Consider the following 72,089-nt stretch of genomic DNA (forward strand, 5'->3'; position numbering starts at 1 on the left):
AATGGTTCGAAAATGATCTTATAGCTCAGTGTTTTCCCAATTTTATTCCTAGATTTTTTTGTTTGTTTTTTAACCGGCTCTTTTACTGTAGATTGAATCTTTTGTCACAAATAATAATATGCTAAAAAAAGTACAGATTGCACACAACTCTCGAGCAACATTTGTCGTTACTTTTTTTGGTAAAAATGAGTCTCTCACACATGTATTAATTGAATAAACACATTGTATTGTTTTAGACAAACCCTAACGCTCACTTAATGATTGAGCATGCATCATGGCCCAGTCTTTGTTTTCGCGATTTGGAAGGAATTGTAGAACATGTAAAATACTAAAAACTTGTTGATTACGAGATGAATTGCAATTAACCTTTGGTTGTTACACCAATTGGTTTTTTTTCTCGTTAGTCAATCGCTCTGAATCAAACCTGAATTTGATCAGTGGATCTCCCTTAATTTTAAAACGCCCTTTTAGTAACGGTTACTAAATCTTTAGAAAAACAAATACTATGACTTCAAGTTTTAGTTCAGTGTTCGCGTTTACAGACACAAACCAGCAAAATTATTCTGCACACCCATTTATTAGAACAGGAGACTTCACCACTGAATTGAAGCCCATCTTTTAAGATAACTACGAAAATTAACTTCACAATTTGCACTAAAATTTGGTAATCTATTCTGTGAGTTTCTCTTTTTATGAATTAATATTTTCAAGATCTATATCGTTCAGAACAAAAACTATGGAACACGCGAGTGTAATTGATGGTAAACAGTGCATCTGAAAATCTATAATACCCCTTGGACCGTTGATTAAACTTCAGACGTACGTCATCAGAGTAATGGCGAGAGGGGGATGGTCACTCGACTCGCCATCACCAATTGACTCGCCCCCGTTCATTGGTCGCCGGGCGCGTTAATTATGCGAATAACAAACGAAGGGGCGTGTCCGTCCGGCGACTCGTCCAAATGTGTACGGCACGAACGTTGGTCCAATCGATGCGAGTATATGCACTTTGTGTATAACTTTCCGCGCGTGTCCAACACAAGTCCACTAATCACTCCAAACTCTTTGGAGAAAGGAAGCGACGGTCCGCTGCAACACTCAACTTCTCCCCCTTTTTTTCAATACATCTCTCCAAAACTACCACCACTCATGTTTCTGAGAAAACTGAAGTAGTCCGACTATCGAATACTGAGCTAATTGGAGTTGGAACAATCGGGAAAACGCAGGCCTAATTTTGAAAGGGAAGTGACAGAATTGTAAGAAAACAATGTTTTGGGACACAAATATGGAGCATATTCCGCTTGAGAACCGGCCGCCTTCGTCGTTGTTCGGCGGCTACGAGCGAGCGCCGTTCGGTGATGTCATACCGGTGCATCAGCAGTACGGTCGTGGGAGAGCAACCCACGAACACCACCATCACCACGAGGGGGTGAAGAGGCGGCGGAGGAAGGCCAAGTGTCCCGTCCAACAGGTGCACCAGAGACAGGCGGCTAACCTCCGCGAGAGGAAGCGGATGCAGTCCATCAATGATGCCTTTGAGGGGTTGCGGGAGCACATCCCGACCCTGCCCTACGAGAAGAGACTGTCTAAGGTGGATACTCTCAAGCTGGCCATCGGATACATCAACTTCCTTGCCGAGATGGTTACGTCGGATGTCAACAGTCCGGATGGGTCGCAGAACGGTGGGCAGGAACATCAGAAGAAAGTCATCATTTGTCACAGAGGTGAGTTTCAATTTGATCTTTGCCTCTTGGGACACAGTATAATCAAAGGCCTACTGAACAGATTCAACCGAGTATCTAATATGATGACACTGAAGTCACTGTACTGACGAGATAGTTTGGCAGACCGACAGCAGAACATTTTCCATCTTATCCGGAATACGAACAATCTTGTCGAAGTGAGAAGTTCAGTTGTGACATTTTCGAGAGTCTGTTGATCTCGTCAGCGGCAATCGAGAGTAAAGTTGTCAGCTTGTTAAAACATGTGGCAACTACAAGATTGCATTACCTACCGGATGATGGACAGGTATCGAAAATCATGAGCAGAACTAGTTCAAGAAATTAACAATAAGAAAAAAAAACAAATGCCCATGACTGCTCTCTGTTGGTACGTGTACATATACCAAAATACAAATTTGAACGAGTTGGCTCTTACAAATTGGTTGCAGTAATCTTGGTGATATAATTTTGCGTCCAAATCTTGAAATGGCAACCAAGATTGCCCCGGAAGGTCAAAGTGAGACTTTAAAAGACCCCTGATAGGGTTTGTTTAAAATTACTTGTTCACCATAACATCCTGCGCAACTTCTTCAACATTAAATCGAAGAGTGTTCCCTTCTCAAAATCTTCAATTTTTTGTAGCACCCTTCTTCCAAAGTGCATTTCAAGCGTTGTACACTGCTCTTCATTCAACAACCGACCGAGCATGTCCCCCTGAACACCAGAAAAAAGGCAATTACAAATAGTTACTTTCCGATTACAAAAGTCAAAAGGCTTCTAATACCATAACGAGTAAGCTATCATTACTTTAAATTATAAGGCCCTAATCTACCATCATGAATACAACAACAAGACGAACAACCATCTCAAGAAGATGTTCCTTAATCATGACTTATTTAATAAGAGTAACAACTTCTTTGGCTTGAACAGAACCCAAAGCCTACCTGTCGAACCCCATTATGTTCTCGTAAAGCGGACTAGTAAAGTCCCTAATACCTAAACACGGGCCAAACATCAAACAACAACGGCTACCCTTCCCTGACAGCACCGTACCCTTCTCCCGTTTTGTCCAACCCCCTTTTGATGCCAGCATTCGGCTTACTAATCCCCTACTCACTGTTCACGAGGTGCTTCATGTTTTGGCAATAGTCGGTGTTAAGTAGGAGCCTATCGGGGCCTGGTGCTCTTATGACGTTCAGCGGGCAAAGAGGCTTAATATTCCCCCTTCTTTCCTTGACTCGTGTAACGTGGTGTTTAGAACAGGTTGTAGGATTTGGGCCTATACATCAGGATTAGTGGCGGGGGGGGGGGGGGGGGTACTATAGGTTCTCTCTTAAGCAGTCTGACGCACATTTAAGAAATGTTGTAATTCGTTAAGTCGCATGTATACTCGTAGTTCAGTCATTGTGGTGAATGGGTTTCTCGCGGTCGCGATGGATTTAACTCGAATTGTGTAACAAGTTGAAAATGAAGTCTTGGTTACGGGGTTTAAAAGAAGAGAGTTGTTGCTCTCTTTATCCCAAGAACATCGGCGGGACCAGATGTGCGGAGGTCGTTGCTCTTACGGTCCGTAATTTTTTTTTTCGGCACAATCAGACAAGTAGACAAACAAACAACCAACTAAAAGGTCGAAAGTCTGAGGGGAAACTGATTCTGAAATAAACACTGTAAAATAAAATAAAATAAAATCGAGAATCTCTCTCTAATCACTCCAAAACGCCTGCTTTAGTTTCGTTAACAAACTAAATTACAGCCGTGCAACGAATTATTATTTACAGGATGAGAATTTTTCATAAGTTTCAATTTGAAATGCTTTTCCCCTTTTTTGCGTAACTGAGTTCTTACTTAAATCCAAATTGTAAAAGTAAACAGAAGTTTACAAATCTTTCGCTTAATGAGTAAATCCACAGATGTGATATTTTGAGATTTTTGTCAGTATGGCTGCACTGTGTTATCATCCATCCCTGGTACAATGTAGGCTATTAAAGCGTGCGGGCTGTCCAAGAGTTTCTCAAGTGCTCTGCCAAATTGACCTCTCTATTTATTCAAGTCCTTAAGAGTTTAACTTAAGCAAAGCCCGGCCCTCCCGCGTACACGTGGCCCCACAGTGGTGTGTGTAACACACCTCGTCAACTATACAGAGGTATTGCCGCGGGAGTCAAGAGCCAATCGTCCCGCGTGGTCAGCGGGCCGCGCACGGCCAGCGTGGTGGGTACTCGTGGTTCAAGAGCCCCCGGCCAGCCGACCGGAGCCCGCCCGCTCCAGCCGGGCCCGGGCTGATGGGACCCCCACCACGCCCCGGCAATATAAACTCCTTGGGCTATTTTTCCACTGGTCGTCGGAGTCATTTCTGATTAGCCATAACTATTAGATTGCAGCTGGACATTCGGGTATTAGTGTCCCAACTCCTTTCAGCGTGTACACGGCAATAATACTCATATACCCGTAACAAAACATCATCAAGTTTATACAACACACCCAAGGCATGTAATTCTCTTTGGATTAAATTCACACCTCCCCCTACCACCCAAGACAGTCGCTTCGTATTCTAATACCTCAAAGTAAAAAAAAATAGAATATATCCACTTCGGCATATACAAACAAAGCCTTGGTATAACTCAAGGGGTTTCTGGTGGTGAGAACACGTATTGTTGTCAACAAAATTCTTAAAATAATATTGAATTTAATGGAGCCAACTGGTTAGGTCATATCTTTGTGAGCAGAACTCGTAATGCCGAACGCCCATGCCTTTGGGCAATCATTATTACCCATTTACCCCGGTGTATGCAACACACGCATGTAATTACTCTGAAATTTTGCGCTAGGGAAAACAATATTTCATGGTTGATGGCGCTTTAATTAATCAACTAATAATTATGACTGCCATTGTGCATAATTATACGATCCTATTATAACGGCTTATTTTGCCTTGGAGACGTCAATTTTAAAAATCCACATAGGCCTACCCTTCAACTCCACAGCATAAAGTTCATTTCATCCCAGTCCACTCGTCAATCGTTGAGGGCGGTCTTCGTACGCGCAGACTCAGTGCACACATGCGCGTAAATGGTGCTTGTGACGGGCAAGTTACATTTATGACAAAATTTCAAAAAAATTCTATAGAAACCCTCCAAACCAATATCATTCCCATCTGAAGGTTGTGTCAAAAGCCTAAAAAAAAAAAAAATAATTCCGCTTGTAAAATAATCGTAAGCACTTTCCAGTGAACTTGCTTTTTCATTTTTTAAAACGAGAGTTGGAAATAAATTAAACAATTTTCTACAAAATTGTATCACAGACACCAATAAATAAAGGGAAGAATATTGAATTCAGACCTACTTTGGTGCATGGTTGTGTACAAAGCAGATGGTTAACAAGAAAAATTAGTTCATTTTTACCAAAATAGAAATGTCTCTCATTTTTTTTCAAAAAGGGGCCTACATTATCTTAATCATGGAGGAAGGAATATCCATGATTTAACAAAACTGACCATCAATAATGCATTGTGGTAAAGTTGTCATGATGTTGCATTATACCCTCGATTTTTGATAGTTTAACATTATAATCTACAAAAATATTAGTTTAAACAAATATTTCTACCTTGTATCTCCGTGCATCAGGTTCTCCATCACCGTCCGAGATGGGTCTCCAACCCTTGGCCGGACACTCCCTCTCGTGGTGCAGCGAGAAGAAAACCTCCCCGGGGCCCAACCACACCATGACCGCCAAAGTCTGGACGCCCGAAGACCCCCGACAACTCAAGTTTACTTCCATGGACATGGACGGTTCGCTGGACAGTCACCTAGGTTCACCGCCTCTCGTGCTATAGCAGATGGTTAACTTCCTCCCGAACAGGGAAAATGTCTTTTGCCGGTTGTGGGAACTCTTGCAATAACGGGGCAGTGGTGTACGCATCTGTAGAACTCGCGAGGAGTTACGTCTGCTTACTGTGCGTCCAACGCGGCCGCCATTTTGAATGAACTTTCCGAGAACTGCAACATTTAGTCTTTTTAATCCCTTAAGAACTCACCGGTTATTCTTCACAAGGAGGTAAAGTGAGTAGTCCTGAAGCGCATGTGAAAGCTCCAAAACACCCAGGTGGTAAATTCCAGGCACTGAAAAGGCTAAAAAGTTGACTTCTGTCTCCAATGTTGATGCCGTTCCGTCGAAGTTGGGATTCACGTTGTCTTTGAACTTAACTACCGGTGCGAGTCACCGCGCATGCTCAGAGTACTGCCAGCGATTGGTTCGTCCTAGTTTGCACCTGTTTGACAATGAACACGAATGTCAAAAATGTTCGCCATTGTTCCCCAAACTGCCAATTTCGTCTGCTTGGAAATGGCATTTACCTGAAATGAAAAGAGATACATGAAACCTTTTAAAAGCCCTTTTTCAGTTAGGTAACAAAAAATAAAGAGGTACGCGCGAACAGCTTTTATTGGAGCCCAACACAGTATTCCACAGTATTACTTTCGATAACCGAATCAAAAGCTTCCAAATGTTCAGAACTTTAAGTAGTGCAGAGCCAACGTTCCATAGAATAGCAACTTTGAGTTCAATGATAATGTCACAGATGTAGAGTCATCCTCGGAAAGAATTATTATAGACAAACTGCTTTGTTTTTTAACTTTAAAAAAGGTATTCACCGACGTGCCATAAATTGTTTTTAGAAGTGACACTGCCAAACCATAGTGCTAAACGTTTAAATTACACCTTGGCATTCAATCTGAGAATCTAACAGAATGCACAAGTGCTAATGTTAAACACAAAAGGTTTTGCAGTGTGTCATTAGAATTTCGTTGCTTGCTTTTAATTTTTTTTTTTTTAAGGTTTTAAATGGCACAACATGTGCAATAGCCCTCTGCATGTTTTTCAATTCATAAAGCTGTGATCAGCGATTATGATTGTCGCATGCGGTGGATAATTTAGTGCTTATCTTTCCTGTAGTTTGCAGCTCGGTATAAGGGGCCTAATATTATGTACTTATACGTCACGCAAATTTACATATTTCACAGACCTTTCTGGTAACAACTTTTGCTAAACCAAATTTTCTCTCTTAATCGCATTACGTGATATGGTTCTATTTTTTTGTGTGAGGTAACACCATTCTGTAAGTTCCGTTTCTGCAATTTTTTGTCTCGATAATTTTATATGAGAAGTAATAGTGCTTCAAACTACGCCTTTTTTGTATTATTACTGTGGTAATTGTTTTTGGAATAATATTTTGAAATTTCCATTGTGTACTTTGAACGGGCATATCAATATAAAACCTTATCTTACTGCTTTGTAATTCGATAAGAAAGAAGATAATCACTGAACGCAAAATTTAGCAAGGACATTTTTCAACGCCAGCGACAAAAAAAATCTCATGTGGAGAATAAGTAGTGCACAACATATTTCCAACAAAAAGCAAAACTACGGTACCACTTAGAACCAAATTTATTTCTTTGATATATGACTATATATATTGCTTCCACTTATGCATTTCTTTACTTTTAGACACGGCGGACTTGCTGCCTCGTACTAGACTTTTTCAATTTCAGACATTCATTTTTTTTTTGTAAATACAATGTAAAATAATGATACAAAAATATAATGTAATATATTGGATAAGTTACCAGACAGATTATTTTATTTCTTGTACAAAAATTATTTATTTGGTTAATATGGAATCTATTTCACAATTATGTTTTTATGAAGTAATTGAAATAATTATTGGTTGGGGCTCGATCTCAATTTTGCTTTTGTACCTTGAGGGGAAAATGGTGACAAGGGAGTTGATTTTAATAATGAAAAGCTTGTGGATTAAATTTTTTATTGAATCGTTAAAATATTGATTCTGGTCAGTTATTTGAGGTTCGCCATCCATGGAAAAGTTTGAATATTGCAATAAAAAAATTTCTTACCAAAAATAGCAGGCTTGTATTTCATGTCGTTATTGATTCTGTGACGACTGTACGTATGTATTGTTTGGTCTAAGCGGGTAGGAGGAGAAGAAAGGGGTGGAGCCTTCCATTGGTGGCAGAAGGGGGGGAAATGATACCATACCACTGATTCACTCTTTGAAAAAAATCTTCGATTTTCTGTCCTCAAGACTCTTCCACTTTGGGTAAAGATGGTCTAGAACGTGGGTCTGAGGTGAGAAAGGAAAAGGGAAAGGGGCCAAAGTAAAGGACCAATGTTTGACAAATTCTTCTGTAAGCTTTTGTAAATACCTCCTTCCCACACACACACACACACAATGAAAACTTTCCCCCAAAAAAATTAAAAGGGGAGTTTCGGAATCTTTTGACGACCACCAAGATCTTTATGTTTTTCATTCCCTAACCATCAGTTCAGCCCATTCCCTATTTGAAACTATAGACCTCCGCATTGTATCCCAATATTTTACACTTTGTGCAGTCTGCTTCAAAAAGAACATTGATACGAATTTTTTTGTTCAAAGGAAAATAAAACTCAGGTCTGTTAATTTATGATTGCAGGGCTCGTATACTTTCACCAGAATTTTTTCGGCGTTGAAGCACTGAGGTCTATGAAGTGCTAATGGGCTTGGTCTAGAAACAATAACCTCGTGAAATGTGGGGTCCATGTAAAACATGGCAGCACTTTCATCCCACTTCCCTCGACATGATAGGTAATTAAAAGGCCTAGGTGCCTATAAACACTGCCTAGCAATCGCCATTTCTCCCTAGCAACGTGGCCCTGCTCCTGCTTGATAATTTTTTTCCCCGCCAACAGGTGTACCGGCCAGAGAAAATTCCCGCGGTTGGCACAATACAGCGAGGGCCCTTCAGCCACGCGAGCTGTTTGTTTTTAGCGATCGAAATATGCATAAACTCGTGGGCTAACTGGGGAGTTTAGATAGCTCCAGTAAGGTCCTAAAAAAAGAGATATAGAAGAAAAGAAGATAAAAATGGCTAATCATTTGTAGAAATCGAGCGGAGATTATGGGAGTTTGCATCATTGCATGCGTTTGGCCGTCAAACATCAAACAAAACGCGCGTGTTTATGTTCGAAATTCAATGGGCAGACCGCCATTTTTCAAAGTCGCATACCAATGCAAAAGCGATTAGGAGCTGTGTGCCAAGGGTCTCGTTTTGTTTTACTCTCCATATTTTGCTGCCATTTTTTTCTTCTGCTCCTGCATGGATCGATCTATGCCAGACATGGGGATAGACGTCGCTCCTAAGGTTCTGTTTTTTTTTTTTGGCCCCTTAAAAAACCGAGAGCCATTTGAAATGCAGAGTTCTTTAATTGGGCTTATCAGTATGCAAATAACAAACAGAAAGTATTGCCAATTTATCATTCTGTTTCTTTCAAATTTACTTCGGTTTTGGCTGTCATTATTTTTTTTTCATCGGTTTTTTTTGGGGGGAGGGGGTGCTTTATCCTAATAATGCAACATTGTGATGTAGTATTATGTATAACTATGGCATTAAATAACAAAATATGGCAGGACTTGTCTCAGGACTTGTCTTGACGAAGATTGACATTTCGTTTCGGTTTGAGGCAAAACGAGGCAAGAAAACGAAAATACCCCGGCCAAAACCTCCGACTTATGTTTGCTTTTACTTTACATTAGTTTCGTTTTATTCAGCCAAGTTTATAGGGGCCAAATTTAGTGAGATGCTAAGTTGGTAAGCGCATAATTAACTTAAAAAATAAAGGGTTAAGCACAAAACACTTGGTGTACCACTTAGGTGATAAGTACAAATAATGTTTTGAGTGGTATCAAGTATTTGGCTAGACAGTATGGCGTGCTGTGCTGTACTGAAATTCGTCGTTCGAATGTACCTTGCTGTGTTGTGTTGTGTTGTGTTGTGTTGTGTTGTGTTGTGTTGTGCTGTGCTGTGCTGAAATTCGTCGTTCTGCTGTGCCTTGCTGTTCTGCGCTGTGATGTGGTGCATTTTGCTGTTGTACTTCATGTGTCGTGCTGTGCTGTGCTGTACTTTTCTTTACTGTGTTGTGTTGTGTTGTGTTGTGCAGTGCTGTGCCTTTGTTGTGTCTTTGCTGTGCTTTTGCTGTGCTGTAAGTTGTGCTGTGTTGTGCTGTGCTGTATTGTGCTGTGTTGTGCTGTGCTGTGTTGTGCTGTGCTGAATTTCGTCGTTCTGCTGTGCAGTGTTGTGTTGTGTTGTGTTGTGTTGTGTTGTGTTGTGTTGGGTTGTGTGGGTTGGGTTGGGTTGGGTTGGGTTGGGTTGGGTTGGGTTGGGTTGTGTTGGGTTGTGTTGGGTTGTGTTGGGTTGTGTTGGGTTGTGTTGGGTTGTGTTGTGTTGGGTTGTGTTGGGTTGTGTTGTGTTGTGTTGTGTTGGGCCGTGCCGTGCCTTTGTTGTGTCTTTGTTGTGCTTTTGCTGTGCTGTGCTGTGCTGTGCTGTATATGTGTTGTGCTGCGTTGTGCTGTGCTGTGCTGTGCTGTGCTGTGCTGTGCTGTGCTTTGTAGTGTTGTGACTTTGCTTTGCTGAGCTGTGCGGTGCTGTGCCTTTGCTTTGCTGAGCTGTGCGGTGCTATGCTGTGCTGTGCCTTTGCTGTGTTGTGTTAGGCTTCGCTGTCATTGCTTAGTTGGTTTGTGCTGTGCAGTGTTTGACTGTGCTGTTGCAAAATATTTAAAGAAAGTGTCTTGTAATTCTATGGGCTTAACCACTTAATACTTAAGCCCGGTTCATACTCCATGCGAAAGCGAATGCGAATTTGACGTCATGAAACATTCGCTGCGAAATTCGCCGAGTTGAAATATGTTCAACTTTTACGAATTCGCAGCGTGAATTTTTGCCATGACGTTACAAATTCGCGTTCGCTTTCGCTTTCGCGCCGAGAATGAACCGGGCTTCAGAGTAGTAAATGCCAGTCGGAGGATCATTTCACTGCCTGCTTTGATTGGAGTCGAACCCTGAACCACCAAACCGCATCATAGTCATCTGGCTTCGTTGAGATGAAGGTTTTAAATTTACGAAGGTCAGTGGTTATTACAATGTTGATTTTTTTTTTCGAAATTAAATTTATCGTCACTCAAAAGACGGAATTGACGAACTTCCGATGGGGTGTCCAGTGTAGGACACAATGGTGATAAATCTGACAACTTGGCGTTGCACCACTTGATTTGAATGCATAAACGATAGATTACAATCGTGCACATTCGGTGATATGAGACCCATTCTTCTTATCTTTAGTCCAGTGTGTTGGAAGTTCAGTTCTCGAATGAAGAACCCTTGAAATTTCCAAAGAACATCGTGTCTTGAACTTCAACAATGACCACTAAAAACCTGTGAATTATTAGCATGAGTTTCAGTAAGATCTGGGAGAGGCAGGCGTGGTTCTTGGGGCGGGGCTAAAGGGGGAGGGCAAAAATTCACAAATTTACAAATTCTATGCGATGGACTTTTTCCAGATGTGTCAAGAGTTCGACCAGTTTTCCTCGAATCATCCGAAATTTTGGATAATACCGAATGATAATCTAGGTCTTTAAAACCTTTATACTTTCTCCAAATCTATTTATAATCACACCATTAGTCCAACACCCCCTCCCCCCCCCCCCAAAAAAAAAAAAAAATAGGTCTAGACGTGCACGTCTGCAAAATATTAAAGGTACTCAATCCTATCAGTGGAAAATATGCCTAAAGCTCAAAATTGCAGTAATCCATCATTAATGTTTCCACGTTCCCCTATAAAATGATGAGGCTGTGCGTGCGCCACATGCTGCCAGAAATGGGTTTTGAATGTGCCCCGAAATGACAGAAGAGTAGCCGAGAACCAATCTTGAAATACAAAAGTGACAAAAAATTGAGCGTTCTCGCAAAACCTTAAAAGGCTCCTGTTTTTCTTCACAAAAACAAACCGGGAAACTGGATTTTGCCGCGTCTCTGGGCTAACAGATTGCACTGAAGGTCCGTATGGTGGCGGGCATGCAGCAGGCAATTGAGTCGCACGTGATCCGAATGGCTCCAAACGAAAGTCCGGCAGTTTCTTCATCTGTCATTTACGAAACGAGCGAAATCAAGACTTGAAAACTGTGAAGATACTTACTCAACAAAAAAGAATGGGGTGAATTGGGAAAAGTGGCGGCACAAAAGGGCACCGGTAAATTTGCGAGAGTGTTGGCCGCAGTTTACAACCCCAATGTGCAGTGTTCAAGTTGTTAGCTTTTTTTGAATTGGGAATCCCCTGAAGTGGAACATTTTGAGGAACAGAAGTTGCCCGTGTCATTTTTTTTTCAGAAGGGGGGGGGGGGGTTGTCTTGACTGCTTAAGCGTGGCAGACTGTGGACGGTTGGTTCATTTCCATCACAATCACTACACGCGTTGCAGTCGAAACATGCTGTTGCATCGACCCAAACTTTTCCCTCTTTTTTTTATGTTGCCATCGTCTGGCGCATTTTTTTTTCTTCAGCTCAAACATGGCGGCTGTTTCGTCTGCGCGATGTGTTCAGCGTCTCGTCTGGGGGAAAAACACAAACACAGTCTCTCCGGCTGCAATATGGTGAGGAAGAAAAAGTCGGGACTGGCAAAACAAGGATTGAAGTTCAAGAATTGAAAAGCCAGAATAAGACAATCGAACACTGAAATGACTTTTGGTCTTGCAACTCCCGAACAACAGGTGTCTACGTTGTAAGACCAAGCGTTAACGCCCCCCGTTTTTAATTTTTCAAACAAGAAAAACTTGATATTGAGTGAGACTATTTTATGCCTCAGTAGGGGCGGGCTTAGAACCAAAGGGGCAAGTGCCCCCCCCCCCCCCCCCCCCCCCCGTTGGGATGGTGAAAGATGAATATTACAAGACTTGACTGCAGCTGGAGATAGGAGGCCAAGTTTTTCTAGGGTGCAGGCCCTACCCCCACAAATCGGCAGCTGGGGTGAGTCAAGAAGGAGGCAAAGCCTAGGCCAGAGAAAGACGGTACTGTGACTGCTCATACAATATCGGGGAATCGTGTCTCGTTCAGAGCTTGTCTTTAATGTCCCATTTGTCATTGTTCCTGCACAATGTATGCACAGTTAGAAATGACGTGTCGGATAAAAACACACTTTTCAATTATCTTGCCATAATGTAAAGCTGTGCGGCAAACAAACGAGCACTCGGCTGGTATTGTTGGCGGGAGGAGGTTGGGGAACTCGGAGCGATCCTGGCCGGGCGAGGGCTGCCGGCACCGCCACCCGTTCGACGCCTTGGCTCGGGCTTTGTTAGGCGCGCTTGACACACTCAGATTCAAAGAAACCACCGCAGAATATTCCCCTATCACCTGCCACCATGAACACCATTATTATTACCATCGTCAGACCGCTCGCTTGCCCAGCTAATTGCACCGCTTCATTTGTAGACCAACTCCGCCAGGCGAGTTGAGGGGACAGCCGTCGTCCCGCGCGGCGCAGCCGAGCCATGCAGCCACAATACACCCACAAACAAAGACCAAACCATCGCAGTTTTGTGTACTAATCTCGGAGCTTCGCTTAAGCAGATGTTTCGAATTGAAGTGCAAATACACACGGAGAAAATCTTGCCAGCTCATGAGAAAAAATAACCGGGGAAAATTTAGCTGGAAAGTTTTTTGGGGAGACGAGAAAAGGAAAAGAGCGAGACGGCACGAGCAGCGACCGGACGATATGCCGAGGGTTACCCGGACTGAACTGAGCCTTCCCCGGTGGGCTCACAGCGAGTTGTGCTGCTTCACGGCCAGATTAGATAATTGAGAGAATGCGAGCACGTTGAGCATCATTAATCAATGGCTAACAATGCCACACAGACAGGCCCGGCACGCCCAAATATCAGCCGACGGCTCTCGCCAAACTTGGAGGTGGACGCGTCTGGGAACCCATGTCGGTCCAGCAGGTCCTTATTGTCAGTGACCCGGGGACACCGAGATGGCCCTGGCACTGGCCGAGGACCCAGGAATAGCGGGCTTTAATGGAAACAACTTGCGGTGTTTTTTACACAGTATTTGTTTGTCACAAAACGGCGAAACGGCGAGTGCCGAAAACTGGCAGCAAACTTCAGATTTTTCCTCGCCGTTTTCCAGTGCATAGTTTGTGTCAAATATGCACTTAAATACACTTATTGTGTAGTATATAAGTCACTAGATACATCCCCACCCTTGCCAGGAATCCCCACCCCCTTGCGACGCCGCGAGAAACGCTTAAACAGCGCCGCTGCCGACGCGCGCAAAACTTTTCCCAACTTTGCCAAACTTTCAGCAAATTGAAAAGAAGTTTGGGAAAGTGACTGCGCATGCGTCATTGTGTGGACGTGTACAGGCCCATTGAAGCAGAACAAAAGTGCTGCACAGCACAATATAATGCGGTCATATGGACGTCGGGTGTGTGTACGGGGGGAAATAGCCGGTGTTTTGACGCGGTTTTCGTGCAGTCCTCTCTCGCTAAATCTCGCCTCGCGTTCGGGGCGAAAATAATTCCCGAAAAGTGAAATTTTCGGCCAGTTTTCCGTGGAAAATTGTCAGGAATTGGAGGATTAGGGTTTTTCCCTTCAACGGGTGGTCTGACTGGGTTGCTTTCGCGCGGGAAAGCGTAGCATCTACCCCCGCGCATGCGGGGTAGGGTTGAAAATCGGCTGCTCCTGAGTCACACATTATCTCTAAATTGCTCTGACGAAATATCTACTCTTTATCATCCTTTGTTTTATCACAGTTTTGAACATTAAAAATGTATTTTGTTCAGTATCTCTTAATCCCAATTTTGACACCAAAAATGGACTATTTTTGGACAATGACCCGCACTGGGTAACGAAAGTGACCTTTTATTTGACCCCAGCTGCGAGTGCCGAGTGTGTCGTGCAGTGACAACCAAACATTCTTATCTTCGTGAGAAAATGTTCACATGAAACAATGCACGAATGTAACTTTTCCCGGAGAACATTGTTCTAGGATTTTCTCCGTTTCATCCCGAAGATCAAATTGACAACTCCCGCACCGTTTTTCAGGGTATACCTCTCAGATGTTTCGAGACAATTTGACACATAACCTAGAAAGTGTTGCATGCTGCACATGAATTAATTTCCCGGATATTCAAATTCAAATTCTTAACCGAAAATCACTATGTCGGTTATTTGAATTTTTTAAGCCGGATTTTAACGGTAACATGTATAATCTTTCACATTGTATTTCACGAGAGAAAATCTTTTTCTTAAAGTAATCTCTCCTCAATTTACATAACTGAGACTGCTCCTAAAATTCCAACTAGGAGTTAGGATGGTGAAATCCAGACGACAAAAACGTGTAAATGGTGGAGATGTTTTATAAGGCTGTTACATTTTAAAGCATATTTTAATTAAGTTGCATTTAACCTTTTTTAGTTCATACTGACAAATGTTCATGAGAGAGTTGGTAAATTTTGATTGGATTTCATTTTTACAAAATGTATATCAATTTCTAAAACAAACAAATTTCATTTAATTCAGTTGAATAATCTAATAAGTTTCTTGCTCGAGATGGGTGGAGCAGGTTTCTCTTGCAGAAACCAGGTCTGACGATTTATTTTATAAGAAACTTGTTCAATGTTTCAGATAAATTTTTTGCTTAAATCGAACCAGGGATTTTCACCGAGAATGATCTCTTTCTTAGACGGGGGTTTAGGCCTGCCCAGCCCGGCGCGTTTTCTGTGCCCGTGCAGTGCCTTCGCGTTCAGCCTCCCCAATTGTATAACAAACGCAGTGCTTCACCCTCGCGTTACACGAGAAAATGTGTTTTAAAATTATGATTAGGCTTTTTTTTCTTTTCCAGCCTATACTCAGAGGTCCAAAGGCCGATATAGAGTGAGAGGGGCTCAAGGAACGGGGACATGTGACGTCTGGGAGAAAATATAATTAATGACATCTGATTGTCCTATTTAGGGGAGCACTTATTGTTTCGTGGGGGCCACAGAGAAAGAAAATCGGGAACGTTTTGCTTCGCCGTACATTGTGGAATGAGTAAGCGTATACAAAGGCGATATGTGACGGGGAAATGTGCTTCGATTCACGGCCAACATGAACGGGTGCATAAGGACCCAACGCCCGTATACATACAGCCGTCGGCGCACTAAACATAACAATTAACACATCCAGGAAACGTAATGGGTCCTTTTTTTTTCTCGGGGTGATTTCTTAACAAAAGGAAACCTATTTTTACACCGACGCGAGGAAAATCCGTGTTCCAATATTTTTTTATCAATTTATATCTCAGTGATCTTTGGTAATTTGTTTGATATTTTCTCGCTAATTTGAAGTTCAAAACCAGCTAATTAACTCGCCTGGTAGTGGATAAGTGATAATAATGACTGTGCTTGGTTAAAATTGTTTCAGCTTAATAATTTAATGATTGATAATTTAATGAAAAATCCGGCAACATTGAGCTAGTAACCTATTTAAGAAAATAAAATTTGAACTCGGTGAGAATTGTATTTTTCAATATAATTTTTGTTATCGACAAAAATATTAAATTTACACCAAAATGTAATGATTCAGAATATTTTTTTTTCAAATGTATCACGTAAAATAGTATAGTGCTATAAAATTTTGGTTTTATCATTTTTAGCCATGATGTTTTTGAGATAACATGATCAATGTGTTCAGAGTGAAATGAATGTTTAAATGAAAAACAAAATCGTTTGCGATTGGATTAAATCCTGATTAATATTTGTTTGCTCTTCCCTCCACAAAAAAAGAACAAAGAACCAACAACCCAAAAGAAATAAACAAATAATAAAACACAACATGAATCCGACACAAACACCCAAACAAAAACCTGAACTCGTTTTTCTTTAATACGATCAATATAGTCTTAAATGCAACATGTTCAATTATCGCGTAATATTATTCGTTTGTCCTTTCTTGTTTTCATTCTGTAGAACGCATAGAGTACAAGTCGATCAGAAGTACCTCCAAAACAATATACTTATTTCTAAAGTGACAAATTCGTTGAAAGAGCAGTCATCACAAGAAGATGATTATCAAATGCCCATCAAATTCTACGGAAGCCTCTAACCATAGATAGAGATTCCATCTTTTTAATTTCCTCTTTTGACTCAAAGTTGTATAACAATGTCAAGCATGCATGCATGCATTTTTAATTTTTATAATTTCCGAGCACCACAATATTTATAGGCATGTGTTGAGATCAGGCACTCGGCCGCCCCACCTCTGAATTACAGAACAATGACGCAGTTTGCTGTTATTTTTTAATATTATTTATAGGTTAGTGTTGCATGAAATTGCCAGTGACCAATAAAGTCATGTATACATTTCCTGGACGTTTGAGGACACTGAGGGCGTTGCGCGCAGGCTAGGCGCTCACGCGTGTGACGATGATATCGGTCGTCTGTAGCGTCAATTTGAAACGATCGTTGTTGCTTTAATGACTGTCACTGTCTTTAATACTTATATTTGCTGCTGTTATTTTGATATAACCGTAAAAAATTTGAACTATCCGTTCTCACTTGTGTTAAGTCGATCGTTTTCGTCAGATTAATCAATTAAATTTAACACGAAGAAATGTTTTATCGAGGACAGCTACGTGATCAATGTGTGTGCCAATATGCAGTGAATGCATGTGATCAATGACTTATTCTTGTGTCCGACCAATTTTTTTTTAAAAGGCGAGCAAACGTGTGTAAAATATCCATTTATCCTTCATGATTTTTTGACTGAAGGTCCAATAGCCCAATTTAAGGCATACAAGTAGTAATTTCCCTGTGCCTACGTTTGTGATGTCGGAAGTGCAACGTGACCGTTCGTAACATTCGTGAGACCTAAACCACATGTTTACCACATTATCCAATTTAAAAATTAAAAAATATCGCACGTGCAAACAAGGGGCGTATTGGCAACATGTTTTGCTTGTGATCAATGATGTGTGACTGCTTTTTCACTAACCCTCATTTTATCTTTTCAATTAGAAATTAAAAAAAAATACGAAAAATAAAATGCATCTGGAACGGTAACAATGATGCAAGACGAATGTATCACGTATCGCAGTGTGATTGTTGAAAAGTTCATTTACCGGTCATTCTCTATACATCAATTCAATTTGCGGGGGGGGGGGGGTGACCAATGAACCCCCCTCATATCTGCAAAACAATAAGCGTAATAAAGTTTTTTTTTTCTTGTGGCGTGCCCCCCCCCCCCATCTGGTACTGTGCCCCCCCCCCCCCCCCCATGCCCCCGAAGCTGGCGACGGTGCTGGGGGGGGGGGGGGGGGCTACAAGTATGTCGTCATTTACATTTAAAAAGAGACGGAGGTTAGACAGAAATGAACGATTGATGCTGTGTTTTTGTCCGCCACTTTGCACCGAGGGGTTGACACAAAAAGAGGAAAATTAGTGGCGCCTATTTCTGGGGTCATGATTCGACCAACTTTTGATGTTGCATTTGCGCCCGAAGGCTCACCCGGAGGAAATCAATCATATTCTGCTTAGTCTCAACATAATAAAACATGAATTCTTTCTTCCCAACCCATCAATCGAGCCCGCTGGCAATCGAATAGCGCAGGGATGATAAAAAGGCAATAATTTAAACGTCCTTATTTTAGGACTTTTCAAACATTTGGTTGGCAATTTTGTAACTTTTTTTAGTACAACCAAAATGTCAATTTTTATAACGGAAATGTATATTGTTGATTTTTGAGTTTATTGTAAATATTAATTATTTCATTTTATATTAATTTTTGATGACCTTATATGGTACCTATCCCGACCCACTATCCAACAACCCGGTATGGTAGTCATTGCTTATGGAGGTCCTGCACAGGCGTAGATACTTCAAACTATTAATAGAAAATGAATTGAACATAAAAATGAATGAAACTGAACCCCCTCCCCCTCCCCAAGCGCAAGAAATCCGAAATCCCAAATACCAGAATATTAAAAGTCTGTCTCCACTATCGTTCATGAAAATTTCTTTCGGCAGTTGAGGAAAATAATTATAGGTGACATTTCTGACATTGTATCGTATTTTATAACAAACTACTTTAAACCACCTAGAAAAAGGTATCTCACACAAAAAACAGAGAATTTTCCAGAAGAAGGTTGTTTCGAAAGTAGGCCTCGGCTGCCCTGCACGTTGACCTCTTTTCTGTGATGTATGTTTTGATTGTATAGCGCCCCCCTTTTAGACACTGAAAAAAAAACCCAACCAATCGCCAGTTCCAAGATGGCGGCGCCCATGAGCGCTTGTATTTTCGGTCGTCTGCGTTGTGGAAACTGACTCGGATAATAAACGTTGAATTGGATTCTACTAAGTACTAAACGATGAGCAAACGGAAACGCGAGGAGGGAGAGATGGAGCCTAGAGAATTTACAAATAATTTCGATGCTTTCAGCGAAGAAATATCGAAGAGTTGGCAACAGGTTAGCTGGAGTTACCCAGCCCTGAGTTTTTTCATTGCGTTGTCTATTAGGGCTGGAGCGCATTTTTCTCAAAACTTGTAGTATTTGCAAAAAAAATTTGGAAAAAGTTCAATTTTGTCCCCGTTACACACTATTTGCAACTGCAACTCACCCCAAACTTGCCTGGAATAACCATTACACAGGTCCTTGAAGTAAAAAACGATCCACGATGAAGATTCAGCCTACAATTGCAGTGAAAACTAGCTGGAGTTACCCAGCCCTGAGTTTTATCATTGGGTTGTCTATAGTATTAGGGCTGGAGCGAATTTTTCTCGTAACTTGTAGTATAGGCAAAACATTTTGGAAAATGTTCAATTTTGTCCCCGTTACACACTAATTGCAACTGCAACTCACCCCAAACTTGCCTGGAATAACCATTACACAGGTCCTTGAACTTGAAGTAAAAAACGATCCACGATGAAGATTCATCCTACAATTGCAGTGAAAACAGGAGGAATAACCGCTAACTTGACAACCTTGCTGGATTGGCCAGGACCGCAATTGGTTTGTGCACAAAAAAAAATTGTGTACAATGAATGGCGGTCGATTAACAGGCACAGAGAGCGATCGCTGTCAACTACTCGGTTTCGCCGGCTGCGCTGGCTGTTGGCGCATGACGTCACGCAGAAGCGTAACACCCGATGACTGTTTCATGCACTATTGGTTGCGGTTCCAGTACCAAAGCTGTGATGCGAGTGGTAAACCTTATATTAGTGCATGAAACAGTCATCGGGTGTTACGCTTCCGCGTGACGTCATGCGCCAACAGCCAGCGCAGCCGGCAAAAACGAGTAGTTGACAGCGATCGCTCTCTGTGCCTGACCAATTGCGGTCCTGGCCAATCCAGCAAGGTTGTCAAGTTAGCGGTTATTCCTCCTGTTTTCACTGCAATTGTAGGCTGAATCTTCATCGTGGATCGTTTTTTACTTCAAGGACCTGTGTAATGGTTATTCCAGGCAAGTTTGGGGTGAGTTGCAGTTGCAATTAGTGTGTAACGGGGACAAAATTGAACATTTTCCAAATTTTTTTGCCTATACTACAAGTTACGAGAAAAATTCGCTCCAGCCCTAATAGACAACCCAATGAAAAAACTCAGGGCTGGGTAACTCCAGCTAAGTGAAAACAGGAGGAATAACCGCTAACTTGACAACCTTGCTGGATTGGCCAGGACCGCTATTGGTTTGTGCACAAAAAAAATTGTGTACAATGAATGGCGGTCGATTAACAGGCACAGAGAGCGATCGCTGTCAACTACTCGTTTTGCCGGCTGCGCTGGCTGTTGGCGCGTGACGTCACGCGGAAGCGTAACACCCGACGACTGTTTCATGCACTAGTATAAGGTTTACCACTCGCATCACAGCTTTGGTACCGGAACCGCAACCAATAGTGCATGAAACAGTTATCGGGTGTTACGCTTCCGCGTGACGTCACGCGCCAACAGCCAGCGCAGCCGGCAAAACGAGTAGTTGACAGCGATCGCTCTCTGTGCCTGTTAATTGACCGCCATTCATTGTACACAATTTTTTTTGTGCACAAACCAATTGCGGTCCTGGCCAATCCAGCAAGGTTGTCAAGTTAGCGGTTATTCCTCCTGTTTTCACTGCAATTGTAGGCTGAATCTTCATCGTGGATCGTTTTTTACTTCAAGGACCTGTGTAATGGTTATTCCAGGCAAGTTTGGGGTGAGTTGCAGTTGCAATTAGTGTGTAACGGGGACAAAATTGAACATTTTCCAAAAATTTTTGCAAATACTACAAGTTACGAGAAAAATTCGCTCCAGCCCTTATAGACAACCCAATGATAAAACTCAGGGCTGGGTAACTCCAGCTAGCAACAGGTTAAGTATTCGCCATTTCGGGGCGGGCCGGGGGTCAGGAACTAGTCCGAAAATTTGGGACTCTCAATACAGTCACGACAGTGTGGGGGTCAGGAACATGAAGACTTCGATTTTGAGAGGGCGCTCATTCCACTGAAATCACTTTTAAATTTTTTAAAATCCAAATTTACTTTGACGCCATCGCTGAAATTTAGACAGTGTGGCGTGGGTAGCGAAATTTATAGAAAAGTAGGGAAATTACAATATAAATTATAATGAAGATTGGTAATCGTGTAGTTTTAGGACACTTCTATTTTTTACAACCTAGCCCCATAAATGTGGCCTATTTACTGGACTGCCTCCGTAAACATAGGCCACACGTCCACATGTACAAAAAACGTGTCGACTTTGCCAAATTTTGATTTTCACATTTAGGCTTAGTTTGTAGGATTTTTTTGCTTTAGAAGCATACTCGCCCACTTTATAGGCTAGTCAGAAAGTGCTGCCTTTTTCAGATGTCTAATTTTTGTGAAATTTCATGTTGAAATTTTGATACGCAAACGTGTAAAAATGAATCTGGAAATTTCACGAAAAATATACATCTGAAAAAGGCAGCACTTTCTGATTAGCCTATAAAGAGGGTGAGTATGCTTCTAAAGCAAAAAAAACCCTACAAACTAAGCCTAAATGTGAAAATCAAAATTTGGCTCCGTCGACACGATTTTTGTACATGTGGATGTGTGGCCTATGTTTACGGAGGCAGTCCAGTAAATAGGCCACATTTATGGGGCTAGTCAGGACCATGAAGACATCGATTTTGAGAGGGCGCTCATTCCACCGAAATCACTTTTCAATTTTTTTAAATCCAAATTTACTTTGACACCATCACTGAAATTTAGACAGTGTGGGTAGCGACATTTATAGAAAAGTAGGGAAATTACAATATAAATTATAATGAAGATTGGTAATCGTGTAGTTTAGGACACTTCTATTGTTTACAACTTCAGTTCATAAATCAAAACCCTGTCCTCTTTCCACATAATTAAGCAGCTGAGCTAATACCAGCGATACTATTTACATGTAGATGATTCTAAACACATGATAAAGTGACTTTTCCTGCTTGTATCATATCATCGCCAAATGTTTAGGTTTTAAGTCCCAGAACATAAAGTGTCTTTTCATCCCCTTATAAGTTATATGGAACGGGGTCCTAAACGTGCACCATTTCCACAAGTTGTTTACATTAACCGGGAAAATGATATTCTGTATCTTTTCCTAACTAGATAAGTGAGGGTTTTGCAGGTAAACTAAAAGCGGGCATATCCAGTCTCCTGCCTCGTATGGTGGAAGGGCTGAGGCAAGCGGATGACCATGACGACTCGGTGTATACTGGGAAAACTGGTGAGCCATTTCAACTCCGTGAACCGCGCGTCACTAAATATGAAGTTGGTGTGATGTTTTGATGTTTTTGCCAGCTTTATACATTTATATAGACCATATATGCCTTCTGTAGCACCATAAATATGGCTCCACATACTGGACTTCCTATGTATAATGAGCCACACGATAGGGATACGTGAAGCTTCGTGTGTGGAAAAGTTGTGTTGAAGGAAATCAAAATCAGGACTGTTTTTTTTTCACTTGATATTCACTATGGTAGAAACTTAACCAGTTAATAACCAGGAAAATTGAATTCTGTATCTCTAGATGCCTAGTTATCCTGTAATTTTCAGGGAAAATTTGCAGAGAGTTTGTCCACAAATGACTGATGTTTTTCCTCAGGGGTCTTGCTTCAACCTATTAATTTTCCTGGACATTAGGCCCCCCCAAAAAAGTCTCCGGTTTCTGGTATGGAGCTTGCCCCAAAAGTGGTGCGGCGACGCGGCTTTTTTTTTTTTTTTACCTGATTTTTTTGCTTCAAATGTCGGCTGATGACTGCAAATGGTGCCCAACTAAACTTAGTGCAAATATATGGGAGTCCAGAGAGGCCACATAAAGCTTATTCTCGACCATAACCCAATCTAAAAACACGTTAAAATTGTGCAGCAGCAGGATTCCAGTCAAACCAGTGAGTTTGGCGGTTTTGAGACATCATCTTTCATTGAAAAAAAACTTTTTTTTGGGCCTTAGTTGAAGTATCTCCCGATTTCGATGTCCTCAAAATCAACTTTTCCCCACATGCAGCTATCCCTACCGTGTGGCTCACAATACGGAGAAGTTCAGAGTCCAGTATTTGAACCACATTTATTGGGCTAGCATTGCTGATATCTTCAGGTATAGCTCTCCTGTACCTCCAGCTCCACACCGCCTTCCAGCAAGGCGACGACTTGGCCACGTCTTACCAGCATCTCAAGGCCCCACTACAGAGGCTCCGAGGCCGACGCCATACCTTCCTCTGCGGGGATGCGGGACCTTTAGCCGTGGGTGCCGTGGTGCTGAGCAAGCTGGGCCGAGCGTCCGAGAGCCAAGCCTGCGTTGACAAGTACGAAACTCTGAACTAGTCGTGGGTTGTGGGATAAGAAATTGTCAAAATCAGACTTGTGACGTGCAGTGCTTTGGAAATTTAGGGGTGTCAACCAAATTATTAGCCCTAACTCCCTAGGCCTTTTTGCTAAGATGTAGCCTCAATCCTGCAAAATCCTCAAATTGGCCTCATGGAAATACAGCATAGCCTCAATCCTGCAATTTCTTCCATTATTTCTTGAATATGGTCCGTGGCGGGGTCACCACTGCCTCAATCCTGCAAAATCTGCGGCAGTGACTGTCAATATGTTGAGGCTTGGCCAGTGACATCCTGGAGCAGTACGGAGGATTTCAAGCATAATCCAGGCCTATATTTATGCATGGCTGAGCAAAAACAACACAAGGTCTGGCCCAAGACCTTGACAAAGTGCATCCTACGAAATCAGTTATGCACTTTTGCCATGTAACCTCAATCCTCCTAATTCCTCCACTTTGGCAAAGAGGATTTTGAAGGATTCAGGGCGGTTAGGGTTAAAGAGGGGACTGAAAATGTTACAGGAAAATTCATAAAAGTTGCTGGAATTTCAGTTGGTTTGGAAAAGCTCCAGAAATGTATGTTTAGTTAAGGAAAAATCTTTACAAATCTAAAGACTCCTGGAAAAGTTCTGGATAAATGTCTAAAAGCCAGGAAGTTTGCAGGAAAATATGATGGAAAAGATCTGAAAGGTTTCCAAGACGATTGAAAAGATCTGAGTGGACTTATTGTAATATTCCTCAGAGGCCCTTTAAAGTGCCCTGGGAAACCCTGTTAAAGTCGTGGTAAATTTTTTAACATTCTTGAAAAGTATGGAACATTACTCAAAGCACAAAGGGTCCATCAAAATGCATATGCTTTACAAATTGCTAGAAAAAAAAAATCTTGTGTGTTGCACAGCTCTGAACAATATTATTGGTTTATAGCAGGGAAAGTTTTGTTCAGCTAGGTTACCAGCCAAAAGGTTGTGCAATGTTTCATTACTTGTGACTGGTACTTGGCAACTTGTCACTTAGCTTTTAAAATATACTAAGCAATATTATCTGTCTAGCATCTTCAAGAAATTGGGGCCCGTGTTATACATGTATATCGTCACCGTTTTGACGAAGTGACACATCCGTCCAAAACTGAGATTTTCTGAAATCTGAGATTTTTGAATATTCTAACATTTTATGATATCCTCTACATGATTACCAAATTTCGAGACACAACATTCCATCGTTCGTTAATTACGCTAATTGCACAAAGTGTTGAAAGTGTTACACACTAAGTTTTTCGTTTTGACGAAGTGACGGATCTCTATGTGTCACTTAGTCTCATTGATTTTACACGTGTGCTGTATTTAGAAATATGAAGCCTCCACGATTTGCGTTTTGACGAAGTGACGCATCTGCGTTCTAAAATGTATCAATTTCATATACGCGCACGCGCTGTGTACAAACACATGCCTCATTTTTGTGAAGAAGTAGATTTTCCGTTTTGCCGTAGTGACGGATATCTTTAGTAATTAATATCTTCTAATTAAACACAATTTTATGAACAGAGAGAATTGTTTTTGGCCATTTAACTCCTGTGCTATTGCTATTGTCTCAGTTATATATTTTTTCAATTCTGGGGGAGAAATGTACACAAAAATGCAGATTGAAAAATCCACCAACTTCAAACGCAATTTTCTCAAAACTCGGTTTTGCATCTGTGTGCACAGATGTGTCACTTCCTCAAAACGGTGACGATATGAGAGACACTGCTTTTTAAGCATCCACCATATTTCTGTAAATTATATCAAATTTTTAAATATTTTTTTTCAATTTTCAATTTTTCTTTCCAGGTTACACGACCTCCACAGAGCAGCCCTGGACCCCGGCCTCCCAGATGAACTCCTCTACGGCCGCGCCGGGTACCTCTACGCCCTCCTGTACCTCAAGTCCCGCCTACCGGGGGTAACCATCGACGATGCCGTGGTGGAGAGGGTGTACCGATGCATGATTGAGTCCGGAGGGACACTGTCTAAGAGAGAGAAGTCTAAATCGCCGCTCATGTATGCCTGGCATGAGAAGAATTACGTCGGGGCTGCGCATGGGATGTGCGGGATTCTGTGCTTGCTAATGCAGGTAAGCATTCCAATGTCGCCCATTTCTAGGGCCCAATTTTGCGATTCCTACAGAGCCGCTTTACATTTCGTGTAAGCACTAAGAACCGCAAAGAGTATGCTATACACTTCAGGAGAAGAATCAGCTTTTGTGATGCAGCATTTAAATTGTCCATGCATAATGAGCAGTAGCACATCTTTGACTGTGAAATATGCTTAATCCTAACTCCCTAGGCCTTTTTTTGCTAGGATGTAGCCTCAGTCCTGCAAAATCCTCCAATTGGCCTCACGGAAAAATAGCATATAGCCTCAATCCTGCAAATTCCTCCATTATTTCTTGAATATGGTCCGTGGAGGGGTGACCACTGCCTGAAACCTGCAAAATCCTGCGGCAGTGACTGTCAATATGTTGAGGCTTGGCCAGTGACATCCTGGAGCAGTACGGAGGATTTCAAGCATAATCCAGGCCTATATTTATGCAAGACCTTGACAAAGTGCATCCTCCGATATCAGTAACGCACTTTTGCCATGTAACCTCAATCCTCCGAATTCCTCCACTTTGGCAAAGAGGACTTTGAAGGATTCAGAGCTAGGGTTAAAGGTTTGCATAATTTTCTGCAAATAGCATTTATTTATTATCCACATCCAACAGCAGAACAAACCGCCAATTACAGGACTGGCATAGCAATGCCACTACCATACAACCCTGACATTGTGTCAAAAGTTAAATCTCACGCAAGACTAATTTCCTGTGAAGTTTTCTGAAAACTGTAGCATGCAACATGTGCCTTTTGACAAAATGCAGCTGAGAATAAGTAGACAATGTAAAAAATGGTTCCCTAACTTTTGAGAATTTTGTATATTTACCTTGAGTGGGAATTACGATATCCGGTTATGACATATATTGACATGCATGTTAGTTTATTTGTTTATTGGTTTATTTCATAAAATTCATATTGCAGCAAAATGCTGAATTACATGAAATTAAGTGTTGAAAAACAGACAACTAAAAAAAGAAATTAATTACAGTTTCATGGCAAAGAGAATTATTACAACTATTATTATTCATTATTTCTGGTAATGAAACCAACGAGTCCTCAAAAGCGTTCCAGGCACTGTAGCTCGGAAGCCTGAAGAAACCTGTAGAGTGGAGACAATGAGAAGAAATTATAGTTTTAGAGGTGGGAGAAAAACCCCAGAATGATATTCTAAGGAAAACCCACGGAATCAGGCAGGGACTGAAAACCAGGCCCAGGCAGGAATCGAACCCGGGTCACATCGGTGGAAGGCAAGGAAAGTACCGCTACGCCAACCTGACTCCCCATGCCATCATTTAGAGGTGGGAGGAAAACCCCAGAATGATATTCTAGGGAAAAAACCATATAATCTGGCAGGGACTAAAAACCGGGCCCAGGCGGGAATCGAACCCGGGTCACAGCGGTGGAAGGCGAGGAAAGTACCGCTACGCCAACCTGACCCCCCATGCCATCATTTCACCTTCTTTTTAAGGTCACTGCTCCCTGGGCCCAGCAGTTCCTCCATTCACACATCAAACCCAGCGTGGACTACGTCACGCAGCTGGCCTTCCCATCAGGCAATTTCCCCTCGTCGCTAGGCAACAGCTCGGACCGGCTGGTTCACTGGTGCCACGGTGCGCCGGGCGCCATCCATATGCTGCTACAGGCACACAAGGTACCCAGTTACAGTGAAATCTCGATAAGTCAAACTCTGATAACTCAAAACAACTGTTAAGTCAAACAAAGAATCCATTGGCTTCAGTAGTATAACAATGATATACAACCCTGCTTAACTCATAACTCTGCTTAAGTCAAATTTTGAACCTGTTCCCTTGAGGTTTGAGTTATCAAGATTTCACTGCACATGTAATCTGAATCTTGACCCAGTTTCGTGGTTCTGCTAATCACAGAATTCCACACTTATGATCACAATGCTGTGCTTACAGTACTGGTAAAGAAATTATGTGCTAATCCTGTAGGCACAGAATGCTTAGCTACCGGATGTACTCATAAGCATCAGCCAAAAATGTCTTGACTATGCTGTGAAACATGATGAAGCTAGAAGAGACGTTTCTGCCGTAGGTTGGGGAATTTCTTCACACCTCTAGGTGGAGAGAAGCAATGCATGACAAAGTGACTTGCCCAAGGGCACACGCACCATAACCCCAGGCTGGACTTGAACCCACAACATGCAGCTTTACCTGCAGACCACGAATCCATTACCCTTAACCACAAGGCCACAGCACTCCACACCGCCCTCTGGGGTTCATGCACAGACCCATTGAGTAAATTCCTGTTTTTTATGTTAATCAGCAGGTATTTGGGGAGAGTACGTGCTTGGGCTGCATCAGAATAACTTGCTGGAAATGACACACGTATCTATGGGAAGTGGCTACATAGGCGCATGTGTGATTTCCAACCATAGCCAAATAATGCGGATACGGCCTTACTCTCGTCGTTACATAGCGCCCTCTCATGTTACATAGCGCCCTCTCGAGTTCATGAACAAACTCAATGAGCTATGCAAATACAATGTATGTTAACATTGCCTTATGACAGGTATTTGGTGACAGCAAGTACTTGGAGGCGGCGCGGAGATGCGGCGTCGTAATCTGGGAGAGGGGTCTGCTTAGGAAGGGTTACGGGCTGTGCCACGGCACAGCCGGCAATGCCTACGCCTTGCTCACACTGTATCAGAGTACAAAGGACAGCAAATATTTGTATCAAGCTTGTAAGGTGAGGCTCAAAAGACGGTTACAGTTTTAGATGTTTGAGAGGATCAAAAGGATTTAGGATCATTTGCATTTATCCCAAATGTAACCTAATGAATGAAGAACAGCTTACTTGGATTTAAGATTGTACTGGTACTAAACACCCCGTGAAATTGTTCCGTCTGGCTTGCTGTCATTTAGAAGAAATCAACAAATGTAGGTGATTTCCAACGATCAGTCCATTGAGTGATTTTTGGAAATGCAGAGTGCTACTGACGAAATTGTGTTTTGTGATCAAAAGGTTGTGCATGGTTTTTCTTCTTCTTTATTTTCTTGAAAAGTGTAATATCTTCTGAGCTGCCTCTTCAACAGGTTAGGTTTTGAACAATCTTCTTTGGATTTTTGAGTGGTGGTGTTATTTGAAACAGACACGGGAAAAAATGTTGCAACCTGACGCCACTTCCGCGATTGTGTACAAAGTCTATGGAGAGTCAGGAGTATTTTCTAACAAAATTGGAAATGTTTCTCAGTCCCAGATTCATGTTATCATCATGTTTTGCAATGAAAGACCTTCATTGAGATGATATATGAAAAAAAAGTGGTGCTAGGTTGCCACATTTTTTCCAAAGACACACATGCACGAAAAGCAAATGGTTCTATATGCCTTAAGTGTTTTGATTCATGAAGTTTGTCTAATTTGTTTATTTGGTACTTACAAAAAAAATCATTAATGAGGAAACAAGACCGTTTTTAACTGTTGGTTTTCTTTATTGACAGTTTGCTGAATGGTGTCTGGACTATGGAAAGCACGGTTGCCGTACTCCCGACCGACCCTTTTCTCTGTTTGAAGGTGAGTTGAGAAAAAAAATAATAAGATTACAGTGAGAAAGTAAGTTCCATGGATAATTCAATGGGTGTGCATCAAGTTGAGAGTGATATTTTGTATTTTTTTTTTTAAATCAAACATTGAGTGTGAAAAGAATTTCTGAAGAGTACACTGTACCTTGTGAGACCTTAAAGGGGCCATGAAGTGAATTTTTCTTAGGAACATAATAATTTTGTGCAACTTTCTACTCCTCTTAAATGTATGAAAAACCTTTGACATCCCTTTTTGGTGATATATATTAAAAAGTGCACTTCTTTAAAGGGAAAATACAACATTTGCAAACATCAAAAAATAAAACTACCAAATCATTTTGAAATACGTTGCTGGACTGTTAGTGAATGACAGTGTAAAGCATCCTGTAAAATCATGGCACCTGGTATACTGTCATTTTCAAGAAAAGTGGTATTTTTGTATCAATTTCCAACGCTGGTCGACCGACCAGCGTTGGAAAAAAACTGGCTTTTTTTTCAAATACTGGCCCCAATTGTCCATCGCACTTGTTCGCAATCGATTACACACCTATGAACGGGTACAAGCCAGCTAGACTGGTTCCCTGACCTTACAATTCCCCAATGTATGTAAACTGCTCTGTTTCTTCTTATATGGAGTCAGGGAACCAGACTACAGGAAAACAATTGTTTTTGTTGGTTTTTATAGCATTTTCGAACCCAAAACCTCAAAAAAGTCAGTGTAACTATATTTGCTATATATTTCCAACCCCCCAATTCCATCCATTTCTGAAAATTACAGCAAAAGCAAATGATGTATATTCCCTTTAAGCATTAAAAATTTTCCATGCTTTTCTGGACAACTGAGGGCGCTGTTGCTGTGATGTCAGTTCAGGACGACACTGTTAATTTTACGGGTTTTCTGTGCAAATTGTGAACCCAACAATTTACTCATTGAAAACATTTGTGAGAAAAGTTTGCTCGTTGCCTTACTGCCATGTACTGCTGGCACAATGTATCGCCAAAGAAAAGAAAATTTACGACAGCGAAATATCCCAAGTTCTGGCAACTTTTGGTGCTGAAATGGCTGAAGCATTGAGGTTTTTGCCTGAAATGACATCATACTTTTGCTCATGAATATGGGAATTCGCTTTAGCAAAAAAAACAAAAAGCACCAAAATACCCTTGAAAATAGCAAAACGAATCTTGAAATAAGGTTGAATTGGACACAAAGATGCATTGCCAAGGACTCCGCTAAAAAAAAATACATTGCATGGGGCCTTCAAACTTTGCCCAAAAAAATGATGAAAACCTTTTCATGTTTTGAGGTAGAAAAAGAAATGCCCCCAAAAAAAGCCACAAATCAGTCGGATTGAGAATCAAACTAGACTCATATAAAGAGTAAAATATCAGGGAAAGGCCATCACACGAGCACAACTGGTCTCCTGTAATGGCATTTTCCTGCCACAAGAGGGCGGTATTGTACACAAACTCAACCCATCTCCTATGATAGCATTTTCATACCACAAAAGGGCGGTCTTCTCCATTAAGGAAACTTCAAACGAAAGAAACATGAATTCTGTGATACATACCTACAGGTGGGTGCGGACATCCAGGATTATTTTCCATTGGCTTGTCTAGCTCCCAGACCTATGTTCTTGAAACTCAATGGCTCTTGAGTCTGGAGTGCTGAATGGTAACACATAGCAATCGATGAAAACGTGTGCAAATGAATAGATGTTTTCATCAGACAACGTCAGCCTGCCCTGACCCATCAGCCAATTCATCCCATCAGCGTTGCAAGAAAAGTATTTCAACATGCCCTTATTGCAATTTTTTTCGCATTCGTTACAGGAATGGCTGGCACCATCTATTTCTTGGCCGACCTTCTCAATCCCGAAACTGCCCAATTTCCTGCTTTGTACATTTAGCTGGTTACTAGATATCTAACGGTCAAAGAGTTACAGACGAGAAAGGGAATTCTGCTGAGCAAGGACATTTGGTGAGCAGGACGTTGCAGACAACCAGTGAGATGCAGGTGATATTGTGTTATGCTTTGGTCCGCTCGTTCCCCCTGCCTGGCGCTGGGATGGGCTGATGAGCTTTACAAAATCTTGTGAAGGAAGTGGGGATGGCATTCTGGGTGATATCATGACCTATATAAAGACATCAAGCTGCAGCTTTTTAAGACCGCAGTTAGCCAATGTGCGCAAATCCTATCCAAAAATGTCTCATAGAAATACACACATTCCATACCGGATGTGATTTCTCTTTCATTGCGGACCATGTGGACATATTTTGAGCGTCGCGTAATATGCAATTTTACCCACGTGAATTCGAAGCGGAGCCTGAGCAAGTGGCGGGAATTGAAAATTTACAAAACAGATAAGTTTTACAGATGTTCCTATGTTATTACGCTTTTTAACGAAATTTTTTTTTTATGAATTGGAATAAAAGAGTGATGACTCAGTCTTAACGGCCGTTTAAAACCTTGCAGGGTCGTGGCCGTGATGACTTGCAGGTCACGCAAAATCTATCCAATCAGAGCGTAAATTCATCAGCCTATCCCAGCGTCCTGTTTGCTGGGCGGGGGTAGGAGTGAAATGCTTTGACTGTGAATCAGTTAGTAGACAATATGTTTGTTAATATTTTCACTTGAGCTATGTTACTTCTACTTTGGCTTAGCAAAAATAATAAAGTAAGCAAAGTAATACTAACATCTTCCAGATACTCAATACATTGTGATACATATGAAAAGCTCTGCTGTAGCAGGAACAGTCAGAAACAACTTGTTCCTTATCATTTCGGTTAGTGGTAACACCATGTGGTAATAACTACTGCTTAGGAGATATTTAGTTCTGAAAAGAACTTGTCCTGCTTATTATCAACTTTCGCTAAGTAGTTTTAGTTCCGATAAGAACAGTGTCGTAAAGACAAGTTATTTTAGAACTTAAAGGGAATGTACAACATTTGCTTTTGCTTCAATTTTCAGAAATAAATGGATTGGGAGGATTAGTATGTTATAGCAAATATTGTTAAACTGACTTGTTTCACGTTTTGGGCTTGTAGATGCTGGAAAAACCAAGAAAATCATACATTTTCTTGTAGTCTGGCTCCCTGACCCCACTTAAGATGAAACAGAGAATTTATAGACTTTGGGGGAATTGTAAGTTCAGAGAATCAGTCTAGCAGGCTTGTTTCCCTTCACAGGTGTGTAATCAATTGCAAATAGTTTTTGCAGTTTTTGCAGCAAAGAGTTTGCAAGCAGTTTTTGAAAAAAGCCAGTTTTCTCCGACCAGCGTTGGAAAAATACAATTTTTCTTGGAAATATTAGCACACCAGGAGCCACGATTTTACAGGATGCTTTAGACTGTCATTCCCTAACAATCCAGTAAGGTATTTTGTGATAATTTGATCATTTCGTTTTGAGATGTTTGCAAACGTTGTATCTTCCCTTTAAAGCAGTACTGTTCTTATCAGAACTAAAACTACTGAGCGAAAGTTGATAATAAGCAGGACAAGTATTTTTCAGAACTAAATATCTTCTAAGCAGTTATTACCACATGGTGTTACCGCAAACAGAAACGATATCGATACTCCACCATGCAAAGCCTAAAATCTTATAAATTGTTTATTAAAATTAAAGGGCCCATGACGTGAATCTTACTTGGGAACATATTTTGTGCAACTTTCTACTCCTCGTAAATGTATGAAAACTATTTGACATCCCTTTTTGGTTAATTTTATTGAAAAGTGCATTTTTTTAGAACATTTATAGTTTTCCATGCTTTTCCTGACCTATGAGGGCGCTGTTGCTGTGATGTCATTTCAGGAAGAGACTGTTCAGTTTAGAGGTTTTCTGTTCAAATTGTCAACCCAAAATCTGTTCATTGAAAACATTTGTGAGAAAAGTTTGCTTATTGGCCTACTGTCATGTACTGAAACAATGAATCACCAAAGAGAAGAAAATTTACGAAACCAAATCTCCAAAATTCTGGCAAATGTTGGTGCTGAAAAAGCAGTAACATTGAGATTTCGGCCTGAAGTGACATCACACTTTTGCTCATGAATATTGAAATTGGCATTAACATAAAAACCAAAAAAGGCACCAAAACGCCCTTAAAAAAAATTGGCAAAATGAAAATTGGAAATAATGTTATTGGGACACAAGAAATTACATTACATGGGCCCTTAAACATGTTGTTTCTGGTTCAGAGAAATGCTGTTAAAACTACTGTTCAAACTGAACTATTGATAGCTTCAATCCATAAATGGTCTTATGCGTGTCGACACTGGACAAAGAGTAAGTTTAAGGCCTACTTGAGCATGAACTGTACTTTGAAGTTACTGCAGCAGATTTATTTTCCAATGGCAACAAAAGATCATGTTTTGCAGAGTCGCTTGTAGGACTAATGTAAGAATATTTTATTTCACTTCATTTCATATGCCCCTCGTTACAGAAAAAAAAAGTCTTTATCTAATGTTCTCTTGCCAAGTTTTGTTACATTGTTTTCCTGAGAAGTTTTGCTTTATTTTTTACGAAGATTTCAGGATTTTTTATGTCCTGAAGGAAATCGTTATGAATTTCCCACTTTACCTACTCAATCATTTTTCTGAAGGGAAAAAGCTGGAATAATGAGCATTAACCAATGTTACTTGTTAAATTGAGATTTAAAAAAAAACTGATTCATTCAAAGCCTGAAGATGTTTCTTTTCTTCCTTGCCAAGAAGTAAAATCAGATGCTGCTTGAACTTATTAACAAAATCGCTTTTGACTCGAGATGTTTATCAAAATTCAGAGTCTTGTAATTTTGCAGCTTACCAATAGACATATAGTGTTCCCAATGTTCATTTAATTGTTGAATTAATAATAAAAGGTCTTATGATCGAAAGAGGAACTGTGGCAACACAAACACCCATTTCTATTAGCCCCCCCCCCCTCCTCCTTCCCAAAAATCAAGTTGAGTTTTCCCACTCACCGACCATCTTAAACTCTTTTTATTGAAAGCAAATTTACAATAGGTACAGGGTGTTTAAAAAAAAGAACGAACGCTCAAAGCGTCCTCTTTTTCACAGCTTAAAAAAAAATACATCGCAAATATCGATACATATTTTGAGAGTATAGTCCATCAGCTTTTCAACAACGAAAAAATCTTTCCAATCGGGTAAATATTGATTGAGTTATGGCCAGTTGAAAACAAGTACATGTATTGCTTTTTCCGGGTTTTTTTCCACGGCGACTGAGATTTTGACTGCCGCAATATTAAGAACACGGACCGAAACTTGCATTTGAGATAAAGGCTACCAGGTAGAGGACAGAGCAGCGAAGTAAACATCTAAGAAGTTAACCAAACAGTTCTCTTCAGGACTACCATTACTTCCAAAAGGAGAAATGACCATTGTTGCAAAAAAATAAGTAATCAACAAAACAAATAAAGAAAGATGAAAACATAAAAGAAAGCAAAATTACCCTCACCCAAAATCCATTACATTTCTAACAATTGACAATTGAGACCGTGGACAGATTGAAAAATCGGCACTTATTTTGAATTGGCCATAACTCAATAAATATTAACCCGATTGGAAATATTTTTTTCGTTGAAAAGCTATACTCTCTAAATATGTATATCTATTTGCGATGTATTTTTTTAAGCCATAAAAAGGGAACGCTTTGAGGCTTGGGTGTTTTTTTTAGACGCCCTGTATAATACAACAACTAGAATGTGTGCACAAAATAATAGTATATTGTTATTGATACCTAGTGTTTTTTTCAAACATTAGCAGAAACTGCGAAAAGGAGTCTGTAAAATTGCAACTGAAAGAAAACGTTGAATATTTTTGTATTCTGTCGTGTTGGGTTTTGGGATGAGTGTGAATATTTATGTGAATCGTCCAGGAACCAACTGTGAGATCCTCTCGTCATTTTACTTCTCCCAGCATTCTTTACAACCTGCGAAAAAAAGAAAAATTCTGTCACTTTTCTGAATGTTAACATTATGTGGACTTGAACCGGACACCAAACAATTAGAATTTCGTGAGAACTAATTTGAATGTCATTTATGTGACGAAATGGAAGTCAAGATGTTAGGAAATATGTGCATTATAAATCACAACTCAATTTCAATCCAATTGAAGTCTGTAATGATTTGCACAAAATAGATGAGAATTTTTGATTTGGCGTGGAATCGAACCCAAGACAAACTGATCTGATGCTCACCGCCTCCGAATATCTCCAGCCTGATAGCGATAGCATTTTCCCATTTGAGGGGCAGGATGCGAAGGTAGTTTGTAGAAACCGCCGGGCGAAAGTCGTTAATCTTCGGGTAGAATTGTCCACGTTGCCTTCATAAATCTTTGGGGGAAAAAGTGAAATTTGTCCAAGAATCGCCATAATAAAGTTGCATTTATAAAAGTTGAGTTTGTGCTCTTGCCCACGTTTACATGACCTGAATAGATCTAAATAATTTTTAAAAAGCACTCATATGAAATTATTTAAATTTTGTGAAGACCTCCATTATTCCATCTTCCAGAACCCCAACAAGGCACATTTTGATTGGTTAAAAATTTTGACCAATGAGCAGCCAAGATGGAGTACAACTTTTGAGCCTGCTGATTGGTCGAATAGCTTTGTCTAATTAGTAAAGCTGGTCAATCAGAAACTTTTGGCTAGCATAAATTAACCAATCAGCAACGATCTTTGCTACATCAAATACCGACCTTTGGTTGACTGTGCATGTCCAGTACGCACGACATGTGCTCGGTGTCCGCACCGTACTCAACCTTGAACTCAGTCACGTAGAATGTGTGGATGGGACTGCCCTGCGTGAGTATCGCAGTCACGTAGATTGTCGATGGTAGACGAACCTTGAGAACGAGGACAAAAATAGTTTGGGAGAAAAAAAACGAGTAAACATTTAAACTGCATCGTGGTGAAACTGAAACTACATATTTTCTTTGTATTTTACATAAACTGGATCAAATAAATCGGTTGTAGCTTGTCAACTAGTTTGATTTGCCAGATCTTGGTTTGGTAAACCGGCTTGATTTGGTTTGTACCGAGATGTAACTTGGATTAACTGGTTGGACGTTGTTGTATTGGTATTGATATCGATCTGGTAAGCAATCTGGTTTGTACAGAAGCTAGGTTAGGTAAACCGGTTAGACTTGGTTTCAATCTGAATCGGGTAAGCTGGTTTGATCTGGTTTATGCAAGATCTGGCTTGGGTGAACTTTGTAAAGCCGCACGTTTAGGCCTATAACCGCTTTATTGATATCGATCAGGTATTAATAACCGGTGTGATCAGTTCTTGGTAAAATGGTTTATAACTCGTACAAAATTGTGGTCAGGTAAACTGGTCATACCTGATCTCTAACAGGTTTGAATGAACTAGTCTTATCTGATTTGAACATGGTTGAGGTTGGGTAAACTGGTTTGATCAGGTTTGTACCAGATCCAGGTAAGGTAAACCGGTTAGGCCTGGTTTGTACCTGTATCCACTGGCCTACGTCGTTCTCCCCGGGCATCCAGCCCGCCAGGCCTTGGTTAAACTTGGCCAAATGGGGCTGGTGCCCTGGTTGATAACTGGACGCGGTAAACTGGTCATCCTCTATATCGCCAAGGAGAGGATAACCGCAGACATCACCGAAGATCTTGGTCAGATCGGTAAACTCTTTGGAAAGGAATTGATAGAAGGCATTGGATGATTTTTGGTTTTAAAAGAAATGCTTGTTGGAAAAGTGGAAACTTGAGAGAAATTTTGAGTCGCTTAAACTCTTGTGGAGTATCTGAAAATTAGGAAGGATTCATTTGCAGTTGTGAAAAAAACTTTCACAACCGAAGCGCCGCTCCAAAAACTTTAATGAAGAGAAAACTCTTTTTTTTTTGAAAACCGGTGTCATATGAAAATCGGACTCGTGTGAAATTCGGACTCTTTTTCCCTTTTATTGGTTAAACCCTCTCACGTGACCGGTCCCTCTCCTAATATTATCTATGCATGAGCATGCGCAATACCACCAATGAGTCCGTATTTCATAAAACCTAAATTCATGCTACACCGGCACCAATCGTGATGGCGAAAGTGTGGTACTTTGGTATACGTTTTTCGGAAATAAGTTGGGAATGTTTTCATTGTACCAAATTAGCACGATGATTAAATGTTATAGCTTTTCAAAATTCATTATTAAAACGCATAAAGACGTGATACACACATTGACAACAACCACCACGAGTGACTAGAAAAGAAACAGATGAAGAGACACAAACGACAACACTTTTTTTTCCTTTTTACCGGGAACGGCATTGGGAGCGCCTTCCGAGAACACTACCCCTACTACCAGCAGCAGGAACGGTAGGAGCCGAGCCGCCAGCACCGCCGACATCATTGCAACTCCCCGCTCTTACGTTACCCGACAATCCTCTGGCTTTGCTGAAATTTCTCTTTCTGAAATTTGGAAAAAAGCGTTCGAAAACTTTTCACTTGGGAAAAGAGATGAAAAGAGTTCAATCTGTAAAATGTAGGATAGGTTTGGCGTCCACTCACTGTACAGAAAGTCCACAGAAATACTTTGGAATGAAATCGTTCTTGTTTTGTCTCAGAAATTTGAAATCAAGACTTTCTGTCCACATTTATGTTTAAATTTAACATGAAACAAAAAATCAATCGCAGACTCATGAGCCATATGTGATGGAATGGATGGGAAAACTACCCCCACTTTTGACCCCGACACTTTCAAACCCTCAGCTAGGGAAAAAATTGTCTAAAAATATCAGTGTATGTTTTCAGAAACGTTTCACTGCATCTGCCCATTGCCGGCCGCCGATAGCAGGTCTTTCTTCAAACCTGGACTCCATTTCGGTATTGGCTTTGGGATATTTTTTAGGACCTTGACTTCGGGGAATTCAGCTCAATGCAGCTCCATGTTCTGCTTCGGTAACATAGCGTCCTGTGATTTAAATTTACAGCGTCTTGTTTGGTCCACAAAGTCTTGCACAAGATCCTGGAGCCGGACTGGAGACGAAGCCAAGATTTGGAAAATGACGTTAAATTTCGAACATGCGCAGCGGCGCAGTCATCTTCAACTTCCCAGGAACAAGGACAGGGGTAAGAGTATCCCCTCCACCCACCCCTCCCCCCACCCCTCCCCCAGCAAGATTTTACCAATTTCTGAAGAATAACAACTCGAGGAAACGACAGCCGATTGCAACTCCCCTGTCGGTGTGTATGATGATGGACATGACTTTTTTGTACTGTCTTTGAACTTCGGGCGGTAAAATATCAGGGGTCACTTTCTTTAAACACACTCTTTCTCTAAAACCCGAACCCTAAAGTCTGAAGACGACACTGGCCACCGGAAAAAAATATAATCAAAAGGAATTTGATAAAATGTCATGTAGCCTATAAAACTTTGTGTTACAAATTGTATTGCCTCGGGCACACTATCATATCAGTTCCTGGCATTTTCTGGACGCTTCCTTCGCCCCGTATTTGTAGAACACATGTTCTTCTTTACTTTAATTTCTAATCGATCCCCCCCCCCTTTTTTCATGAACTGTATTGAAAATTCATCAACAAAATACACTAACATGATGCAGGACTATATCTCATAGTCATAGGCCACATAGAGACAATGTATCGCCCTCGACACACATTTTTACAGTGTTCATGTGTTTTAAAAGGTTCAACTTTTTTTTAAGTTCAAAAGATTGCAATATCAAAGTAAGACTCACCAGAATCGTACAACGTGTCTTCTGTCACTCCGTGATCCGTGGAATTGTCTGGGGTTTTTTTTGGTGTGTGACAGTTGTCTTAATCTGAAATCTCTGCACCTAATTTTGCTTCCCATAAAAAAAAAAACAGCAATCGATAGTTCCAATGGACAAATATGGTAACAATGACATCTGGCGTGGACAAATGATCAATAGTTTGCGTTTATAGAATCATAATATATTTTTGCTAGTGTATTGATTTTTCCAAAACGGTTATGTCTAAAAACGCGCATGTCTTTTTTTAGGGGCGGATCGCGGATGGGGGGGGGGGGTGGAATTTTGAAAGCAGAAAATGCTAAATTGAGATCAGTAAGTATTTCGTTACTGTTTTTTTAATTATATGGTATTGTAAATGTTTTTAATTAGTTATGTCACAGATGAGATGACGTCATAATAAAAAAAAGGACAACAGAAAGGTTAACTTATTTATTTCCCTTAAAGCCATTTCTCCCTGTGGAAACTTACTTAAGTAAGTAATACAACGTTATTGTGATACAACGTTTTTCGCATTAAATGGTTCTTTCAGTTGCAGATTCGTGTAAAATTTCAGAAGCAATGCGTAAAGTGGCATAAGGGTGAGGGTGTGGCCGAGAGTATTTTTTTGGGGGGGGGTGGTGTGTGGGAGGGTGGTCACGTGTGCACTGTCGCATCGTTCTTCACCCATTTTACAAACAACAGTAGACTTTCTAGTCTGTTCTGTCAATTTCTAAAAATTTTTGCAATTCCTATTAGCCCCTGTACTTCTATTTTTAGATAATCTGAAATCAGATACCGAATTAACTTTACTTGGTCTTAAAAGTTAAGGAAAAGTTTTCTTTGACTTCAAAAGTTTCCCAAAGACACCGCTTGAGGGCTCACTAACAGATGACCGCGAGCAACGATTCCACGATATCCGTACAGCACTTCCGGTGTGCACTGGCCCCTGACATGCCTGATGATGCTAGCTGTGCATTTTGTCATCTGACAACTGGACTTTGGACGATCATTCTTGGGTTCAAAATATTACAGTTAATGTTTAGACCCTTAAGTACAAGAAAAGGGTGTTTGTTTTCCCAGGGGGTGATTGACAGGGATCCTCGGTTTTAATTGAGAGAATTTATCATGGATTACTGGAGTCAAAAACGGTAAGTTTGACTTGGATAAAAACGTTGACAACTTTTGCAGAAACCAGTTTGACGTGTTGGTGTTCGTGGAAGCGGGTACCGGGCCGCGCCCGCCCGTTATGGTTGACCGGCACAGTGTGCTGTTGACTAGCCGGACTGATTAAACGGGTAATTTGATGTCTTTAACTCCTCGTTGTTGAAAGATTCCTCATGAAATATCAATTAGCTCCTTGTTGATACCAATGTGGACTTGTGGAGGAAGGAATAGACAGACTTACATTGTCGGTCATTTAAGTAGGAAGCTATTTTTGGATTGGAGTGACTTGGCTAGGAGCCTAGGAGCGTTAATGTTTATGCATAACAGGAGTGACTAGTCCTATCCATATCAATTTCAATAAACATGATAAATGTTTTAACGTGTGTACAAGCAGACTTTTACTTTCATTCTTTGTTAACTTTAGCCCCATAAATGTGGCCTATTTACTGGACTGCCTCCGTAAACATAGGCCACACATCCACATGTACAAAAATCGTGTCGACGGAGCCAAATTTTGATTTTCACATTTAGGCTTAGTTTGTAGGGTTTTTTTGCTTTAGAAGTATACTCACCCTCTTTACAGGCTAATCAGAAAGTGCCGCCTTTTTCAGATGTCTAATTTTTGTGAAATTTCATGTTGAAATTTTGATACGCAAACGTGTAAAAATGAATCTGGAAAAGGCAGCACTTTCTGATTAGCCTATAAAGAGGGAGAGTATGCTTCTAAAGCAAAAAAATCCTACAAACTAAGCCTAAATGTGAAAATCAAAATTTGGCTCCGTCGACACGATTTTTGTACATGTGGATGTGTGGCCTATGTTTACGGAGGCAGTCCAGTAAATAGGCCACATTTATGGGGCTATGTTAACTTAGAAATTGAATGCCAGTTTAAAATGTCAAGATATTATCATTGAATGTTTATTATTTTCTATTGCTAGTCATTAAGACGCTTGTTCAACTTCAAGTTGTTGTGATGTACTCGTAACCGCTAAGTAAGGCTTTGCCCCCATTTACTGTGGCAGTTGGCCTAAATGGGCATAAAATGAATTGCAAGAACTGATACATTTCTGCCAATTTCCAGGTCCACAGGAAATAGACCTGATTTTTCGATCAAAAATTCAGATTTTGAAGTTTGTCTGACTTGAGAAAATGATCAAATGTGCATCCATAGTTTATTTTCTTCTCAATCACTATTCAGTCAAACCGTGAATGCCCTTTATTAAAAAGAGACAGCGGTAATTTTAAGTCGTTTCTGACAAATATTGATCCCTAATATACACATGTGCAAAAGCCTGAGGCGCAAAATCAACACTGTATTATATCTCACAAGTGGGTCCTAGATTTTAACCCTTTAAATTGAGATTTCCCTGTTTTTTTCTCCCCCACCCCCCCCCTCCCAGGCCCCTAAGTCCAGCATATCATCACCCCAAGAAGCCTTGCACATCGGACTAGATGAGCAAAACATCTTGAGGAAGCAAACAATTTAATCTGCCGAGATTGCTGTTTCCCCATGACAGGATTAAAGGCTTATCCTGCTTAGCAGTGATATTGACATTGGCAATTAACAGTCTCGTTAACATCTGACCTTGGAGTTCAGAAGAAGAAGAAATCAGTTAAGATATTTGCCGATTCCCAGAGGAAGTCGACATTTACTTGAATACTTCAGGTTCGAAAACAGTAGAAACCTTATTATCCTGGCTTGGGGGATTAGAGGGATTATCTGGTATTGACACTTGAGGATTATTACCGTTTCCGGGAGGCACGTTCGTGGAGTAGGAATCCGAGATGGGGAACGACCAGAGCCAGTCGGGGAAGCTGCAGCGACGGCACAGCTACCCGATGGTCAATAAGATCAAGATGCCGGTACCACCCCAGCAGGAGCTGGAAGACCGATTCCAGCGAATCCTGGTAAGTCCATCACATTTGTTTTGGCCTGTTAGCCTCGTACAGGTATGCTAGGTCAATCTAGTTAGCCACTCTTTTCTTCTAAGTACAAGTATAATGTACTTTATCCTAGGCTTACATGCAAAAATTCCGTAGAGCTATCGAGACTCTTATTACTGATTATTTGAAAAATCAAACACTTTCGATCTCAGGCTGTGCTCCGTGGTCATATAGGGTGGGTCGATGTGGCCAGCAGCCATAGGCGCCTTTACGTGCCAGCGGCCCGACCACGTTGTAGCCGCGTCTTTCGCAATTCAGCATACCAGCTGCGAGTAAGGATGATTAGCCTCCCAAATTATTATTATTATTATTATTTTAATCACAATGATTTAAACAATGCAATTAAATTTGTTGTTAATATCTAGAGTAAGTCATTTTTTTGTCCCAAACCATCTGATCATCTGACCATATTGCCAAAATTGTCCCCAAAACACTTTTGTTTCAAGTTCAAAATTATTTGAGTAAAAAAAAAAAAATCAAAATTTTTGAAGATTTGGTTTAAGGGTTACTTTTTGCAAAACACATTTGGCAGTTTTTACAAGTTTTTAAAAATGATTTGAGTAAAAAAATGTATTACCTAGTACGTGTACCTACATTATTTTTTTTACGATTTGGTTTTAGGGCCCTTTTTGCAAAATATATTGGGCAGTTTTTACATGTTTCTAGAAAAAAATTTGAGTACAAAAATAAATAACGTTCAATTTTTTTTGGTAGATGTGGTTTTTAGGGTTAGTTTTACGAAATATACCCCTTGCATTACTTGTCGCATTCAGTTATTGTGAGTGACGCCTCCAGCAAAATCACCCACTTGTGTCACGTTAGGCTCACCGTCGATGACAAACATTTATTGGCTGGCTAATCGGTTGTTTAAGATCAGAATAACCTTTTTTCATCATGGATATAAGGTTATCTCTATTTTGTCAGAAACTTCTTAAGAGTGTACAATGTTAGTGTTATTCTGTAAGCTCCATAGACAGTATTTTAAAAACATTCAACATTAAAGAAGAAATAGATACTCCATGTTTTTACCTGGCGGAATTTGATAATACCAGGCAGGGCTGTAATGTAATATGGTACCTGTAATCGCAGAGAGATTTGACTTTCCCGTTGCCAAGCTGGAGGAGTCGATATTACTCCACTGGCATTTGGCAGTGCTTGCCCGTCAAACTTAAATTTGCAGATTTGTTTTTAAACCTGCAAAAGTTAAAACTAGAGCTGTTACAATAAGGCCAACAAAAAAAAGGCTCCGGTTTCTGGTATGGAGCTTGCCCCAAAAGTGGTGCGGCGACGCGGCTTTTTTTTTTTTTTTTACCTGTTTTTTTTTTTTTTTTGGGCTTCAAATGTCGGCTGATGACTGCAAATGGTGCCCGACTAAACTTAGTGCAAATATATGGGAGTCCAGAGAGGCCACATAAAGCTTATTCTCGATCATAACCCCATCTAAAAACACGTTAAAATTGTGCAGCAGCAGGATTCCAGTCAAACCAGTGAGTTTGGCGGTTTTGAGACATCATCTTGTATTGAAAAAAAAACTTTTTCATTTTGCCGACGCGCATGGCTACGGCGACGCGCGCGCATACCAGAAACCGGAGACTTTTTTTTTTGGCCTAAGATTGGGTTGTGTCTTTCCATAACACAGAGTGCTGTCTTAGAGTTTGCAACCAATTTTCACATGCTTGAGTCTTTCTACAGTTTTCTGTGCATCGATGGTACATGTATGTATGTACATGTAGTTCACAGAAGACAATTGTAAGAAGTCTTAATTGAAACATCATTTCTTAAATAAACTCATCCAAAACATCTTTTCTCGACCTCTTCCCTTTTTATTAAGAAAAAAAAAAACCACAGCGATTCTGTTATAATTAAATATGGTAATTTTTCCAGCGGTTTATGGAAATCAACTGGAGATGTGGACAGAAATTGTTTTTTTAAACACCCTTCCTGTTTAAAGAATTGACATGACATGTGTTTGCCATTTTGAAGTGGCACCAATTCAATATGACATTTTGCCTTTAAAGGGAATATACATCATTTGCTTTTGCTGTAATTTTCAGAAATGGATGGAATTGGGGGGTTGGAAATATAAAGCAAATATAGTTACACTGACTTTTTGGAGGTTTTGGGTTCGAAAATGCTATAAAAACCAAGAAAAACGATCATTTTCCTGTAGTCTGGTTCCCTGACTCCATAAAAGAAGAAACAGAGCAGTTTACATACATTAGGGAATTGTAAGGTCAGGGAACCAGTCTAGCTGGCTCGTACCCGTTCATAGGTTTGTAATCGATTGCAAACAAGTGCAATGGTCAATTGGGGCCAGTATTTGAAAAAAAGCCAGTTGTTTCCAACGCTGATCGGCCGATCAGCGTTGGAAATTGATACAAAAATACCACTTTTCTTGAAAATGACAGTATACCAGGTGCCATAATTTTACAGGATGCTTTAGACTGTCATTTACCAACATCCTATTAAGGTATTTTGCAAATACTTGGTAGTTTTATTTTTCGATGTTTGCAAATGTTGTATATTCCCTTTAAAGGGAAGATACAACATTTGCAAACATCGAAAAACGAAATGATCAAATTATCACAAAATACCCCACTGAATTGTTAGGGACTGATAGTCTAAAACATCCTTTAAAATCGTGGCTCCTGGTGTGCTGACATTTTCAAGAAAAAGCATATTTTTCCAACGCTGGTTGGCCGACCAGCGTTGGAGAAAACTGGCCTTTTTAAAAAAACTGTTCCTAATTTTTCATATTTAGTTATTCTGACTTTTCTTTGCAAATGATTACACACCTGTGAAGGGGTACAAGCCTGCTAGACTGATTCTCCAACCTTTCAATTCCCCAAAGTGTATTAATTGCTCCGTTTCATATTAAGTGGGGTCAGGGAACCAGACTACAAGAACATGGTTGGTTTTCTTGGTTTTTCCAGCATCTACAAGCCCAAAATGTGAAACATGTCAGTTTAACAATATTTTCTATAACATACATGTACTAATCCTCCAAATCCATTTATTTCTGAAAATTGCAGCAAAAGCAAATGTTGTACATTCCCTTTAATTCTACATGTATGAGTTTAAATGGACTACTGTCTATATCCTACTCCTATTGTACAAATATGTTTGGTGTTTGAGGTTTCGGAGATTCACAAACCATGTTTTGGGAAGGCCATTTTGGCAGGAAGTTTGACAGAAACCACATAATCAACCACCCTCATATGTGTCCAAGTACCGTGTTTTTCCCCAAAGCCTGTGCGTGGTGTGGGTGAAGGCCGAAGTGCGTGACGGCCACCGCATTCCTGTGGGTCATGGCTTATGGTCCTTCATATAAAGCCATGGAAATGCAACTTGTCATTGAATTTAGACTCGGTATTAACAAGCAACCAAGTAATATAACATTTACAAACGCTCACATTTGTGACTTTAAGACTGTCCGCGAAGTCCAACAAAATATTTGGATGGGACTACTTTTGCATTATGTATGAAGATTTGTATAGCCACGAATTGAAATTGAAAGCAATAAACCTGCCATGATAAATATTATTGATAATAATCTTGTATACAGGCACAGTTTTATTCAGTAAGAGGAAGTGTGAGAAAAGAAAAAATGTGTGGGAACAGATGATGTTATGACCACATTTTTTGCTCCGAGTACAATTGTGTATTATTGTGCTAGAGTTTACTTGTTCCTACTTTTTTGTATGATTTGTGACATGATTTATAGAGCAGGTAGTGACTTTAACCTTTTCTGCTATTTGCATGATCAGAGTGTGAGAACAAAAAGAAAAAGAAGAAAGTCGTGCATTGAATTCTTTATGTAACCCCAAATGTACACAGTGCCTACATGTGTACATGTATACATGTTTCTGTCTTGTATTACGCTCGAGGACAGACCCTCAAAAGGATAACAAAAGATCCTTTCAGTCCTCGAACGGCGGTGCTTTTGTTCGAAACTGTCCTCGATCGTACGTTTACGTGCTTAGTCTATGGGAAAGTGTTAAAGTACAGGGACAAAGGGAAACACAATAGGTTGTCCTCAGGCGTATAGTAAAACACGACTGTGCGTATATGTACATGTACGGTGTATGTATGGTGTCTAAGTTCGAAATATACTCAGTATAAATGTACCGTATGTACACTGTACAAACTAAAAAGCTAGACATGTTTACTTTGTAGAGATCCACAAATGTTATAGCACATGTACATGTACATGTATACACATGTGCATGTAGGCTTTTATAATGTGCAGTTCAATGTACAATATGTTCTTACATACTAAACATGCATACTACTACTAGGTACAGAATTACATGCAAATCTGTATTGCAATAATACCTAGCCTTGAACTGCCTTTGCAGTGTCAGACTCTATGTCTGGCATTCGTTGATGCAGACATTCTAGCCACCCAAACATTTATTACATTGTTCGCTCGACCATAAACTCCAACGCCAACACAACCCATTTAATAATCACACTGACACGGAAATATGTAACATTTCCAACGGAAGAATGCTTTTTTTTTTCATTCTAACTGCAAACTCTGCTGCCCGGAAAATTGCTGCAAAAAATAAACAAAAACGTAGCTGGAATGAGGAAAAACTCGAAAGCAAAAAGGTTGCCCTATTGAAAATTCACATATTGAATTGTCACTGCAATTCAGTCACCCATCGATTAATTTGGTTTTGGGAATTAAGGGGCGCGCCATTGGGCTTAAGTGGAGCGTAAGAAAAAGGGGTGTACGTTTCCTAAAGTCCAATGTAGAATGCCAGACTTATATTAATCCAGATCTCCAATATAAAATGGTGAAGGCCTTTCGGAAAGTATTGCATATTTTATGAGTGATTTGAATTAATGAATATATTGCACTTTGCCAAAACGCTGTATCCCAAATTACGCTGTGAAGGTTGCATCTTAAAATGCCTTAAAATTAAAAAAAGCTGCAACTTACCCGGTACTGGTACAAGCTAACTGAGTCAAAATTTGGCATTTAAAGGCCACTGTACTTTAGCAGCCTGTTTATCATTAACTATTTCATTTATTTTATCATTAAAGTTTATCATCACCTTATCTAAATATGTTGCTGTGAAACCATGCCAGGCAGTTTCTCTTTTGTAAACAAATAAAGTTCAGGGCAGTACTCTCCGATCCGCAGGACATCTGAAATCGCCAGCTGTCCTGGGCCCTTCGTTGGAAACAGAACTAAACTTGTTTCTGAGTTGGTTCAGCTGCGAGCTAAATGCTACAATTGCAGCCAAAATGGTTGGGATACGTCCACAAAATGAGCATACATGTACCTTCCCCGGGTCCCCCACTCCCCCGTTCAATGTTGTCATCTCGCGCTTGAGGACAGACCGCACAATGCCTAAAATTTAAAAAAGCTGCAACTTACTGGTACGAGCTAACTGAGTCAAAATTTGGCATTTAAAGGCCACTGTACTTAAGCAGCCTATTTATCATTAACTATTTCATTTATTTTATCATTAATGTTTATTATCAACTTATATAAATATGTTGCTGTGAAAGCATGCCAGGCAATTTCTCTTTTGTAAACAAATAAAGTTGAGGGCAGTACATGTACTCTCCGCAGGATATCTGAAATTGCCAACAACTGTCCGGGCCCTTCATTGGAAATGAAACCTCTCAACTTGTTTCTGAGTTGGTTCAGCTGCGAGCTAAATGCTAGCCTAGTGTCCTTCTTGTATCGATCTTATTCCCATGCTCTTACCAGACTTGACATTCAAAACTTAGAATCTAGAAGATTTGATTTGTTGCACAACTTTGGAAGCAAACTTTTGTTCTCGACCAGATTTCGACATAATGCTCCCACCAGAAAATAATAACAAGCAAGTTAGAAATCTCAGGTCCATAACCGTTTCTGGTTTTGTCATACCCAGATGTAACACTGAGCGGTACAAGAAATCTACCATCTCATCACTGGCCAGAATTTTAAAATAATAAGTGTAATATGCCTCTGTGATCTACGTCATTTTTTAATGATAATTTTAAATAACTTTTCACTCCAGTTTTAATCAGCAATTTCTTGTCTAGCTTAGCAAGTCTTTAGTAACCTGTCAATAATTAGTATAGCCTCTGTGATCCACTCTCTTTGTTTAATGATCATTTTAAATAGTTTTACACTCCAGTTATAATCAGCAATGTCTTGTCTTAGCAAGTCTTTAGAAGTCTGTTAATGATAATGAATAATGAATAATTTCTCCTGTTATGATTTGTACCTTTCAATTTACAAATTTAAAGATGTATTGATTGTATTTTAAGTAGTTTTTAACTAAAATACTCGTTGTAAATTTCAACGTTTTCAGCCTGTGGGCTGCTTTTAATTCAAATAAATAAACCATAATAATAATAATAATCTCTCTGACCGACTGACTGACTGACTCATTGATTGATTGACTGTCACTTATGACTTTGAATAGAGCCGGGCAGTGCTATCATATAGGAGTACCCCGTAACGCCAATGAATGAGCTAAATCCAGCCAATTGTGTAGACCAGCATGAAAAGACTTGAATCGCCATTCTGAATGGATGGACTAGCCGCCATCCCCACCAGACCACCTTATCTTGTTCCATCTAGTGGGTCAACCAGAGGCCACCATCTCCAGGTCATCAGCATTGCAGAATCCAGGCAGAATCAACAGAGCTTCTTAATGTTATCTGCCATGGAGCCCCCTCCCTGCCACAGTGGTATCGGCGCAATCCCTGGGAATCTTCAGGAGCCGGCTGAAGCTATTGTCTCTCCACTAAATTGTTTGCGGCCATTTTTACTCGCACGTCAACTACAGCACCACCAGTTTCAGTGCAACTTTTCGTGATTACGTGTTCCTGTTCCAGCACCCTTGCACCCACAGAACCAAAATCTTATGGAGCATTTACAAAATGTAGCTTCTAAGACTAAGAGGCCTGTACTCACTAGTAGATGATGATGATGATGAATCAATTGAATAGAATTCTGTGCACTCGGGTACCAGCTCTACATGTACCTAAATCTTAGGCCGTGTCCAAAACGGGCTTCCAGAGCTACGGCTACGTCTATTGTCAGCGCGTCCCCGCGTATATTCTATGGGCGCAGACCAAGACCTACATGCAGCTCTACACAGCTGATTCGGATGCAGCCTTATTTTAGCATCCTTGTCATTTTCCCACCATTCCATGCCCTATGGTCATGCTTCATTTGCACCCCAAGTATGTAAACAATTGACCAAACTCTTCAGGAATTCCTTCACTAAGGAGCTCGTCACCATCCCTGTAGGGCCAATCTGACAGCTCTGTATTTACTTGCTCATCTCTCTGGCTTGGGACGCCTCCCATGGACATGTCCTTTCCCCTGCAGAACAAGTACATCTATGTGTAATCCTATCGGCCTTCAAAAATTTACTGCTTGGAATTTGCTGGCCTAGAATGCGACAGCCAGGTATTTACAATTACATTGCTGGTGGTTGCAACTCCATAGTACCTTTGAAAGATTTCAGATACAAGACAATTTATATTGCCACATGTACAAATTACATGTACATGTACATGTTCTGTGTTTTGTAGGATAAAACTAAAGTCAGACATCAGACTTTTTTGAATGAATGAAACTTCAGTTAAAGGTAATAAACCGGTACAACACTTGCAAACATCTAGAAAAAAAACCCCAAAAGTACTAAATTGTTATTAATTAAATTATTATAAAATAAGTTACTTTACTTGACTTCAAGTGAATAATAGTCTCAGACTCGAGCACTGTGAAATCATGGCACCCGGGGTGCTGTAATTTAAAAAATAAAACCGTTGAATTTTTGTTTATTTCCAACGATGGTCGGCTGGCCATTATTGGAGAAAAAAACTGTATTTGTTTCAACTACTTCCCGCAGTTTACCAAATTCAGTTAGTCTGGTTCCCTGACCTGACAATTACCCGACGTCTATAAATTGCTCCGTTTTGTCTGAAGTAGGGTCAGGGAACCAGACTACAAGAGCAGCATTTTTGGTCTTTGTGTTTCCAGCATCTACATTGTATGAACACAAAAGTTTAAACAGGTCACTGTAACAATATTTGCCATGATATAAAATCCCAAATTCATCAATTTCTGAAAATTACAGCAAAAGTTATTTACATTGTACATGTGTACCTTGAAATGAAATAACTGCGGTTTAAGTTAGTGAAGGATTTTGGCTCAAAACAAACTTTTTTTGGTTGGTTCTTTCGTTCAGCTTCATGCATTTTTTTTTTAGGACAAGTTTTGCTACAAGGCTAGTGGAAGGTGCCAGCATTCAATCAGATTTCAATCCCAAACTCCATGATCCAGATTTTTGGGGAGGATTTTGCAGGAATTCAGAAAATAAATGAAGAGCTCAACCACTTCAAAATTACTCATGATAACATTAAGCTTGCACGTCCCTAACCCAACCCACACTGTGTGTACCTTCCCTTTCACATGTCTTCATATATGTAGATCTTGGATAATAAAATTAGCTTTGGAGGGCTGTTCTCTGGCTCACAGCCAGAAATATATTCATGTAGTACATAATGGTAATAATGACACTGAAAAAGAATTTAGTACAGTGACCTTATAAAGGTACACTGTACCAACTAATTTACATTTTTTATACAATTTTTACGGGATCACGTTGTAAGCTGTGTGAAGCATTTCCGGCAGCAGAGTGTCCGTCAAATGGATTTTGCCAAGTCGGCAATCCTCAGATTCTCGCTAGTTGCCAAAACAAAATTACGGTACGTCAAGGGGATTTTGTTCTACACGAGGATGACGTGAGAATGCCAGCGGAAAGGGATCTGGCAGATGAGGATGCGAGCATCTGGTCGTGGATTTGAAAAAGGGACGGTCCAACACTTCCGATTATGAATTTGGCACTTCATCTCTGATTGGTCGGAAAACAGTCTGGTTCCGATGAGCTGTGTGCTCATTTTACCTTTCACATGTAACTTTTACAAAGAATTATTCATTGGTAAGGTGTATCCGCTTTGTTCACAAGTACCCCCTCGCCGGCAAAGAAAGTACAGTTGGGGGTGACCGAACGACGCCATCTTGCCTAAACTGCAATATTGCCGCGGAAGCACGGCCACTGCGTGTACATAGTACAAATCCCCTGGTGTACAAGTTTGCGTCACATACAAGGAACGGTGTGCGTCAACCAGCGAAATGTCCCGCCCATGGGACGTCGTTGCTAGGTAAAAGGCCGCCCGCTTTTGTTGGCGCTTGGAGCCCATAACTTGTAATCTGTATTGGCCCTGATATAATTAAATTAAACAAATTTAAGGCTTCTGACTCACACGGTCACACCACAGACTTAACAGTGACATTTAAAAAAAATTATTTGAAGACCACAAACAAATTTGAGAGCTGAATAAAATTTGAGGCGTTCTGTCAAAATGGTTTTCATGTAACTGGGCATAGGCTGTAGTGGAGAAAAATGCCAAAAAAAACCCCCAAAAAATTGAATTGGGTCGATTTTTTTTCAAATGTCAGACTTATTTATAAACCTTTGATGTGTACCACACATATTGTAAAGAAATATTATTAAGATTGTGGAATAAAAGTGTTTTAGAGGAAAACCAATTGGCATTTTTCATTTGCAGGCTCCTTACAACAGAACTTGAAACTTTAAAGGCCTTTTTCTCAGTATTTTACTTTTTTAACATGTCGATAAGTGCAAACTTTTAACAGCCAAAACTTGTCAATGGAGTGTCTGATTGACGTACAAAAGTAAATTGCAAGGAGAATTTCATTCTCTTTCCTAATACCTGCAAACCCTCATTTGGACCTATGCCCAGTTATGCCTTCATTTTGCTAGAACGCCTCACAAATATCCCATTTTATGTAAGTGTCCCAATATCAAAAGCTGAAAATAAAAACGAATGCAATTTTGTTGGTAGCGGAATTTTATACTATATCAAAAACAAAATACCCTCAAAAGCACGTTGATCATTACAATTTCTCAGTGTCAAATTTCATCTCCATTAAGACCAAGGTCTACCCATAAACTATGATAATACCGATGCACTTTTCTAAATTCTCAATTTTTGTCCGTCATTTGTTGATGGTCTTTCCGTATTTTCATCAGTATCTGTGGCAGATCAAAAACATGGCTGTCCCATTTAATAGATAATCCAGCCCCTGCATGTGTTCGCAGTGACTCATCGATTGTCCGCATCTGGAAAATCACTCACTCCTCCACTTCCATGCATACTAATTCCTCTGACTTTTCATGATGGATGGTACATTTGTAGATAATCGTAATTTTTTTTTGCAGATGCCACAGGTCAGAATTTTGTTTTGTTCTGGAATTGAGGGTCGCCTTAAGATTATTTTAACTGTCAATTGACTGGAGTTTGTTTTTTAATCGAGAGGTAGAATAGACAGGTTTTAGATTCAGTCGATTTGTGAACGGCATAAATAATGAAAGGCATAAATAATGAATGGCACTAAGTAATGATTCATCCTTTTTCTCATGTGGCCGCATAAGGAACTGAACGGCTTGAAAATCGATGATGTACAAATTGTTTTGGAAATTTACTTCAATCAGTTACCAAGCTCATTGTAAACTAAAGAGTAAAAAGTTCTTTCATTTTGAAAGTAGTTTGACTTTGAGTTTATCACATTTATATCGATGTTTTCCATTTTACAAGTTGTTGTGTTTTTTTTTATAATGACGACCTTCCAACGGTAAACCCGTGATTAAAGCTCTGCTCTTTCGCAAGGTTATGAATGAATAATCTTGAATTTTTGTAATTTGGTTAAAGGGAATGTACATCATTGGCTTTTGCTGTAATTTTCAGAAATGAGCTATTTGAGGGGTTAATATAATAGATCAAATATTGTTACACTGACATGGTTGAAGTTTTGTGTTCCAAAAATGCTGGAAAAACCAAGTAAAACAAAAATGTTTAAGTAGTCTGGTTCCCTGACTTCACTAAGGATAAAATGGATCAATTTATAGATGTCGGAAAATTGTAAGGTAAGGGAACCAGTCTAGCTGGCCTGCACCCGTTCATGAACATGTTACCAATAGCAAACAAAATTTGGACTGAAAAAATGGTAATTTGAAGCAGAAGTTGAAGAATACTGTAGTTAGGTTTTTCCAACGGTGGTCGGCCGACCATCGTTAGAAATGTATACAAAAATACTATTTTCTTGAAAATGACTTGACACCAGGTGCCATAATTTTACAGAATGCTTTAAACTGTCATTTACCAACATCAAGGAAGGTATTTCGTAAAAACTTGATAGTTTTATTTTTCGATGTTTGCAAATGTTGTATATTCCCTTTAAAAAATAGATTTGACTCGATATTATGGATTTCAAGTGCTTTAAAAAAAAATCTGCCTTTCAAACTTTGACTGAATACAAAGCAAGTTACCGGTATTGTCAAATGCTGTAGCGAATTCCAAAATTCCAATGAACGTGAAAATTTGAATACAAATCCAACTATTTTCCCCTCCAATAGGCCACATGTGGATGGCATTCAATAGAGATTTTCCAAAGATTGTTCAGCTTTGTCAGTGGCTTGGCCGATACCCCGTAGCTAATCCCATTTCATATTTTGCCTCCTTGAAAGAAGTTTTCCTTTCAATATTGGTCATGTTACTTGTTGGGATGTGTTTATTTAGTTGAAGGAAATAAATACATGTGCAGTACATGGAAAGAAGTTGGGCTAGCATGTGTGTGTCCATATGTGTACATGTATGCTATGTGCATGTACATGTACATTGTTGTCTGTAGAGACATCCACACTTTTTTGTAGTACTGTGTCAAGGTCAAATAGTCTGTTTATTATTAGAAAAAAACCCAAAATACAGGTGCCTAAGCCACATGTACATAAGCCAGTGACAGATTTATGATCTTGTTGGATATGATTGACATGTAGTTGATTGGGAAAAATCAAACAAACGTGGGCAGAAGAATTGTTTTGCAGTCTGTAGTTTCAGGAAATGAGTTGCTTTTGTTGGAGAGGTTTATCATTTATGAACTGAGGATTTTCCTGCAAGAATATTTCGAATGCATTGTACAGAAATCCAGTTCGCTATTCACGACCTCCTGTGTGGATGTACATGTATGTATGTACATTTATATTCAAAATTTCAAATCAATATTTTCCCATGAATTATTTTTTTGGCATAAACAATGGAAGTACAGTGTATACATAAACGCATGCACACATTCAAAACGAATGTTTTCACACCATATGATACATGTCTTTGCAAAACAGATATAGAAACTACTCGTGACTGACACGTTTATGTACATGTAGAAATGTGACTGTTGATATTGCGAGCCATCGCAGAGCTGGCTTTGGAGGTTAGAGTATGTATTGGAAGCACTTTCAACTTTAGCATTGTTTATAATGTCTTAAAGGGAATATACAAAATTTGCAAACATCCAAAAATAGAACTACTAAGTTTTTACGAAATACCTTACTAGGATGTTGGTAAATGACAGTCTAAAGCATCCTGTAAAATTATGGCACCTGGTGTGAAGTCATTTTCAAGAAAATGGTATTTTTGTATAAATTTCCAACGGTGGTCAGCCGACCACCGTTGGAAAACTTAACTATTTTTCAACTTCTCCTCCAAATTCACCATTTTTTTTCAGTCCAAATTTTGTTTGCTATTGGTTACATGTTTATGAACGGGTGCAGGCCAGGTAGACTGGTTCCCTTACCGTACAATTTTCCGGCATCTATAAATTGATCCATTTTATCTTTAGTGGAGTCAGGGAACCAGACTACTCCACCATTTGTGTTTTTCTTGGTTTTTCCAGCATTTTCGAACACAAAACTTCAAACATGTCAGTGTAACAATATTTGATCTATTATACTAACCCCTCAAATAGTTCATTTCTGAAAAATTACAGCAAAAGCCAATGATGTACATTCCCTTTAAAGGTTACAATCTAAAACTTAATAAACAAGACACGTCTTCATTTCAGGAAAGGGTTTTAGTTTACTCTGTATTAGCTACTTTTTTGATGGTTTTGCCCCAATTCGAACAAGTGAATTCCCCAGGGAAGAGACAAGATGTAAGGCCAAGTACAAAAACAAATTTATTTTCTCTTCCACGCCTTTTCCCCCCGGCTGTCTCCTTTAAAAATTGGTGTGTTTTTTTAATCATGCATTTGCAAACATATTGTCAATATTTTGTCCTTTTTTTGTTTCTGAACAAAATTGTAGCTATGTAGAAAAAGTTATGGCTTCTTTGGACACAATTTTGAATCAGAAAAATAGTCCAGAAAATTGAAGAATCCATCTGCTATCTTGTAAGAGCCGCCATCTGGGAAAAAAAAGCTAACAGAAAAGCGCTCGCCTCCTTCATTTTTAAAATAAGACAGGACAAAAAAGTGAAGAAATTACTTCTTTTTTTTAATTTGGCCGAAAGTATAAAGTGTTGGAGCCCATAAAACGTGTATGTATTTGGTTGCTAGGCAACACAGAGCCACACCAGAGATAGGAATGCTAGCAAGAGCAAATTGGGCAACTACCTTAAAGGGAATACCGGTACCTGTATACATGATGGGTTTTTGCTGTAATTTTCAGAAATGAACTATTTGAGGGGCTAGTATAATAGATCAAATATTGTTAGACTGACATGTTTGAAGGTTTGTGTTCGAAAATGCTTGAAAAACCAAGAAAAAAACAAAAATGTTCAAGTAGTCTGGTTCCCTGACTCCACTAAATATAAAATGGATCAATTTACTGATGCCGGAAACTTGTAAGGTAATGGAATCAGTCTAGCCGGCCTGCACCTGTTCATGAACATGTAACCAATAGCAAGCAAAATTTGGACTGAAAGAAAAATGGTTAATTTGGAGCAGTAGTTGAAAAATAGTTAGGTTTAAACGGTGGTCGGCCGACCACCGTTAGAAATTTTTACAAAAATTCCATTTTCTTGAAAATGACTTCACACCAGGTGCCATAATTTTACAGGATGCTTTAGACTGTCATTTACCAACATCCTAGTAAGGTATTACGTAAAAACTAGGTAGTTTTATTTTTCGATGTTTGCAAATGTTGTAATATTCCCTTTAACAAAATCTCCCCACAGAGCAAAAGTAAAAAAAGTCAGGGATTTACCCCCTCCCCCCCCCCCCAAAAAAAATCTAAGTGAACAGTTTGCAGTGACTGTTCTGTTTATTGTAATGGAGCTGAATGTAATTACAAGAATGACTTCCTTATTGTTATACATTGTAATACACTGGAGGTTCTATATTTAGTAATGTATACAATTTATAAATGTTCTGTACATTGTATATAACTTGTATGCTTTCACATCATGGTTTATTTTTATAACTGCACATGTGCTAAATTTGTAACCCTAACTCCCTAGGCGCTTTTGCTAGGATGCAACCTCGATCCTGCAAAATCCTCCAACTGCCTCCATGTAAAAAATGCATCCAGCCTCAATCCTTCAAAATCCTCCATTATTTCTTGAATGTGGTCCTTGGAGGGGTGACCACTGCCTCAATCCTGCAAAGTCCTCCAGCAATCACTGTCGATATGTTGAGGCAGAGCCAGTGACATCCTGGAGCAGTGCGGAGGATTTCAAGTACCTAAATTTATGCACAGCTGAGCATAACCAACTCAATCCTGCAAAATCAGGGGTTTCCTAGGGAACTACTAGGGGCTTAGGATTAATTAAGTAGGCACATTTATTTTACCTGCAGTGCAGTATACCTGCTCCAAAAATGAGGATTTAAAAATATTTTGTTATCATTCTTAGAATTTCTTATATCACTGAATAGAGAAAAAAACCTTTCTAATATTTTACACTATTTAAAGGGAATATACAACATTTGCAAACATCGAAAAATAAAACTACCAAGTTTTTACGAAATACCTTACTAGGATGTTGGTAAATGACAGTCTAAAGCATCCTGTAAAATTATGGCACCTGGTGTTAAGTCATTTTCAAGAAAAAGGCATTTTTGTATCTGTTTCCAGCGGTGGTCGGCTGACCACCGTTGGAAAAACCCAACTATTGTGCAACTACTGCTCAAAATTTACCATTTTTTATTCAGTTCAAATTTTGTTTGCTATTGGTTATATATTCATGAACGGGTGCAGGCCAGCTAGACTTGTTCCCTTACCTTACAATTTTCCGGCATCTGGAAATTGATCCATTTTATCTTTAGTGGAGTCAGGGAACCAGACTACTTGAACGTTTTTTGTTTTTCTTGGTTTTTCCAGCATTTTCGAAGAAAAAACTTCAAACATGTCAGTGTAACAAAATTTGATCTATTATACTTACCCCTCAAATAGTTCATTTCTGAATATGACAGCAAAAGCCAATGATGTACATTCCCTTTAATTGTGTACATTACTTCTCTTTGAAATATTGGAAAAGTTTTCATTGTCTAAACATGTCTTTGATCAGTCGAAAAATTTGATACAGCTACAACGTCTGGACTTCGATGAGATGTCTGTTATATGAACGGTGTCGTATATCATGAGCGGTACCACCCTTATTTTGTTACATGACGTGGGTCAGTCGGTAGGCTACAGTCCATGCAATTTAAGGGACCCTGTCTTTAAGGAAAGGCGTGACCAGCGTGGTCAGGAAACTTTGCCAGACAAAGTCCGAGTCTGTTCCAGTCAAAATAAGGTGTTTTGGATTTGCCAACATGTGTATCGCATTATACGTGTAATGATGAACAGTATGGAACAATGGAGGTTATCAAATAGGATAGTTTAGCCATTTCACAAAGGTTGACGCTAAACGCTTGCCCATGATGTCTGCAGACTGGCGTGATTGACATGATATATCAACAATGATTGACATAATAAATAGCAGGCAGTCATTGACAAAGTAAAAACTTAACTGCCCCGAATATGATCAAATACTGTCCCCAGTGTTTCTACGGTTTTGTAAATTGAATAGGTTTGAAAACATCGTTAATTATTTGTGCTTTGTATGTTTAACTCAAAGGAAGATCAAGTGAGGTAGATCCCTTTTGTATAATTCGGGTTTGTTTAAACATTTTGGAAAATTTGTAAACGGATTAAATTTTCTTTTTTTTCATTTAAGCATTTAATCGTTTAAAAGTCACATCCTTAAAAGAAATTGACCGAAATTGGATCTGAAGCTGTGACCTCTAGAACACTGTTCTAGTGCTCGACCAACACACCAGAATGACGTCAGTCAAGAATTGGATGTTGAACTAATCAATTTTTTTCTACGAGCGTTCCTTGTTTTCTGGTGTATATTTTTTGTTGGTACCGGTATTTGTTTTCCCCGACCATTTCTATGGTCACGAGTTTGTGAGTCGACGGACATTCGGTCCAGTTCCTTTTTGTGTCGTGTTTCCTGCGTACCCAAGGTCCCTCTTTCCCACAAAAAAAAGCGACTTTGGCAAAATGGTACCCCGGTACGTGTACATGGACATTGTGCAAGTGTTAGTTGTAAATGCAAGCTCCGTATGTTTTCTGTAGAAGTTGTTCAATTGCAAATGTATTTGCAAAAATGGAGACAAATTGAAAAACATGTACTAAAATTGATTTCTTGTTACTTGGAATTGAATTTATTGACATATTTTGTTGGAGGAAGCCACAATGATATGAAGCCACAATTTGATGTCACAAATACTGATTGAAGAATTTGAACAATAAACTGATCGTTGATGAAGTTTGTCATATACATGTACTTGGAAAATTGTTTCAGACGTGCGGCCTCTGTTATCATATTTTCTTTCAACAATGACAACGTGAGACCATTCCTTGCTCCATGGTGAGACAAAGGTCCATGCCATTGGTTATCGGCAAAAATGACAATACCCGAAACCAGCAGAATCCATCCTGCTACAGGATGTCCGAGTAGACATCTTGATTAAATGACGGAGATAAAAGCCCTGTGACTCATCTGGTTTAAGTCAACACAGACTTTGATTGGTTTAATCATAGAGAAAGAGCAAACAGTCTGAAGTGCATGGGTTCTGAAAAGCTATTGTGGAAATGGACTGAATTTTGTGGCACATCTAGACTCCATGTGGTAGAGGTTGGGTGGGCGGAGCATGAAGGTAACATGCAAGTGGGGTCAGTCGCTGCAAAATTTAGGTCGAGAATTTAAAAACTGACTTTCCTAAACAAATCTGTTTTTGTGCACCTCATGTACAGTACATGTACACTTACAAGTACGCTTCAAAAAAGTTTTCTGAAAACAAAAAAGTCTAAAATCGCAAGGAATAGTTTGTCTCAGTTCCTCGATATAATTGCCAGGGAATAGTCAAAGAAACTTTCAATAATAATAATTTGGGAGGCTAAACATCCTTACTCGCAGCTGGTATGTTGAATTGCAAAGGACGCGCCTACAACGTGGTCCCTGTGAAACACTTTTCCTTGAAACAAAAACTATTTCCTGATATTTCCAAGAATGGACGAAAAACACTTTTGTCAGTGAAGCAGACTTTGTCCCATATCGAGTACCAATAACCTTTCACAAAGGACATTAAGCTCATAACAAATTGACATCAGACAACCAAATTTTCTCTCGAGGTATGAAAGATTATCGCAGGTCTCCTCTTAACTTTGCAAGTAACAACGACGAGATTTACTTGATCCATCATCAACTGAAGCATCCTTTTTTTCCGCGTTTTTTGGGTACATCTTCTGAGCGCAAACTTCACTCATCCTAGTGTAAAAGTCCGAATAGGGATGCTCACAGTAACTTAATAGCTCTTGAACGAAAGCAAAAGTGCTCGAGGGTAAAATTAACCACACCCTAGCTACCATTACAATCTCCATTATATCATGCTGTCAGAATTACCCAGAAACAATTCCAATGACCTTGCGTTGTTTTTTCCTCAAGTGCCACAGTTTTGCAATAGCTTTCAACAGAATTCTACACATTGCGAGAATTTTTTTTTATTTTATCGGGAAAGCCCATCTGGTTAGATCCTAAGGACCAGTCTACACACGCTATTGCATGCGCTTTTCTATTTAAGAGTCTTGGTGCCACACCTCCACCTACACATCGTGACCTTTCAGCGACCCAGCACATTCCTTACAGTGTCTCTGTATAGATTCTGATCTTGTGATCGTTTGACCCAGACAGATTATTCTCTGCAAATTAGGGACCATCTTCAGGCCACACGGGATGCCTTATGTTCCGATAAACTTAAAGACCAGTTCTTGTTGTCAGTAAATTTACTTTGTAAAATGCAAATCAATAACATTCTTGTGCAATCTACATACAGTTAACACCTTTGGAAAAGAGTTGTTCTTAAATGTTTCATTAGTTCTTACAAGTTTTCTCCAATTTCTTAGGAATTTTACCTTCTTTTACATCGCTCTAAAGATCCAAAACTTTACGCCTAACATTTTGAGAAATTGTCAAAAAATCATCCAGTTGGCAAAAAGTCTAGTTATTTTGTCAACCATTTTTCGTGGTGTCACATACAAACTGTTCTCCACAACAAAAGTGACACAAAACACACATGTGCATGTACATGCCATGTCAAGAGCATTTTGCTCCTTTACGAGGTTTCATTCTACCACGACACACCACAACCACAACCGAAGTACCAGCATCCCTGGTGCCCTTGAGACAGACTTGATCCCCTCTGTAGGGATTATTTATATCTCTCCGCTGAGCACCTGTAATGCTGCTTACAGAGGCTAAACATAGATCGGAATTTTACCTCAACTGCTCTGCACAGGCCTTGTGGTATAAGACCCGCAAATTACTAGCACAGAAATAGACCAATAAGCTTGTATCACTGAGACCCCCTCTAATGGCGAAAGTGTTGTTGCATTGTACAAAGCAACTGTCCCATGACAGCTTATCAAAAGAACGGGCTGCGTGCGCCAACGAAAGAGGGCGCCCTTTTACCTAGCAACGACATCCCATGGGCGGGACATTTAGCTGGTTGATGCGCACTGTTCCTTGTGTGTGACGCACGTACACCAGGGGATTTGTATTAAGTACACGCAGTGATACGGCCGCGCGTCGCGGCAAAATTGCAGTCAGGCAAGATGGCGTCGGTCGGTCACCCCCAACTGTACTTTCTTTGCTGGTGAGGGGGTACTTGTGAATGGAACGAATAGGGTTGCAGACCTGTAAATAAACTGCAATGGAATCCTATGATATAAAAAGACTCACACCTCTCCAACGTGTTTGAGACACACATCAAATTAAAGCTTATTTCATAATCTTTAATTTCCGTTCAATTTTTTAGGGGAAATCCAATGACTTTTGGGAGAAATATCCATCCAAAGATGATCCCCCCCCCCTAAAAATAGTTCTGAAGCCCATCGCCAAAATCTATTTTACATGCATGTACAGCTTTCATGAGCTACATGTCCCCAGATTTTGCCAGTACTTATCCCCTAAAATCCTTCTGGAAAGACCCTGGCTAAAACCGAAAACCTCCCAAGGATTATTTAATCCATCATCTGGCATCCCATGCTGGGGAACAGAAACCCTGAGTGGCCAACCACTGGGAACGACCTAGAAAGAAAAACCCCTCAATTATTTCAGCTCAGTGGTTTCGGTTTTGTGATCATGTACATGTACAGTCAGTCTGTTAGTTCTTTATACACTAGTGATTATTGGACCTCTAATGTAGTGATTTCACCCGAAACTAACGATGAGAATTTCAGTAGTACCATGCGCTGCAGTGGTTGAGGGATGTTTTGGAAGGGCTTGTGGAAACAGTGCATGTCTAAAGACCGTTTGCGATCAGCAGCAACTTTTGAGGAGTTTTCGCTATTTTAATTTGGTCACATTAAATGCATAAGTGGTCTACTGAAGCATATCCACTTGGAAATAAAAAAAAACTCAAAGATGTCTGCCATGCAACGGGTCTGTTGCAGGGGGGGGGGGAGAGAGGCCACAAAACTAAAAACGTTTGTACTTGTTTTGATGAAGTAGTGATGATTGTGAAATTAAACTGATAATGCTGATTTAATAGATTATTGATTCAGTTTTAATTAATGGAATCTGTGATAATGATGAGTAATGATGATGATGATTCGTCGTTTATGGTAACAAAGACAAAAACATCCATGACAGAGATGACGAAAAATTTCATGACGACGAAAGTGACAATTGTGAATGACTCACCCGAAAATTAATTAAGGGAATAAAACCCAACCAATCAAATGAGCAAGTCGTTTAAGTCCAACACTCGACTCTGTACCTTCTTCATTAGACCCAATCAGCCTAGTCAGCCCCTTTGCTCCCCACGGAGCGCCCAATCACGACCCAGCGGGCCCAAATCCTAACCATCCCACCCCTCCCCAACCCCCACGAGCTAATCAAGCGCGCCAGAAAATGACTAAATATCCAACAAGGCCGTCACATCTGAAATCAGTTTGCAAAGCGTGTGTCCTGCCTTTAACGAGCACTTAAATACTTTTTTTGTCTCCGTCTGTGAATAATTTCAAACACTCCTTAGTCACCAAGCATTAAGAGGAAATAGCCTCTTATAAAATTGATAAAAATGATTCTTTCGAAAATGGAATGTTTGTTTTATAGTGCACTCTTCATTCAAATAAACATTGAAGGCTATCTTAATACTACATGTACATGTATGTAAAAAAAAAAAAGGCTACAGAGTACGGAAGTGAACTTTGTCCATCCAGTGCGAATTTACAGAACTCTACATTTTCACAAATTACAATGAAATATTTTCCGTCCTTTGAAGCTTTATTTCTACTGTTTAGCAAATTGTGTTGAAATTAAACAAAGCATTATTTCCAATTTGAAAAAAATAATTTTGAATGGTTTTGTTTATTCCGATTTCATTTTTGGATTTATTTTGGGATGAAGTGAAAACAAAAGTGTATAATTTTCAGGTTTCACCGTGAGAGAGAAAGTGCTAAATTTAACAACTTGTCCCTGAAGTGTTACTGAGTGAAATTTTGGCAGACTTGAAAGGTGTTATCAATATCATCCAGAATTAGATCGGCAGCTTTTCTCAAAGGATGTGATGTCACAATTTCTGCGAAACATGCTGTATTTGTTCAGTGAATCAACATGCACGGGCCTTGAAAACCCATGCCTACACATTTTTACACATTAGTCACACCCTTGGTCAACAGAGGGCGCTATTGCAGTGAGCCACAAATAATAAATGTAGTCTGCCCTTGTATGCAACGTGAGCCGAGAAAAAGTGAAAGTGAGCCCTCTTGTGACCAGTTATAAATTAAATGGTTCCCTTTCTTGGGATGTAAAAGCAGTGTCGCAAATGAAGGATTATTTGTTTGGTTTGAAAATTTTCCTAGATTTAAAAACTGCAACCGATAAATAATCTTAATGTACAAACTTTATATAACAATTGTTCTTTATTTACTACATTTGTATTAACTGTATAACACCAAAAACCTTACAGTATAAATAAGGGGAGAATGTTTCACCAATGAAATAACTATACAGATACAGAAACTTGACATATTTCATCACAATACTACAGAGAAATTTCAAATTGGCACTGAAGCCAAGAGCGCCAGTGCTGTCTGTTGTTGAGAGGATAAAAATAGAAAAGGTCCCCAAAAGGCCTCAATTTCAGTGCTATATTGTAGTCAAGGGCGGATCGAGGGGGGGGGGGGAGGGGTCAACGGGGACCATGCCCCCCCCCTTCAAAAAAATGAACCCAATTTTTTAGTTTTTTAAGTGACGTCGCAATAAAGGCACTAACTACACCACCATCTTTTCCTCAAAAAACATTGGTTAAAGTGGTCAGAAATTGCCTCAGATCGCACCACAGAGCATCTAGAATCCCAAAAAATTTCGGGGCCCTTAAGTGGGCCCCGAACCCCACGCTGTAATTTTTTGGACCCCATTTTTGGGTGACCAAATTTGTTTTTGCCCCCCCTCCCCCCAAAAAAATTGTGTTCTGGATCCGCCCTTGATTGTAGTTTTGGATTCATCCACAGAGTATGGGTGTAGCCAATGAAAAGGGCGGGCATAAGTTACTGCCCAGAAGGAGGGTGTTACAAAAGTGGGTAGCCAGTCTTCGCAAGGGGGCATGAAAAGAAGAACTTTAACGCTCAGGTAACTTGGACAAGTCTACTAGCGGGGTTTAAGGGGAAGTCCGTGTCTAGACTGATGCTGCGGTCAGATGTGTTTGTTTCGATTACTCCACACGTGAACCTGACTGAAAAGGTCACGTCGCTGTTACCGGTTACCCCCCTCCCCCTTCCCCTCCCCTCACAGAATAGATTTCCTTAAATATCAGCATGTATGAACTTTGACCTTTCTGAGTAATACTCTAGTTATTGTAGACTGGATTTCAATAGTTAAAGAATAGATGTCAGGTTGTACTTTCTCACTTGCCTTACCATTCAATATGTTTTAGAAAATAAAATTTTGAATAATTTTTGGGCAAATAGATTGGAATAGAAGGAAAGTTTTCAGGAAAAAAAATTGGCGACCCTTTTTCACCCTCTTTACCAATTGGTGGCAATATCTTATTTTCGGCTAAAAATACTGCGAAACATCGTTCTGTATATCGAAGATTAGAATGTGAAATAGAAGCTGACACGTAATTGTCACTGTTTTTAGCTCGGAGGATTTCCTACTTGGGCCCGTCCCATCACCGCAGTGTAGCTACTTTTTATAGGGAGTACGCGGTTTTGGTTGGTACGGGTACCGAGGCCTAACCACATTGCTGTCAACACAAACAACAGGATGACATTACAGTTTTGCTCGGAAAATTGTAGTTATTCATAGAAAATCAGTCACAATTTACAAGATTGGACATTGTGACTATTGCAGACTCAAATGGGAGATCAAAAGTTGCTAAAGACATATTTTGTTTAGTTCATCAGCTCAAATGAGTGGGAAAAAGGGGCGTAGCTGTAAGTTGTTAACTTACAACTTTTTTGGGGGGGGGGAACCATTGAACTTAAATATGGAATTGGCGACTTTGCAAATGATATCAGAAACTGCCCCAATTCCGGGTCATCTGTGCTTAATCCAGCGTGACTTTATGGGTCGCTCCCTGACCAAATAGCCCAAGGAGTTGATGCCGAAAAATTCCACAAACTTTGACAGATTTATCACAGAGGTCAAGTCGAAGTGCGTTTGTTTTCACAGACTTAAAAGTCTCGCTCCTCCCAAAAATGTCTGACATACTGAAGCAACAGCTTGTTCCTTGTTCAAGGAACATGTTTTCTTCGAAGAAACGTCTTAAGGGATTACATTGGGAAGTTTGTGATTATTCTTGAAATTGGACAGAGTTTGTGGTGAGACACTGTATGTGTTCAAAGGTGTCGTACTGTCAAATTTAGCATCATTTATCAGATTGGGTGGGGAACATACACGTAGGAGCTACCTTTTTCCCTTCGACCCTTAAAGGGAATATACAACATTTGCAAACATCGGAAAACAAAACTACCACATTTTTACGAAATACCTTACTAGGATGTTGGTAAATGACAGTCTGAAGCATCCTGTAAAATTATGGCACCTGGTGTGAAGTTATTTTCAAGAAAAGTGGTATTTTTGTATAAATTTCCAACGGTGGTCGGCCGACCACCGTAGGAAAAACCCAACTATTTTTCAACTACTGCTCCAAATTTACCATTTTTTTTAGTCCAAATTTTGTTTGTTATTGGTTACATGTTCATGAACGGGTGCAGGCCAGCTAGACTGGTTCCCTTACCTTACAATTTTCCGGCATCTATAAATTGATTCATTTCATCTTTAGTGGAGTCAGGGAACCAGACTACTTGAAGATTTTTTTGTTTTCACGGTTTTTCCAGTATTTTCTAACACAAAACTTTAAATATGCCAGTGTAACAATATTTTATCTATTATACTAACCCCTCAAACAGTTCATTTCTGAAAATTATAGCAAAAGCCAATGATGTACATGTACCGTACATTCCCTTTAAAAGTAATTTTGTTGCCTAGGAAACTTTTTGCAAAATATTTTTGCACAAGATATTCTTTTAAATGAATTTGTGATTTTGGGGGTTTGAGATATTTAGAGCATAGTTGTTCTGAAATCATTTGGATGTAACTAAAAAATGTGTACAGTGGATTTATTGCGAGCAACAGAGCCTTTGAGTATGGTACCCTGTGCCTGCACTTTGCTTTAAAGCATTATTTTCCCCAAGGGAGCTGTCTATCTTGTGCGGAATTTCTCTCCCAAAAACAGGAACTGGAAAAATTTGGGAAAAGGAAAGTTTTTAATATCAACTTGAAATGGTGGATGTCAACATTTCACACATGCCACGCTTGACGTAAACTTAAAAAAGCTCCCGTAATTTGTAGTTTCCTTTGAAGTTCTTCAGGGAAATTCCTCACGAAACTTTGATGGATGTACATGTAAATCCGGCATTTGCAACCAAAAATAAATTATCCGTCGTATAATGTTTTTTCCCTTGAGTAGAGTGTTTTTTCATGTGCACATACAGATACTCTTTACTTTTTCCATTAAAAACTGAACAAACCTGAGAAGTTTGGGTCGTCAAGTTTAGGCCTGGGCGAGTAGTGGATTTTTACTTGCGAGTGGTCGAGTACTCGTGAGTAGTTTACTAAATTCCCATAAAACAAAAAAAATGGCATAAACATTACTAAAAAGCTACTACAAGTAAACAGCGTGCAAGACACGGCACCTTCTTCAGCACTGAGATTTCCTTCCTACATATGCACAATTTTGGCTCATTTTACTTGAATATTTATTCGTTGAGAGAGCTAGTGGAATCCCAAGAAAACAGATGGAGGTAGTGATTCCTGTCTTGCGGGGGACGTATTATTATTACTATTAAGACAAAAGACAAGTTTGGCACAGAAACCGCAAAGTGGTTACTTTTTTGTAAGCCAGTGCTTGTAAAAAAGTAATAATGCTAGTACCTACTTCTACTCCCACCAGGACGAGTACTTGAGCAGATGAAAAACCACGAGTAGAACAACAAGTAGCAGACACTACTCGGGAGTAGTCGAGTACTCGGGATACTCGCCCAGCACTAGTCAAGTTGTCCAATCAGTGCAGTAAAACATGAAAATTGTTTAAAAAAAACATTCTTCTTGGGGTTTAAAATTGAAATAAAATTCTCCAATACCTAAAGAACGCGAGGGTCACATTTTTGTCCTCACATAGCAGAAAAATGCTTCCAAGTGCCATTTGTTTATAGAGCAATTCCCATGATTTTTTACAAATTTAGAGTTTTGTAGGCTAAAAAAATATACCTAGGCGATACTTGTAATATTGTTAGCAAGAAATGGGTTTATGGCAGCCCAACTCATTTTCACCAAATTCTTGCGCTCGGTGTTGCTTTTCATCCACATTCCCCCTCCCACTTTCCCCCTTAGGAAGACTTCAGGAGCCTTTTCTCACCAACAATGATCACCCCAGGCCTAATCCAAATAAGAAATTCCTCCATTATGTCATTAGGCGTTTTCATGTTTTTGTTTGGAAGTTGATTCAAGAAATTCTATACCGCAATAATTATTCCAACGCGCTTTTAGTTTCGGGCGTATCATGCTAGGAGTAAATTCTCTCACAAAAACAGGCCCAAGGGTGCTGGATTAACGGAAGTTTTTTCAACAAGTTGTGCCATTGTTGGGTGCTTAGTCACAAGAGAAGATTTGAGATTGTAAAATGGGGCAGAAATTGCTATTTTTAGGGTATAGAAATAGTGGTGTAAGTTTACTGACGGTTTTATAACGGGGAAATCTGGCATTGTGAATGAATTCGGTTCTGAAAATTGCTTGAAGCAAAACAAAATATAATGCACATAGGGCCATTTGGTAATTTATAAACTCATCTATTCACTTTTCTACACTGAGAAAAATTCCTGTTTTTTTTGCTCATAACAAGAACGCTTTTAAGAAATCCTTATTCCAAAATAATCTTTACATTGTTAAAAGCATCTTGCATAGACATTTCATATAAAGGTTTTCTGGCGTGAAATTACTTATTTTTAAACTATTTTGGGGGTGGGGAGGGAGGGGGGGTTCCCAAACATTTTATTGTCATTTTTCATATTCTTGTGTCTGTTTATAAGTGCTCAATATTGTTTAGTTTTCCCTACTAACATATAATTATAATATGAACAGTACTGTACACTGTCCAAAATTGAATAAGAGAGAAAAGAGGAAACATACATTGTATTTCTCCCCTTCAGTGATCTGCGATTAATTATATTTTTCACGAATCCTTAAAAGAATAATAAGCCATGCTTGCAAGAGCTATCATTCTGAACATCTGGAAATGTAATCACTTCGGAAACAAAGGGCCCATCCATATGGGAGTAGCTGGACCCATATCCATTTACAGCCCTCCCATAATGGAAAACTTTCCCCTGGATTAGCGGGGCCAATAATATGCAGGCTCTTCAGGCTGTGTCCTTGGGGAAAAATAGGAGTTTCCACAGCCTGAGCAGACTATTCTATCTCTGGTCTTTTAATTTTGATGTCATATTGAATGCATTATGAATTGAAACCATGCAATATAGTTTGTACAAAATATTGTACATGCGCAACATTGTGTTTCCAGATCTGATGAATTGAACTGTTAAATACACATTTGTCATTTGTGCTAAATAATGATGTACAATGCTTACATTTGCCTACATAGTAATTTGGCTGTGCCATAGACTTTTTACAAGTTGGCCATATTAAAATTGAAGGCGAGGTAAAATCTTTAGTTTTGGAACTTGCGAATAGAAATAAAAGCAATGAAATTAAGTTTATTACAAATTAATAAAAGTCTGCTCTGAAGTCTGATGAATAATTTAAAATTTGTGATTAAAATGTTTTAAGCCATATTTGAAAAAATTAAATGAATGCTTGGAATGCATAAATAGTCTGGCACCATCCCATTGAACAGTTTTGAATTTATAAAATATATTCAGGGAACACGATCAAAATGGCTCCCTCATGAATAAGGCTATTTAAATTATGAAATGAGTTTTTTGTCAGCTTGTTGAACATTTTTAACATGCTTTTGTTTCAGATTTTTAACTCTGAAAATATTTGAAAAACAATTCAGAAAGTCTACACTTTAATAAACCCAACTTACAGAAACAATTTATAAAATTGATTTTGCAAAAAGACAATAACTGTAATTTTTCTGCAAGGAATTCGGGCGATTCACAATGCAGTGCGCCACCAAGAGTTTGCCATGGAGAGTCAACTTTTCAAGTTTACGGTCGACAAAATATGGCGCAATTGAATGAGTGTCAGTAGACACTTGAGCTAATTTGTTATAGATAGGGGCATAGCGTTCTGCCGCCTTACCAAAAATCAGCATATTGATACAAAGAAAAGGAAAAGGGCAATCATATACTCGAATCATACGCTTACGAAACTACTGACCGGAAAAAACGAACAATTTCAAATGTCCCACGCTGCGAATTTGTCGACCATCTCCCACAATGCACTGGGAAAAATGAACTCTCCCCGGCAAACTATTGGTGGCGCACTGCATTGTGAATCGCCCAAATTGTCAGTTGTATGTCATAAATATTCATAACTTCTTTCTCATAATTTCTTTTTTGATATGAGACGCGTAATTCTTTCCTTTATGAAACATCCAAAAATTTATATCCACAACAGAAACTTCTGGTACAGGATCGACAACATGCAGAAAAAAACATGTGAAGTTTACAAGAGTAATTGAAAGGGGAAGTGAGTTAATTTGATTCAACTTCAGGCAGGAAGGGAGTCTACTTCTTGGCCAGTAGCTTGAAAAGTTTTGTTTCTCAAAAACACTGCCGATAGTTCCTTGTTTTGAACCCTCCATTTTTAGTCAGTGAAAAAGTTCAAAGTTGGGCAAGTTTGCCACGATCCTTTTAGCTTGTATGTGGATTTCTGCCTGAAAAGATATCACACTTTTGCTAATGAATAATATGGAAATTCGCATCCTCATACAAACTGAATAGGCACCAAAAATACCTTTGAAAACGGCAAAACGAAAATTGAAAATAAGGTTAAATGGGACACAAAGGTGCTTTTTAATTACATTCAAAGATTCAAAAATTACATTGTAAGTCAGTGTAACAATATGTGCTATAAAATACTAACACCCCCAAATCCATCCATTTCTGAAAATTACAGCAAAAGCAAATGTTGCATATAAATTCCCTTTAAATTCATTCACAAGTGGATTACTGCATTAAATGTTATTTTGGAGTAAAACACAAAGAAATGACAGAAGCTAAATTTCTTGTTTTCTTGACATTTTTAATTACACTAAGTACTCCGCTTGAGATTTGTTAGTCATTCCATTGAATCATCAAAATTCAAAGGGAATCCCCGGCCAAAACAGAAAATCTTATAAACCTTTTAAACTCTTTAAAGGTGCTACATAATGGGTCTCATATTTCTCATAAACTTCATTTACCTGTCTTTAAAATGTACATACATGTAATTACCAGCGCCTTGAGTACCTAATTGTTGGTAGATACGTGTGGTACATAAGACTCCGGTATTTTTATTATTAACAGACCCCGCCCCTCCCCCCCCCCCCAAAAAAATAATTTTAAATTCAGATTAGAAATAAAAGCCCTTTTCTGTATTAAGACATTAGCAAAGTGTTTATTGCTTGTATTATTTCATTCATTGCAATATAAATTGTAAAACAATACACACATTATTCAAAACGTAGTTTTGACAATAGAGAACTAGAGTTGAAACATTTGTAACTCAGAAAAAAATGAGAATAAATTGCAGAATTTAAACAAAATCTGCCAACACAAAAGAATGCCCTTGTATTCACCAAAAAAGGTTCGCGCATTAAATACCAAAATTTATCCAATTGAAATGTCCAAATTGATTCAAAACATCTTTCAGCTTTTGAATCTGTTGTAACAGAATCCCACGAAGAACCATTTTTTTCCCTCTTCCAGCTGGCAGAATGCCCCACCATCACCTAACACTTCCCTTCCCCGTCCCAGCAACAAATTGTGACTAAACAGCCCTGCACCACCGCCCTGAGGCCGTTGAGACTATTTCCTTCAACCCCTACTCCCAAAGAAAAAATAATAATATTCCAGAAAGAAAAAAAAAACACCCCAACTACTTCTGCAATAACATGACCATGTATAGATATGCTGTGTTCTCTTTGTTCAGTGCGCGTTGACAGTTATCTGTGAATTCTGCCAGGCACATGTGTGACAACAGTGGATACATTTGTGTTCACGAATACACTTTCTTTGTTTGTTGTTGTATGTGTGAGTGCCTTGTACAAGAGTACAATGGGGCATCTTTGTTGGGTATGAGCCCATGTAGTACTGTTCTTGTGTGAATTGGATACCGTACACGTGTGTACGTTCAGGAACGCCCAGCCAATGTGCACATATGCTGGTCAGCGGTGTTGCGTTGGTACTCCGCTCAAAGCCGGTTAATCCTCTAATTGTCCGGTTTACCAGACCAAACAACAACATCATTGTGTGAAGTGACCATGACCATTAGGCGGACACACGCTGTAAAACTGACCATAAAGGATTACATTGTCCAACCTTTTTTTTTCCTAAGTGAATCGCTTTTATTTTATCTGACAGCTGATTGGCAGGTAAGGACCGGTGCCCCGTAGGGGTAACGTATCAAGTTCATCTGGAGTGACCAGTGTAAACTGGCACAAATTTGCCTGGACGGAGTGTGGGCAGTCGCGCCATAAATTTGTTGATTTGTTGACAAGTTGATTTGAAAGGACTACGCTTGCAACTGCGCTGTGTTTTGGAATTACATGTACGAGGATTACTGCCACTTTTCTAAGGAGCTTGGAATTCTACTCACACTTTTCTAAGGAGCTTGGAATTCTACTTACAACTTCTTCAGTTTTTTGTGGATAGTGACCTTCGAGGCTTCAATTTCTTGCAGCAAATCTTGGATTGGAGTTTCAGACCTTTGTTTGTCTACTAGAGATGCCTGCATCCTGCAAGTTTGTGATACACCTTGCATTTTCATTTTTCCTTTTTGATTATTTAGTTTCATCTGTTATTTTTTTTTGGAAGTGTTTAGTTGTAGTTTTACTCCCATGAGTTCAGACACCACTAGTTATTAAATTTTGGGCAGTTAAGTTACAAATACAGTCTAGAAAATTTGATAAAGTTTTTTAGAAACCCTTGAGTTAAAACCCTGTGCTTTCACATGATTTTGTTGTTCAGTTGACGGATGTTTGACCTCCGCTTGCATTAGGCTAGAACTGAGCTAGTTCTAAATTCACTTGAGTTGTCAACTTGCTAGTTCTGCTAAAAACAAAAACATGCAAGAAGTTAGTCCCAGAGTCTTCAGAAA

General features: G+C 39.6%; 2 protein-coding genes and 1 pseudogene across 2 annotated transcripts; 2 read left to right on the forward strand and 1 right to left on the reverse strand.

The window, feature by feature from the left end:
* Nucleotides 1-1,001: 1,001 nt before the first annotated feature.
* On the forward strand, nt 1,002-7,085 carry LOC119719588 (pancreas transcription factor 1 subunit alpha-like). The gene is made up of 2 exons (XM_038189064.1): nt 1,002-1,724; nt 5,342-7,085. The coding sequence occupies exons 1-2, from the start codon at nt 1,268-1,270 to the stop codon at nt 5,548-5,550; spliced, it is 666 nt and encodes a 221-aa protein (XP_038044992.1). The 5' UTR covers nt 1,002-1,267; the 3' UTR covers nt 5,551-7,085.
* An 11,729-nt stretch (nt 7,086-18,814) lies between these two features.
* On the forward strand, nt 18,815-31,361 carry LOC119719673 (lanC-like protein 2). The gene is made up of 8 exons (XM_038189171.1): nt 18,815-19,039; nt 22,177-22,294; nt 23,168-23,375; nt 25,219-25,501; nt 26,989-27,171; nt 28,056-28,232; nt 28,985-29,057; nt 30,896-31,361. Exons 1-8 carry the CDS (start codon nt 18,941-18,943, stop codon nt 30,970-30,972), a joined length of 1,218 nt encoding a protein of 405 aa, XP_038045099.1. The 5' UTR covers nt 18,815-18,940; the 3' UTR covers nt 30,973-31,361.
* Nucleotides 31,362-34,220: 2,859 nt separating this feature from the next.
* LOC119719189 lies at nt 34,221-38,834 on the reverse strand (annotated as a pseudogene).
* Between the last annotated feature and the right edge of the window lie 33,255 nt (nt 38,835-72,089).

This window comes from Patiria miniata, unplaced genomic scaffold (assembly GCF_015706575.1).
Source record: "Patiria miniata isolate m_02_andy unplaced genomic scaffold, ASM1570657v1 HiC_scaffold_8, whole genome shotgun sequence".
NCBI lineage: Eukaryota > Metazoa > Echinodermata > Asteroidea > Valvatida > Asterinidae > Patiria > Patiria miniata.

Excerpts from the sequence above, each read along its gene's own strand:
- LOC119719673 (XM_038189171.1), top strand. The coding sequence starts at position 18,941 with ATGAGCAAACGGAAACGCGAGGAGGGAGAGATGGAGCCTAGAGAATTT. Across the intron at positions 22,295-23,167 it reads GGTGTATACTGGGAAAACTG|GTATAGCTCTCCTGTACCTC; the intron begins GTGAGCCATTTC and ends TGATATCTTCAG. Across the intron at positions 29,058-30,895 it reads ACCCTTTTCTCTGTTTGAAG|GAATGGCTGGCACCATCTAT; the intron begins GTGAGTTGAGAA and ends CATTCGTTACAG.
- LOC119719588 (XM_038189064.1), top strand. The coding sequence starts at position 1,268 with ATGTTTTGGGACACAAATATGGAGCATATTCCGCTTGAGAACCGGCCG. Across the intron at positions 1,725-5,341 it reads AGTCATCATTTGTCACAGAG|GTTCTCCATCACCGTCCGAG; the intron begins GTGAGTTTCAAT and ends TCCGTGCATCAG.